The sequence below is a fragment of the Myotis daubentonii genome, chromosome 12 (genome assembly GCF_963259705.1).
Source record: "Myotis daubentonii chromosome 12, mMyoDau2.1, whole genome shotgun sequence".
Taxonomy (NCBI): domain Eukaryota; kingdom Metazoa; phylum Chordata; class Mammalia; order Chiroptera; family Vespertilionidae; genus Myotis; species Myotis daubentonii.
The window spans coordinates 1,803,429-1,875,517 of NC_081851.1; positions in this window are offsets into that span (position 1 = coordinate 1,803,429).

Sequence of the window (72,089 nt, forward strand, 5' to 3'; positions counted from 1 at the left end):
ACATTTACTGTCGAATTCAATCACGGAGGTTTCCAGTGGAAAGGTGTGAAATGACGAAAATACTGGTAATGTTTACAAGTCCGGGTACTTCTGGTGGCGTTTTCACGGGACTGTGCTTTCAAATATTAAGAGTTCATGTTTACAGAGCTCAGAATTGGTGTCTAAAGTCTTTGAATCACGAGAATAGTTTTTGTGTTTACAATTTAGGAGGATTGGCTTTGGCGTTTTTTTTGTGTGAATCAGTCAAAATGGTGGCGGTTCCAGTAAATACTTCTAAGCAAACTGTCTAATTGTGGTAAAACTGTTAAAATACACAATGAGAGTTCCCAGAAATGATTAAGAACGTGTAATAAACCCCTCAAGTACACGTAAATAGATTCTTACTACATTTACTGTCGAATTCAACACGGAGGTTTCCAGTGGAAAGCTGTGAAATGACGAAAATACTGGTAATGTTTACAAGTACGGGTACTTCTGGTGGCGTTTTCACGGGACTGTGCTTTCAAATATTAAGAGTTCATGTTTACAGAGCTCAGAATTGGTGTCGAAAGCCTTTAAATCACGAGAATAGTTTTTGTGTTTACAATTTAGGAGGATTGGCTTTGGCGTTTTTTTTGTGTGAATCAGTCAAAATGGTGGCGGTTCCAGTAAATACTTCTAAGCAAACTGTCTAATTGTGGTAAAACTGTTAAAATCCACAATGAGAGTTCCCAGAAATGATTAAGAACGTGTAATAAACATCTCAAGTACACGTAAATAGATTCTTACTACATTTACTGTCGAATTCAACACGGAGGTTTCCAGTGGAAAGCTGTGAAATGACGAAAATACTGGTAATGTTTACAAGTATGGGTACTTCTGGTGGCGTTTTCACGGGACTGTGCTTTCAAATATTAAGAGTTCATGTTTACAGAGCTAAGAATTGGTGTCTAAAGCCTTTGAATCACGAGAATAGTTTTTGTGTTTACAATTTAGGAGGATTGGCTTTGGCGTTTTTTTTGTGTGAATCAGTTAAAATGGTGGCGGTTCCAGTAAACAGTTCTAAGCAAACTGTCTAATTGTGGTAAAACTGTTAAAATACACAATGAGAGTTCCCAGAAATGATTAAGAACGTGTAATAAACATCTCAAGTACACGTAAATAGATTCTTACTACATTTACTGTCGAATTAAACACGGAGGTTTCCAGTGGAAAGCTGTGAAATGACGAAAATACTGGTAATGTTTACAAGTACGGGTACTTCTGGTGGCGTTTTCACGGGACTGTGCTTTCAAATATTAAGAGTTCATGTTTACAGAGCTCAGAATTGGTGTCTAAAGCCTTTGAATGACGAGAATAGTGTTTTTGTTTACAATTTAGGAGGATTGGCTTTGGCGTTTTTTTTGTGTGAATCAGTTAAAATGGTGGCGGTTCCAGTAAATACTTCTAAGCAAACTGTCTAATTGTGGTAAAACTGTTAAAATACACAATGAGAGTTCCCAGAAATGATTAAGAACGTGTAATAAACATCTCAAGTACACATAAATAGATTCTTACTACATTTACTGTCGAATTCAATCACGGAGGTTTCCAGTGGAAAGGTGTGAAATGACGAAAATACTGGTAATGTTTACAAGTCCGGGTACTTCTGGTGGCGTTTTCAAGGGACTGTGCTTTCAAATATTAAGAGTTCATGTTTACAGAGCTCAGAATTGGTGTCTAAAGCCTTTGAATCACGAGAATAGTTTTTGTGTTTACAATTTAGGAGGATTGGCTTTGGCGTTTTTTTTGTGTGAATCAGTCAAAATGGTGGCGGTTCCAGTAAATACTTCTAAGCAAACTGTCTAATTGTGGTAAAACTGTTAAAATACACAATGAGAGTTCCCAGAAATGATTAAGGACGTGTAATAAACCCCTCAAGTACACGTAAATAGATTCTTACTACATTTACTGTCGAATTCAACACGGAGGTTTCCAGTGGAAAGCTGTGAAATGACGAAAATACTGGTAATGTTTACAAGTACGGGTACTTCTGGTGGCGTTTTCACGGGACTGTGCTTTCAAATATTAAGAGTTCATGTTTACAGAGCTCAGAATTGGTGTCGAAAGCCTTTAAATCACGAGAATAGTTTTTGTGTTTACAATTTAGGAGGATTGGCTTTGGCGTTTTTTTTTGTGTGAATCAGTCAAAATGGTGGCGGTTCCAGTAAATACTTCTAAGCAAACTGTCTAATTGTGGTAAAACTGTTAAAATACACAATGAGAGTTCCCAGAAATGATTAAGAACGTGTAATAAACATCTCAAGTACACGTAAATAGATTCTTACTACATTTACTGTCGAATTCAACACGGAGGTTTCCAGTGGAAAGCTGTGAAATGACGGAAATACTGGTAATGTTTACAAGTACGGGTACTTCTGGTGGCGTTTTCACGGGACTGTGCTTTCAAATATTAAGAGTTCATGTTTACAGAGCTAAGAATTGGTGTCTAAAGCCTTTGAATCACGAGAATAGTTTTTGTGTTTACAATTTAGGAGGATTGGCTTTGGCGTTTTTTTTGTGTGAATCAGTCAAAATGGTGGCGGTTCCAGTAAATACTTCTAAGCAAACTGTCTAATTGTGGTAAAACTGTTAAAATACACAATGAGAGTTCCCAGAAATGATTAAGAACGTGTAATTAACATCTCAAGTACACGTAAATAGATTCTTACTACATTTACTGTCGAATTCAACACGGAGGTTTCCAGTGGAAAGCTGTGAAATGATGAAAATACTGGTAATGTTTACAAGTACGGGTACTTCTGGTGGCGTTTTCACGGGACTGTGCTTTCAAATATTAAGAGTTCATGTTTACAGAGCTCAGAATTGGTGTCTAAAGCCTTTGAATCACGAGAAAATTTTTTGTGTTTACAATTTAGGAGGATTGGCTTTGGCGTTTTTTTTTGTGTGAATCAGTTAAAATGGTGGCGGTTCCAGGAAATACTTCTAAGCAAACTGTCTAATTGTGGTAAAGCTGTTAAAATACACAATGAGAGTTCCCAGAAATGATTAAGAACGTGTAATAAACATCTCAAGTACACGTAAATAGATTCTTACTACATTTACTGTCGAATTCAATCACGGAGGTTTCCAGTGGAAAGCTGTGAAATGACGAAAATACTGGTAATGTTTACAAGTCCGGGTACTTCTGGTGGCGTTTTCACGGGACTGTGCTTTCAAATATTAAGAGTTCATGTTTACAGAGCTCAGAATTGGTGTCTAAAGCCTTTAAATCACGAGAATAGTTTTTGTGTTTACAATTTAGGAGGATTGGCTTTGGCGTTTTTTTTGTGTGAATCAGTCAAAATGGTGGCGGTTCCAGTAAATAATTCTAAGCAAACTGTCTAATTGTGGTAAAACTGTTAAAATACACAATGAGAGTTCCCAGAAATGATTAAGAACGTGTAATAAACATCTCAAGTACACGTAAATAGATTCTTACTACATTTACTGTTGAATTCAACACGGAGGTTTCCAGTGGAAAGCTGTGAAATGACGAAAATACTGGTAATGTTTACAAGTACGGGTACTTCTGGTGGCGTTTTCACGGGACTGTGCTTTCAAATATTAAGAGTTCATGTTTACAGAGCTAAGAATTGGTGTCTAAAGCCTTTGAATCACGAGAATAGTTTTTGTGTTTACAATTTAGGAGGATTGGCTTTGGCGTTTTTTTTGTGTGAATCAGTCAAAATGGTGGCGGTTCCAGTAAATACTTCTAAGCAAACTGTCTAATTGTGGTAAAACTGTTAAAATACACAATGAGAGTTCCCAGAAATGATTAAGAACGTGTAATAAACATCTCAAGTACACGTAAATAGATTCTTACTACATTTACTGTCGAATTCAACACGGAGGTTTCCAGTGGAAAGCTGTGAAATGACGAAAATACTGGTAATGTTTACAAGTACGGGTACTTCTGGTGGCGTTTTCACGGGACTGTGCTTTCAAATATTAAGAGTTCATGTTTACAGAGCTAAGAATTGGTGTCTAAAGCCTTTGAATCACGAGAATAGTTTTTGTGTTTACAATTTTGGAGGATTGGCTTTGGCGTTTTTTTTGTGTGAATCAGTCAAAATGGTGGCGGTTCCAGTAAATACTTCTAAGCAAACTGTCTAATTGTGGTAAAACTGTTAAAATACACAATGAGAGTTCCCAGAAATGATTAAGAACGTGTAATAAACATCTCAAGTACACGTAAATAGATTCTTACTACATTTACTGTCGAATTCAACACGGAGGTTTCCAGTGGAAAGCTGTGAAATGATGAAAATACTGGTAATGTTTACAAGTACGGGTACTTCTGGTGGCGTTTTCACGGGACTGTGCTTTCAAATATTAAGAGTTCATGTGTACAGAGCTAAGAATTGGTGTCTAAAGCCTTTGAATGACGAGAATAGTTTTTGTGTTTACAATTTAGGAGGATTGGCTTTGGCGTTTTTTTTGTGTGAATCAGTTAAAATGGTGGCGGTTCCAGTAAATACTTCTAAGCAAACTGTCTAATTGTGGTAAAACTGTTAAAATACACAATGAGAGTTCCCAGAAATGATTAAGAACGTGTAATAAACCCCTCAAGTACACGTAAATAGATTCTTACTACATTTACTGTCGAATTCAATCACGGAGGTTTCCAGTGGAAAGCTGTGAAATGACGAAAATACTGGTAATGTTTACAAGTCCGGGTACTTCGGGTGGCGTTTTCACGGGACTGTGCTTTCAATTATTACGAGTTCATGTTTACAGAGCTCAGAATTGGTGTCTAAAGCCTTTGAATGACGAGAATAGTGTTTTTGTTTACAATTTAGGAGGATTGGCTTTGGCGTTTTTTTTGTGTGAATCAGTTAAAATGGTGGCGGTTCCAGTAAATACTTCTAAGCAAACTGTCTAATTGTGGTAAAACTGTTAAAATACACAATGAGAGTTCCCAGAAATGATTAAGAACGTGTAATAAACATCTCAAGTACACGTAAATAGATTCTTACTACATTTACTGTCGAATTCAACACGGAGGTTTCCAGTGGAAAGCTGTGAAATGACGAAAATACTGGTAATGTTTACAACTACGGGTACTTCTGGTGGCGTTTTCACGGGACTGTGCTTTCAAATATTAAGAGTTCATGTTTACAGAGCTAAGAATTGGTGTCTAAAGCCTTTGAATCACGAGAATAGTTTTTGTGTTTACAATTGAGGAGGATTGGCTTTGGCGTTTTTTTTGGTGAATCAGTCAAAATGGTGGCGGTTCCAGTAAATACTTCTAAGCAAACTGTCTAATTGTGGTAAAACTGTTAAAATACACAATGAGAGTTCCCAGAAATGATTAAGAACGTGTAATAAACCCTCAAGAACACGTAAATAGATTCTTGCTACATTTACTGTCGAATTCAATCACGGAGGTTTCCAGTGGAAAGCTTTGAAATGACGAAAATACTGGTAATGTTTACAAGTCCAGGTACTTCGGGTGGCGTTTTCACGGGACTGTGCTTTCAATTATTACGAGTTCATGTTTACAGAGCTCAGAATTGGTGTCTAAAGCCTTTGAATCACGAGAATAGTTTTTGTGTTTACAATTTAGGAGGATTGGCTTTGGCGGTTTTTTTTGTGTGAATCAGTTAAAATGGTGGCGGTTCCAGTAAATACTTCTAAGCAAACTGTCTAATTGTGGTAAAACTGTTAAAATACACAATGAGAGTTCCCAGAAATGATTAAGAACGTGTAATAAACATCTCAAGTACACGTAAATAGATTCTTACTACATTTACTGTCGAATTCAATCACGGAGGTTTCCAGTGGAAAGCTGTGAAATGACGAAAATACTGGTAATGTTTACAAGTCCGGGTACTTCTGGTGGCGTTTTCACGGGACTGTGCTTTCAAATATTAAGAGTTCATGTTTACAGAGCTCAGAATTGGTGTCTAAAGCCTTTGAATCACGAGAATAGTTTTTGTGTTTACAATTGAGGAGGATTGGCTTTGGCGTTTTTTTTGGTGAATCAGTCAAAATGGTGGCGGTTCCAGTAAATACTTCTAAGCAAACTGTCTAATTGTGGTAAAACTGTTAAAATACACAATGAGAGTTCCCAGAAATGATTAAGAACGTGTAATAAACCCCTCAAGAACTCGTAAATAGATTCTTGCTACATTTACTGTCGAATTCAATCACGGAGGTTTCCAGTGGAAAGCTTTGAAATGACGAAAATACTGGTAATGTTTACAAGTCTGGGTACTTCGGGTGGCGTTTTCACGGGGCTGTGCTTTCAATTATTACGAGTTCATGTTTACAGAGCTCAGAATTGGTGTCTAAAGCCTTTGAATCACGAGAATAGTTTTTGTGTTTACAATTTAGGAGGATTGGCTTTGGCGGTTTTTTTTGTGCGAATCAGTTAAAATGGTGGCGGTTCCAGTAAATACTTCTAAGCAAACTGTCTAATTGTGGTAAAACTGTTAAAATACACAATGAGAGTTCCCAGAAATGATTAAGAACGTGTAATAAACATCTCAAGTACACGTAAATAGATTCTTACTACATTTACTGTCGAATTCAACACGGAGGTTTCCAGTGGAAAGCTGTGAAATGACGAAAATACTGGTAATGTTTACAAGTCCGGGTACTTCTGGTGGCGTTTTCACGGGACTGTGCTTTCAATTATTACGAGTTCATGTTTACAGAGCTCAGAATTGGTGTCTAAAGCCTTTGAATGATGAGAATAGTGTTTTTGTTTACAATTTAGGAGGCTAGGCTTTGGCGTTTTTTTTGTGTGAATCAGTTAAAATGGTGGCGGTTCCAGTAAATACTTCTAAGCAAACTGTCTAATTGTGGTAAAACTGTTAAAATACACAATGAGAGTTCCCAGAAATGATTAAGAACGTGTAATAAACATCTCAAGTACACATAAATAGATTCTTACTACATTTACTATCGAATTCAATCACGGAGGTTTCCAGTGGAAAGGTGTGAAATGACGAAAATACTGGTAATGTTTACAAGTCCGGGTACTTCTGGTGGCGTTTTCACGGGACTGTGCTTTCAAATATTAAGAGTTCATGTTTACAGAGCTCAGAATTGGTGTCTAAAGCCTTTAAATCACGAGAATAGTTTTTGTGTTTACAATTTAGGAGGATTGGCTTTGGCGTTTTTTTTGTGTGAATCAGTCAAAATGGTGGCGGTTCCAGTAAATACTTCTAAGCAAACTGTCTAATTGTGGTAAAACTGTTAAAATACACAATGAGAGTTCCCAGAAATGATTAAGAACGTGTAATAAACCCCTCAAGTACACGTAAATAGATTCTTACTACATTTACTGTCGAATTCAACACGGAGGTTTCCAGTGGAAAGCTGTGAAATGACGAAAATACTGGTAATGTTTACAAGTCCGGGTACTTCTGGTGGCGTTTTCACAGGACTGTGCTTTCAATTATTACGAGTTCATGTTTACAGAGCTCAGAATTGGTGTCTAAAGCCTTTGAATCACGAGAATAGTTTTTGTGTTTACAATTTAGGAGGATTGGCTTTGGCGGTTTTTTTTGTGTGAATCAGTTAAAATGGTGGCGGTTCCAGTAAATACTTCTAAGCAAACTGTCTAATTGTGGTAAAACTGTTAAAATACACAATGAGAGTTCCCAGAAATGATTAAGAACGTGTAATAAACCCCTCAAGTACACGTAAATAGATTCTTACTACATTTACTGTCGAATTCAATCACGGAGGTTTCCAGTGGAAAGCTGTGAAATGACGAAAATACTGGTAATGTTTACAAGTCCGGGTACTTCTGGTGGCGTTTTCACGGGACTGTGCTTTCAAATATTAAGAGTTCATGTTTACAGAGCTCAGAATTGGTGTCTAAAGCCTTTGAATCACGAGAATAGTTTTTGTGTTTACAATTTAGGAGGATTGGCTTTGGCGGTTTTTTTTGTGCGAATCAGTTAAAATGGTGGCGGTTCCAGTAAATACTTCTAAGCAAACTGTCTAATTGTGGTAAAACTGTTAAAATACACAATGAGAGTTCCCAGAAATGATTAAGAACGTGTAATAAACATCTCAAGTACACGTAAATAGATTCTTACTACATTTACTGTCGAATTCAACACGGAGGTTTCCAGTGGAAAGCTGTGAAATGACGAAAATACTGGTAATGTTTACAAGTCCGGGTACTTCTGGTGGCGTTTTCACGGGACTGTGCTTTCAATTATTACGAGTTCATGTTTACAGAGCTCAGAATTGGTGTCTAAAGCCTTTGAATCACGAGAATAGTTTTTGTGTTTACAATTTAGGAGGATTGGCTTTGGCGGGTTTTTTTGTGTGAATCAGTTAAAATGGTGGCGGTTCCAGTAAATACTTCTCAGCAAACTGTCTAATTGTGGTAAAACTGTTAAAATACACAATGAGAGTTCCCAGAAATGATTAAGAACGTGTAATAAACATCTCAAGTACACGTAAATAGATTCTTACTACATTTACTGTCGAATTAAACACGGAGGTTTCCAGTGGAAAGCTGTGAAATGACGAAAATACTGGTAATGTTTACAAGTACGGGTACTTCTGGTGGCGTTTTCACGGGACTGTGCTTTCAAATATTAAGAGTTCATGTTTACAGAGCTCAGAATTGGTGTCTAAAGCCTTTGAATGATGAGAATAGTGTTTTTGTTTACAATTTAGGAGGCTTGGCTTTGGCGTTTTTTTTGTGTGAATCAGTTAAAATGGTGGCGGTTCCAGTAAATACTTCTAAGCAAACTGTCTAATTGTGGTAAAACTGTTAAAATACACAATGAGAGTTCCCAGAAATGATTAAGAACGTGTAATAAACATCTCAAGTACACATAAATAGATTCTTACTACATTTACTGTCGAATTCAATCACGGAGGTTTCCAGTGGAAAGGTGTGAAATGACGAAAATACTGGTAATGTTTACAAGTCCGGGTACTTCTGGTGGCGTTTTCACGGGACTGTGCTTTCAAATATTAAGAGTTCATGTTTACAGAGCTCAGAATTGGTGTCTAAAGCCTTTAAATCACGAGAATAGTTTTTGTGTTTACAATTTAGGAGGATTGGCTTTGGCGTTTTTTTTGTGTGAATCAGTCAAAATGGTGGCGGTTCCAGTAAATACTTCTAAGCAAACTGTCTAATTGTGGTAAAACTGTTAAAATACACAATGAGAGTTCCCAGAAATGATTAAGAACGTGTAATAAACCCCTCAAGTACACGTAAATAGATTCTTACTACATTTACTGTCGAATTCAACACGGAGGTTTCCAGTGGAAAGCTGTGAAATGACGAAAATACTGGTAATGTTTACAAGTCCGGGTACTTCTGGTGGCGTTTTCACGGGACTGTGCTTTCAATTATTACGAGTTCATGTTTACAGAGCTCAGAATTGGTGTCTAAAGCCTTTGAATAACGAGAATAGTTTTTGTGTTTACAATTTAGGAGGATTGGCTTTGGCGTTTTTTTTGTGTGAATCAGTTAAAATGGTGGCGGTTCCAGTAAATACTTCTAAGCAAACTGTCTAATTGTGGTAAAACTGTTAAAATACACAATGAGAGTTCCCAGAAATGATTAAGAACGTGTAATAAACATCTCAAGTACACGTAAATAGATTCTTACTACATTTACTGTCGAATTCAATCACGGAGGTTTCCAGTGGAAAGCTGTGAAATGACGAAAATACTGGTAATGTTTACAAGTCCGGGTACTTCTGGTGGCGTTTTCACGGGACTGTGCTTTCAAATATTACGAGTTCATGTTTACAGAGCTCAGAATTGGTGTCTAAAGCCTTTGAATCACGAGAATATTTTTTGTGTTTACAATTTAGGAGGATTGGCTTTGGCGTTTTTTTTTGTGTGAATCAGTTAAAATGGTGGCGGTTCCAGTAAACAGTTCTAAGCAAACTGTCTAATTGTGGTAAAACTGTTAAAATACACAATGAGAGTTCCCAGAAATGATTAAGAACGTGTAATAAACATCTCAAGTACACGTAAATAGATTCTTACTACATTTACTGTCGAATTCAACACGGAGGTTTCCAGTGGAAAGCTGTGAAATGACGAAAATACTGGTAATGTTTACAAGTCCGGGTACTTCTGGTGGCGTTTTCACGGGACTGTGCTTTCAATTATTACGAGTTCATGTTTACAGAGCTCAGAATTGGTGTCTAAATCCTTTGAATCACGAGAATAGTTTTTGTGTTTACAATTAAGGAGGATTGGCTTTGGCGTTTTTTTTGTGTGAATCAGTTAAAATGGTGGCGGTTCCAGTAAATACTTCTCAGCAAACTGTCTAATTGTGGTAAAACTGTTAAAATACACAATGAGAGTTCCCAGAAATGATTAAGAACGTGTAATAAACATCTCAAGTACACGTAAATAGATTCTTACTACATTTACTGTCGAATTAAACACGGAGGTTTCCAGTGGAAAGCTGTGAAATGCCGAAAATACTGGTAATGTTTACAAGTACGGGTACTTCTGGTGGCGTTTTCACGGAACTGTGCTTTCAAATATTAAGAGTTCATGTTTACAGAGCTAAGAATTGGTGTCTAAAGCCTTTGAATCACGAGAATAGTTTTTGTGTTTACAATTTAGGAGGATTGGCTTTGGCGTTTTTTTTGTGTGAATCAGTCAAAATGGTGGCGGTTCCAGTAAATACTTCTAAGCAACCTGTCTAATTGTGGTAAAACTGTTAAAATACACAATGAGAGTTCCCAGAAATGATTAAGAACGTGTAATAAACATCTCAAGTACACGTAAATAGATTCTTACTACATTTACTGTCGAATTCAATCACGGAGGTTTCCAGTGGAAAGCTGTGAAATGACGAAAATACTGGTAATGTTTACAAGTCCGGGTACTTCTGGTGGTGTTTTCACGGGACTGTGCTTTCAAATATTACGAGTTCATGTTTACAGAGCTCAGAATTGGTGTCTAAAGCCTTTGAATCACGAGAATAGTTTTTGTGTTTACAATTTAGGAGGATTGGCTTTGGCGTTTTTTTGTGTGTGAATCAGTTAAAATGGTGGCGGTTCCAGTAAACAGTTCTAAGCAAATTGTCTAATTGTGGTAAAACTGTTAAAATACACAATGAGAGTTCCCAGAAATGATTAAGAACGTGTAATAAACATCTCAAGTACACGTAAATAGATTCTTACTACATTTACTGTCGAATTCAACACGGAGGTTTCCAGTGGAAAGCTGTGAAATGACGAAAATACTGGTAATGTTTACAAGTCCGGGTACTTCGGGTGGCGTTTTCCCGGGACTGTGCTTTCAATTATTACGAGTTCATGTTTACAGAGCTCAGAATTGGTGTCTAAAGCCTTTGAATCACGAGAATAGTTTTTGTGTTTACAATTTAGGAGGATTGGCTTTGGCGTTTTTTTTGTGTGAATCAGTTAAAATGGTGGCGGTTCCAGTAAACAGTTCTAAGCAAACTGTCTAATTGTGGTAAAACTGTTAAAATACACAATGCGAGTTCCCAGAAATGATTAAGAACGTGTAATAAACATCTCAAGTACACGTAAATAGATTCTTACTACATTTACTGTCGAATTCAACACGGAGGTTTCCAGTGGAAAGCTGTGAAATGAAGAAAATACTGGTAATGTTTACAAGTACGGATACTTCTGGTGGCGTTTTCACGGGACTGTGCTTTCAAATATTAAGAGTTCATGTTTACAGAGCTAAGAATTGGTGTCTAAAGCCTTTGAATCATGAGAATAGTTTTTGTGTTTACAATTGAGGAGGCTTGGCTTTGGCGTTTTTTTTGGTGAATCAGTCAAAATGGTGGCGGTTCCAGTAAATACTTCTAAGCAAACTGTCTAATTGTGGTAAAACTGTTAAAATACACAATGAGAGTTCCCAGAAATGATTAAGAACGTGTAATAAGCCCCTCAAGAACACGTAAATAGATTCTTGCTACATTTACTGTCGAATTCAATCACGGAGGTTTCCAGTGCAAAGCTTTGAAATGACGAAAATACTGGTAATGTTTACAAGTCCGGGTATTTCGGGTGGCGTTTTCACGGGACTGTGCTTTCAATTATTACGAGTTCATGTTTACAGAGCTCAGAATTGGTGTCTAAAGCCTTTGAATCACGAGAATAGTTTTTGTGTTTACAATTTAGGAGGATTGGCTTTGGCGGTTTTTTTTGTGTGAATCAGTTAAAATGGTGGCGGTTCCAGTAAATACTTCTAAGCAAACTGTCTAATTGTGGTAAAGCTGTTAAAATACACAATGAGAGTTCCCAGAAATGATTAAGAACGTGTAATAAACATCTCAAGTACACGTAAATAGATTCTTACTACATTTACTGTCGAATTCAACACGGAGGTTTCCAGTGGAAAGCTGTGAAATGACGAAAATACTGGTAATGTTTACAAGTCCGGGTACTTCGGGTGGCGTTTTCACGGGACTGTGCTTTCAATTATTACGAGTTCATGTTTACAGAGCTCAGAATTGGTGTCTAAAGCCTTTGAATCACGAGAATAGTTTTTGTGTTTACAATTTAGGAGGATTGGCTTTGGCGTTTTTTTTGTGTGAATCAGTTAAAATGGTGGCGGTTCCAGTAAACAGTTCTAAGCAAACTGTCTAATTGTGGTAAAACTGTTAAAATACACAATGAGAGTTCCCAGAAATGATTAAGAACGTGTAATAAACATCTCAAGTACACGTAAATAGATTCTTACTACATTTACTGTCGAATTAAACACGGAGGTTTCCAGTGGAAAGCTGTGAAATGACGAAAATACTGGTAATGTTTACAAGTCCGGGTACTTCGGGTGGCGTTTTCACGGGACTGTGCTTTCAATTATTACGAGTTCATGTTTACAGAGCTCAGAATTGGTGTCTAAAGCCTTTGAATCATGAGAATAGTTTTTGTGTTTACAATTTAGGAGGATTGGCTTTGGCGGTTTTTTTTGTGTGAATCAGTTAAAATGGTGGCGGTTCCAGTAAATACTTCTAAGCAAACTGTCTAATTGTGGTAAAACTGTTAAAATACACAATGAGAGTTCCCAGAAATGATTAAGAACGTGTAATAAACATCTCAAGTACACGTAAATAGATTCTTACTACATTTACTGTCGAATTGAACACGGAGGTTTCCAGTGGAAAGCTGTGAATTGACGAAAATACTGGTAATGTTTACAAGTACGGGTACTTCTGGTGGCGTTTTCACGGGACTGTGCTTTCAAATATTAAGAGTTCATGTTTACAGAGCTCAGAATTGGTGTCTAAAGCCTTTGAATCACGAGAATAGTTTTTGTGTTTACAATTTAGGAGGATTCGCTTTGGCGTTTTTTTTGTGTGAATCAGTCAAAATGGTGGCGGTTCCAGTAAATACTTCTAAGCAAACTGTCTAATTGTGGTAAAACTGTTAAAATACACAATGAGAGTTCCCAGAAATGATTAAGAACGTGTAATAAACCCCTCAAGTACACGTAAATAGATTCTTACTACATTTACTGTCGAATTCAACACGGAGGTTTCCAGTGGAAAGCTGTGAAATGACGAAAATACTGGTAATGTTTACAAGTACGGGTACTTCTGGTGGCGTTTTCACGGGACTGTGCTTTCAAATATTAAGAGTTCATGTTTACAGAGCTCAGAATTGGTGTCGAAAGCCTTTAAATCACGAGAATAGTTTTTGTGTTTACAATTTAGGAGGATTGGCTTTGGCGTTTTTTTTGTGTGAATCAGTCAAAATGGTGGCGGTTCCAGTAAATACTTCTAAGCAAACTGTCTAATTGTGGTAAAACTGTTAAAATACACAATGAGAGTTCCCAGAAATGATTAAGAACGTGTAATAAACATCTCAAGTACACGTAAATAGATTCTTACTACATTTACTGTCGAATTCAACACGGAGGTTTCCAGTGGAAAGCTGTGAAATGACGAAAATACTGGTAATGTTTACAAGTCCGGGTACTTCTGGTGGCGTTTTCACGGGACTGTGCTTTCAATTATTACGAGTTCATGTTTACAGAGCTCAGAATTGGTGTCTAAAGCCTTTGAATGACGAGAATAGTTTTTGTGTTTACAATTTAGGAGGATTGGCTTTGGCGTTTTTTTTGTGTGAATCAGTTAAAATGGTGGCGGTTCCAGTAAACAGTTCTAAGCAAACTGTCTAATTGTGGTAAAACTGTTAAAATACACAATGAGAGTTCCCAGAAATGATTAAGAACGTGTAATAAACATCTCAAGTACACGTAAATAGATTCTTACTACATTTACTGTCGAATTAAACACCGAGGTTTCCATTGGAAAGCTGTGAAATGACGAAAATACTGGTAATGTTTACAAGTACGGGTACTTCTGGTGGCGTTTTCACGGGACTGTGCTTTCAAATATTAAGAGTTCATGTTTACAGAGCTCAGAATTGGTGTCTAAAGCCTTTGAATGACGAGATTAGTGTTTTTGTTTACAATTTAGGAGGATTGGCTTTGGCGTTTTTTTTGTGTGAATCAGTTAAAATGGTGGCGGTTCCAGTAAATACTTCTAAGCAAAGTGTCTAATTGTGGTAAAACTGTTAAAATACACAATGAGAGTTCCCAGAAATGATTAAGAACGTGTAATAAACATCTCAAGTACACATAAATAAATTCTTACTACATTTACTGTCGAATTCAATCACGGAGGTTTCCAGTGGAAAGGTGTGAAATGACGAAAATACTGGTAATGTTTACAAGTCCGGGTACTTCTGTTGGCGTTTTCACGGGACTGTGCTTTCAAATATTAAGAGTTCATGTTTACAGAGCTCAGAATTGGTGTCTAAAGCCTTTGAATCACGAGAATAGTTTTTGTGTTTACAATTTAGGAGGATTGGCTTTGGCGTTTTTTTTGTGTGAATCAGTCAAAATGGTGGCGGTTCCAGTAAATACTTCTAAGCAAACTGTCTAATTGTGGTAAAACTGTTAAAATACACAATGAGAGTTCCCAGAAATGATTAAGAACGTGTAATAAACCCCTCAAGTACACGTAAATAGATTCTTACTACATTTACTGTCGAATTCAACACGGAGGTTTCCAGTGGAAAGCTGTGAAATGACGAAAATACTGGTAATGTTTACAAGTACGGGTACTTCTGGTGGCGTTTTCACGGGACTGTGCTTTCAAATATTAAGAGTTCATGTTTACAGAGCTCAGAATTGGTGTCGAAAGCCTTTAAATCACGAGAATAGTTTTTGTGTTTACAATTTAGGAGGATTGGCTTTGGCGTTTTTTTTGTGTGAATCAGTCAAAATGGTGGCGGTTCCAGTAAATACTTCTAAGCAAACTGTCTAATTGTGGTAAAACTGTTAAAATACACAATGAGAGTTCCCAGAAATGATTAAGAACGTGTAATAAACATCTCAAGTACACGTAAATAGATTCTTACTACATTTACTGTCGAATTAAACACGGAGGTTTCCAGTGGAAAGCTGTGAAATGACGAAAATACTGGTAATGTTTACAAGTACGGGTACTTCTGGTGGCGTTTTCACGGGACTGTGCTTTCAAATATTAAGAGTTCATGTTTACAGAGCTAAGAATTGGTGTCTAAAGCCTTTGAATCACGAGAATAGTTTTTGTGTTTACAATTTAGGAGGATTGGCTTTGGCGTTTTTTTTGTGTGAATCAGTTAAAATGGTGGCGGTTCCAGTAAATACTTCTAAGCAAACTGTCTAATTGTGGTAAAACTGTTAAAATACACAATGAGAGTTCCCAGAAATGATTAAGAACGTGTAATAAACATCTCAAGTACACATAAATAGATTCTTACTACATTTACTGTCGAATTCAATCACGGAGGTTTCCAGTGGAAAGGTGTGAAATGACGAAAATACTGGTAATGTTTACAAGTCCGGGTACTTCTGGTGGCGTTTTCACGGGACTGTGCTTTCAAATATTAAGAGTTCATGTTTACAGAGCTCAGAATTGGTGTCTAAAGCCTTTGAATCACGAGAATAGTTTTTGTGTTTATAATTTAGGAGGATTGGCTTTGGCGTTTTTTTTGTGTGAATCAGTCAAAATGGTGGCGGTTCCAGTAAATACTTCTAAGCAAACTGTCTAATTGTGGTAAAACTGTTAAAATACACAATGAGAGTTCCCAGAAATGATTAAGAACGTGTAATAAACCCCTCAAGTACACGTAAATAGATTCTTACTACATTTACTGTCGAATTCAACACGGAGGTTTCCAGTGGAAAGCTGTGAAATGTCGAAAATACTGGTAATGTTTACAAGTACGGGTACTTCTGGTGGCGTTTTCACGGGACTGTGCTTTCAAATATTAAGAGTTCATGTTTACAGAGCTAAGAATTGGTGTCTAAAGCCTTTGAATCACGAGAATAGTTTTTGTGTTTACAATTTAGGAGGATTGGCTTTGGCGTTTTTTTTGTGTGAATCAGTCAAAATGGTGGCGGTTCCAGTAAATACTTCTAAGCAAACTGTCTAATTGTGGTAAAACTGTTAAAATACACAATGAGAGTTCCCAGAAATGATTAAGAACGTGTAATAAACATCTCAAGTACACGTAAATAGATTCTTACTACATTTACTGTCGAATTCAACACGGAGGTTTCCAGTGGAAAGCTGTGAAATGACGAAAATACTGGTAATGTTTACAAGTACGGGTACTTCTGGTGGCGTTTTCACGGGACTGTGCTTTCAAATATTAAGAGTTCATGTTTACAGAGCTAAGAATTGGTGTCTAAAGCCTTTGAATCACGAGAATAGTTTTTGTGTTTACAATTTAGGAGGATTGGCTTTGGCGTTTTTTTTGTGTGAATCAGTCAAAATGGTGGCGGTTCCAGTAAATACTTCTAAGCAAACTGTCTAATTGTGGTAAAGCTGTTAAAATACACAATGAGAGTTCCCAGAAATGATTAAGAACGTGTAATAAACATCTCAAGTACACGTAAATAGATTCTTACTACATTTACTGTCGAATTCAACACGGAGGTTTCCAGTGGAAAGCTGTGAAATGACGAAAATACTGGTAATGTTTACAAGTCCGGGTACTTCTGGTGGCGTTTTCACGGGACTGTGCTTTCAAATATTAAGAGTTCATGTTTACAGAGCTCAGAATTGGTGTCTAAAGCCTTTGAATCACGAGAATAGTTTTTGTGTTTACAATTTAGGAGGATTGGCTTTGGCGTTTTTTTTGTGTGAATCAGTCAAAATGGTGGCGGTTCCAGTAAATAATTCTAAGCAAACTGTCTAATTGTGGTAAAACTGTTAAAATACACAATGAGAGTTCCCAGAAATGATTAAGAACGTGTAATAAACATCTCAAGTACACGTAAATAGATTCTTACTACATTTACTGTCGAATTCAACACGGAGGTTTCCAGTGGAAAGCTGTGAAATGACGAAAATACTGGTAATGTTTACAAGTACGGGTACTTCTGGTGGCGTTTTCACGGGACTGTGCTTTCAAATATTAAGAGTTCATGTTTACAGAGCTAAGAATTGGTGTCTAAAGCCTTTGAATCACGAGAATAGTTTTTGTGTTTACAATTTAGGAGGATTGGCTTTGGCGTTTTTTTTGTGTGAATCAGTCAAAATGGTGGCGGTTCCAGTAAATACTTCTAAGCAAACTGTCTAATTGTGGTAAAACTGTTAAAATACACAATGAGAGTTCCCAGAAATGATTAAGAACGTGTAATAAACATCTCAAGTACACGTAAATAGATTCTTACTACATTTACTGTCGAATTCAACACGGAGGTTTCCAGTGGAAAGCTGTGAAATGACGAAAATACTGGTAATGTTTACAAGTACGGGTACTTCTGGTGGCGTTTTCACGGGACTGTGCTTTCAAATATTAAGAGTTCATGTTTACAGAGCTCAGAATTGGTGTCTAAAGCCTTTGAATGACGAGAATAGTGTTTTTGTTTACAAGTTAGGAGGATTGGCTTTGGCGTTTTTTTTGTGTGAATCAGTTAAAATGGTGGCGGTCCAGTAAATACTTCTAAGCAAACTGTCTAATTGTGGTAAAACTGTTAAAATACACAATGAGAGTTCCCAGAAATGATTAAGAACGTGTAATAAACATCTCAAGTACACGTAAATAGATTCTTACTACATTTACTGTCGAATTCAATCACGGAGGTTTCCAGTGGAAAGGTGAGAAATGACGAAAATACTGGTAATGTTTACAAGTCCGGGTACTTCTGGTGGCGTTTTCACGGGACTGTGCTTTCAAATATTAAGAGTTCATGTTTACAGAGCTCAGAATTGGTGTCTAAAGCCTTTGATTCACGAGAATAGTTTTTGTGTTTACAATTTAGGAGGATTGGCTTTGGCGTTTTTTTTGTGTGAATCAGTCAAAATGGTGGCGGTTCCAGTAAATACTTCTAAGCAAACTGTCTAATTGTGGTAAAACTGTTAAAATACACAATGAGAGTTCCCAGAAATGATTAAGAACGTGTAATAAACCCCTCAAGAACACGTAAATAGATTCTTGCTACATTTACTGTCGAATTCAATCACGGAGGTTTCCAGTGGAAAGCTTTGAAATGACGAAAATACTGGTAATGTTTACAAGTCAGGGTACTTCGGGTGGCGTTTTCACGGGACTGTGCTTTCAATTATTACGAGTTCATGTTTACAGAGCTCAGAATTGGTGTCTAAAGCCTTTGAATCACGAGAATAGTTTTTGTGTTTACAATTTAGGAGGATTGGCTTTGGCGTTTTTTTTGTGTGAATCAGTTAAAATAGTGGCGGTTCCAGTAAATACTAATAAGCAAACTGTCTAATTGTGGTAAAACTGTTAAAATACACAATGAGAGTTCCCAGAAATGATTAAGAACGTGTAATAGACATCTCAAGTACACGTAAATGGATTCTTGCTACATTTACTGTCGAATTCAATCACGGAGGTTTCCAGTGGAAAGCTGTGAAATGACGAAAATACTGGTAATGTTTACAAGTACGGGTAATTCTGGTGGCGTTTTCACGGGACTGTGCTTTCAAATATTAAGAGTTCATGTTTACAGAGCTAAGAATTGGTGTCTAAAGCCTTTGAATCACGAGAATAGTTTTTGTGTTTACAATTTTGGAGGATTGGCTTTGGCGTTTTTTTTGTGTGAATCAGTCAAAATGGTGGCGGTTCCAGTAAATACTTCTAAGCAAACTGTCTAATTGTGGTAAAACTGTTAAAATACACAATGAGAGTTCCCAGAAATGATTAAGACCGTGTAATAAACATCTCAAGTACACGTAAATAGATTCTTACTACATTTACTGTCGAATTCAACACGGAGGTTTCCAGTGGAAAGCTGTGAAATGATGAAAATACTGGTAATGTTTACAAGTACGGGTACTTCTGGTGGCGTTTTCACGGGACTGTGCTTTCAAATATTAAGAGTTCATGTTTACAGAGCTAAGAATTGGTGTCTAAAGCCTTTGAATCACGAGAATAGTTTTTGTGTTTACAATTTAGGAGGATTGGCTTTGGCGTTTTTTTTGTGTGAATCAGTTAAAATGGTGGCGGTTCCAGTAAATACTTCTAAGCAAACTGTCTAATTGTGGTAAAACTGTTAAAATACACAATGAGAGTTCCCAGAAATGATTAAGAACGTGTAATAAACCCCTCAAGTACACGTAAATAGATTCTTACTACATTTACTGTCGAATTCAATCACGGAGGTTTCCAGTGGAAAGCTGTGAAATGACGAAAATACTGGTAATGTTTACAAGTCCGGGTACTTCGGGTGGCGTTTTCACGGGACTGTGCTTTCAATTATTACGAGTTCATGTTTACAGAGCTCAGAATTGGTGTCTAAAGCCTTTGAATCACGAGAATAGTTTTTGTGTTTACAATTTAGGAGGATTGGCTTTTGCGTTTTTTTTGTGTGAATCAGTTAAAATGGTGGCGGTTCCAGTAAATACTTCTAAGCAAACTGTCTAATTGTGGTAAAACTGTTAAAATACACAATGAGAGTTCCCAGAAATGATTAAGAACGTGTAATAAACATCTCAAGTACACGTAAATAGATTCTTACTACATTTACTGTCGAATTCAACACGGAGGTTTCCAGTGGAAAGCTGTGAAATGACGAAAATACTGGTAATGTTTACAAGTACGGGTACTTCTGGTGGCGTTTTCACGGGACTGTGCTTTCAAATATTAAGAGTTCATGTTTACAGAGCTCAGAATTGGTGTCTAAAGCCTTTGAATGATGAGAATAGTGTTTTTGTTTACAATTTAGGAGGCTTGGCTTTGGCGTTTTTTTTGTGTGAATCAGTTAAAATGGTGGCGGTTCCAGTAAATACTTCTAAGCAAACTGTCTAATTGTGGTAAAACTGTTAAAATACACAATGAGAGTTCCCAGAAATGATTAAGAACGTGTAATAAACATCTCAAGTACACGTAAATAGATTCTTACTACATTTACTGTCGAATTAAACACCGAGGTTTCCATTGGAAAGCTGTGAAATGACGAAAATACTGGTAATGTTTACAAGTACGGGTACTTCTGGTGGCGTTTTCACGGGACTGTGCTTTCAAATATTAAGAGTTCATGTTTACAGAGCTCAGAATTGGTGTCTAAAGCCTTTGAATGACGAGATTAGTGTTTTTGTTTACAATTTAGGAGGATTGGCTTTGGCGTTTTTTTTGTGTGAATCAGTTAAAATGGTGGCGGTTCCAGTAAATACTTCTAAGCAAAGTGTCTAATTGTGGTAAAACTGTTAAAATACACAATGAGAGTTCCCAGAAATGATTAAGAACGTGTAATAAACATCTCAAGTACACATAAATAAATTCTTACTACATTTACTGTCGAATTCAATCACGGAGGTTTCCAGTGGAAAGGTGTGAAATGACGAAAATACTGGTAATGTTTACAAGTCCGGGTACTTCTGTTGGCGTTTTCACGGGACTGTGCTTTCAAATATTAAGAGTTCATGTTTACAGAGCTCAGAATTGGTGTCTAAAGCCTTTGAATCACGAGAATAGTTTTTGTGTTTACAATTTAGGAGGATTGGCTTTGGCGTTTTTTTTGTGTGAATCAGTCAAAATGGTGGCGGTTCCAGTAAATACTTCTAAGCAAACTGTCTAATTGTGGTAAAACTGTTAAAATACACAATGAGAGTTCCCAGAAATGATTAAGAACGTGTAATAAACCCCTCAAGTACACGTAAATAGATTCTTACTACATTTACTGTCGAATTCAACACGGAGGTTTCCAGTGGAAAGCTGTGAAATGACGAAAATACTGGTAATGTTTACAAGTACGGGTACTTCTGGTGGCGTTTTCACGGGACTGTGCTTTCAAATATTAAGAGTTCATGTTTACAGAGCTCAGAATTGGTGTCGAAAGCCTTTAAATCACGAGAATAGTTTTTGTGTTTACAATTTAGGAGGATTGGCTTTGGCGTTTTTTTTGTGTGAATCAGTCAAAATGGTGGCGGTTCCAGTAAATACTTCTAAGCAAACTGTCTAATTGTGGTAAAACTGTTAAAATACACAATGAGAGTTCCCAGAAATGATTAAGAACGTGTAATAAACATCTCAAGTACACGTAAATAGATTCTTACTACATTTACTGTCGAATTAAACACGGAGGTTTCCAGTGGAAAGCTGTGAAATGACGAAAATACTGGTAATGTTTACAAGTACGGGTACTTCTGGTGGCGTTTTCACGGGACTGTGCTTTCAAATATTAAGAGTTCATGTTTACAGAGCTAAGAATTGGTGTCTAAAGCCTTTGAATCACGAGAATAGTTTTTGTGTTTACAATTTAGGAGGATTGGCTTTGGCGTTTTTTTTGTGTGAATCAGTTAAAATGGTGGCGGTTCCAGTAAATACTTCTAAGCAAACTGTCTAATTGTGGTAAAACTGTTAAAATACACAATGAGAGTTCCCAGAAATGATTAAGAACGTGTAATAAACATCTCAAGTACACATAAATAGATTCTTACTACATTTACTGTCGAATTCAATCACGGAGGTTTCCAGTGGAAAGGTGTGAAATGACGAAAATACTGGTAATGTTTACAAGTCCGGGTACTTCTGGTGGCGTTTTCACGGGACTGTGCTTTCAAATATTAAGAGTTCATGTTTACAGAGCTCAGAATTGGTGTCTAAAGCCTTTGAATCACGAGAATAGTTTTTGTGTTTATAATTTAGGAGGATTGGCTTTGGCGTTTTTTTTGTGTGAATCAGTCAAAATGGTGGCGGTTCCAGTAAATACTTCTAAGCAAACTGTCTAATTGTGGTAAAACTGTTAAAATACACAATGAGAGTTCCCAGAAATGATTAAGAACGTGTAATAAACCCCTCAAGTACACGTAAATAGATTCTTACTACATTTACTGTCGAATTCAACACGGAGGTTTCCAGTGGAAAGCTGTGAAATGTCGAAAATACTGGTAATGTTTACAAGTACGGGTACTTCTGGTGGCGTTTTCACGGGACTGTGCTTTCAAATATTAAGAGTTCATGTTTACAGAGCTAAGAATTGGTGTCTAAAGCCTTTGAATCACGAGAATAGTTTTTGTGTTTACAATTTAGGAGGATTGGCTTTGGCGTTTTTTTTGTGTGAATCAGTCAAAATGGTGGCGGTTCCAGTAAATACTTCTAAGCAAACTGTCTAATTGTGGTAAAACTGTTAAAATACACAATGAGAGTTCCCAGAAATGATTAAGAACGTGTAATAAACATCTCAAGTACACGTAAATAGATTCTTACTACATTTACTGTCGAATTCAACACGGAGGTTTCCAGTGGAAAGCTGTGAAATGACGAAAATACTGGTAATGTTTACAAGTACGGGTACTTCTGGTGGCGTTTTCACGGGACTGTGCTTTCAAATATTAAGAGTTCATGTTTACAGAGCTAAGAATTGGTGTCTAAAGCCTTTGAATCACGAGAATAGTTTTTGTGTTTACAATTTAGGAGGATTGGCTTTGGCGTTTTTTTTGTGTGAATCAGTCAAAATGGTGGCGGTTCCAGTAAATACTTCTAAGCAAACTGTCTAATTGTGGTAAAGCTGTTAAAATACACAATGAGAGTTCCCAGAAATGATTAAGAACGTGTAATAAACATCTCAAGTACACGTAAATAGATTCTTACTACATTTACTGTCGAATTCAACACGGAGGTTTCCAGTGGAAAGCTGTGAAATGACGAAAATACTGGTAATGTTTACAAGTCCGGGTACTTCTGGTGGCGTTTTCACGGGACTGTGCTTTCAAATATTAAGAGTTCATGTTTACAGAGCTCAGAATTGGTGTCTAAAGCCTTTGAATCACGAGAATAGTTTTTGTGTTTACAATTTAGGAGGATTGGCTTTGGCGTTTTTTTTGTGTGAATCAGTCAAAATGGTGGCGGTTCCAGTAAATAATTCTAAGCAAACTGTCTAATTGTGGTAAAACTGTTAAAATACACAATGAGAGTTCCCAGAAATGATTAAGAACGTGTAATAAACATCTCAAGTACACGTAAATAGATTCTTACTACATTTACTGTCGAATTCAACACGGAGGTTTCCAGTGGAAAGCTGTGAAATGACGAAAATACTGGTAATGTTTACAAGTACGGGTACTTCTGGTGGCGTTTTCACGGGACTGTGCTTTCAAATATTAAGAGTTCATGTTTACAGAGCTAAGAATTGGTGTCTAAAGCCTTTGAATCACGAGAATAGTTTTTGTGTTTACAATTTAGGAGGATTGGCTTTGGCGTTTTTTTTGTGTGAATCAGTCAAAATGGTGGCGGTTCCAGTAAATACTTCTAAGCAAACTGTCTAATTGTGGTAAAACTGTTAAAATACACAATGAGAGTTCCCAGAAATGATTAAGAACGTGTAATAAACATCTCAAGTACACGTAAATAGATTCTTACTACATTTACTGTCGAATTCAACACGGAGGTTTCCAGTGGAAAGCTGTGAAATGACGAAAATACTGGTAATGTTTACAAGTACGGGTACTTCTGGTGGCGTTTTCACGGGACTGTGCTTTCAAATATTAAGAGTTCATGTTTACAGAGCTCAGAATTGGTGTCTAAAGCCTTTGAATGACGAGAATAGTGTTTTTGTTTACAAGTTAGGAGGATTGGCTTTGGCGTTTTTTTTGTGTGAATCAGTTAAAATGGTGGCGGTCCAGTAAATACTTCTAAGCAAACTGTCTAATTGTGGTAAAACTGTTAAAATACACAATGAGAGTTCCCAGAAATGATTAAGAACGTGTAATAAACATCTCAAGTACACGTAAATAGATTCTTACTACATTTACTGTCGAATTCAATCACGGAGGTTTCCAGTGGAAAGGTGAGAAATGACGAAAATACTGGTAATGTTTACAAGTCCGGGTACTTCTGGTGGCGTTTTCACGGGACTGTGCTTTCAAATATTAAGAGTTCATGTTTACAGAGCTCAGAATTGGTGTCTAAAGCCTTTGATTCACGAGAATAGTTTTTGTGTTTACAATTTAGGAGGATTGGCTTTGGCGTTTTTTTTGTGTGAATCAGTCAAAATGGTGGCGGTTCCAGTAAATACTTCTAAGCAAACTGTCTAATTGTGGTAAAACTGTTAAAATACACAATGAGAGTTCCCAGAAATGATTAAGAACGTGTAATAAACCCCTCAAGAACACGTAAATAGATTCTTGCTACATTTACTGTCGAATTCAATCACGGAGGTTTCCAGTGGAAAGCTTTGAAATGACGAAAATACTGGTAATGTTTACAAGTCAGGGTACTTCGGGTGGCGTTTTCACGGGACTGTGCTTTCAATTATTACGAGTTCATGTTTACAGAGCTCAGAATTGGTGTCTAAAGCCTTTGAATCACGAGAATAGTTTTTGTGTTTACAATTTAGGAGGATTGGCTTTGGCGTTTTTTTTGTGTGAATCAGTTAAAATAGTGGCGGTTCCAGTAAATACTAATAAGCAAACTGTCTAATTGTGGTAAAACTGTTAAAATACACAATGAGAGTTCCCAGAAATGATTAAGAACGTGTAATAGACATCTCAAGTACACGTAAATGGATTCTTGCTACATTTACTGTCGAATTCAATCACGGAGGTTTCCAGTGGAAAGCTGTGAAATGACGAAAATACTGGTAATGTTTACAAGTACGGGTAATTCTGGTGGCGTTTTCACGGGACTGTGCTTTCAAATATTAAGAGTTCATGTTTACAGAGCTAAGAATTGGTGTCTAAAGCCTTTGAATCACGAGAATAGTTTTTGTGTTTACAATTTAGGAGGATTGGCTTTGGCGTTTTTTTTGTGTGAATCAGTCAAAATGGTGGCGGTTCCAGTAAATACTTCTAAGCAAACTGTCTAATTGTGGTAAAACTGTTAAAATACACAATGAGAGTTCCCAGAAATGATTAAGACCGTGTAATAAACATCTCAAGTACACGTAAATAGATTCTTACTACATTTACTGTCGAATTCAACACGGAGGTTTCCAGTGGAAAGCTGTGAAATGATGAAAATACTGGTAATGTTTACAAGTACGGGTACTTCTGGTGGCGTTTTCACGGGACTGTGCTTTCAAATATTAAGAGTTCATGTTTACAGAGCTAAGAATTGGTGTCTAAAGCCTTTGAATCACGAGAATAGTTTTTGTGTTTACAATTTAGGAGGATTGGCTTTGGCGTTTTTTTTGTGTGAATCAGTTAAAATGGTGGCGGTTCCAGTAAATACTTCTAAGCAAACTGTCTAATTGTGGTAAAACTGTTAAAATACACAATGAGAGTTCCCAGAAATGATTAAGAACGTGTAATAAACCCCTCAAGTACACGTAAATAGATTCTTACTACATTTACTGTCGAATTCAATCACGGAGGTTTCCAGTGGAAAGCTGTGAAATGACGAAAATACTGGTAATGTTTACAAGTCCGGGTACTTCGGGTGGCGTTTTCACGGGACTGTGCTTTCAATTATTACGAGTTCATGTTTACAGAGCTCAGAATTGGTGTCTAAAGCCTTTGAATCACGAGAATAGTTTTTGTGTTTACAATTTAGGAGGATTGGCTTTTGCGTTTTTTTTGTGTGAATCAGTTAAAATGGTGGCGGTTCCAGTAAATACTTCTAAGCAAACTGTCTAATTGTGGTAAAACTGTTAAAATACACAATGAGAGTTCCCAGAAATGATTAAGAACGTGTAATAAACATCTCAAGTACACGTAAATAGATTCTTACTACATTTACTGTCGAATTCAACACGGAGGTTTCCAGTGGAAAGCTGTGAAATGACGAAAATACTGGTAATGTTTACAAGTACGGGTACTTCTGGTGGCGTTTTCACGGGACTGTGCTTTCAAATATTAAGAGTTCATGTTTACAGAGCTCAGAATTGGTGTCTAAAGCCTTTGAATGATGAGAATAGTGTTTTTGTTTACAATTTAGGAGGCTTGGCTTTGGCGTTTTTTTTGTGTGAATCAGTTAAAATGGTGGCGGTTCCAGTAAATACTTCTAAGCAAACTGTCTAATTGTGGTAAAACTGTTAAAATACACAATGAGAGTTCCCAGAAATGATTAAGAACGTGTAATAAACATCTCAAGTACACGTAAATAGATTCTTACTACATTTACTGTCGAATTCAACACGGAGGTTTCCAGTGGAAAGGTGTGAAATGACGAAAATACTGGTAATGTTTACAAGTCCGGGTACTTCTGGTGGCGTTTTCATGGGACTGTGCTTTCAATTATTACGAGTTCATGTTTACAGAGCTCAGAATTGGTGTCTAAAGCCTTTGATTCACGAGAATAGTTTTTGTGTTTACAATTTAGGAGGAATGGCTTTGGCGTTTTTTTTGTGTGAATCAGTCAAAATGGTGGCGGTTCCAGTAAATACTTCTAAGCAAACTGTCTAATTGTGGTAAAACTGTTAAAATACACAATGAGAGTTCCCAGAAATGATTAAGAACGTGTAATAAACATCTCAAGTACACGTAAATAGATTCTTACTACATTTACTGTCGAATTCAACACGGAGGTTTCCAGTGGAAAGCTGTGAAATGACGAAAATACTGGTAATGTTTACAAGTCCGGGTACTTCTGGTGGCGTTTTCACGGGACTGTGCTTTCAATTATTACGAGTTCATGTTTACAGAGCTCAGAATTGGTGTCTAAAGCCTTTGAATCACGAGAATAGTTTTTGTGTTTACAATTTAGGAGGATTGGCTTTGGCGTTTTTTTTGTGTGAATCAGTTAAAATGGTGGCGGTTCCAGTAAATACTTCTAAGCAAACTGTCTAATTGTGGTAAAACTGTTAAAATACACAATGAGAGTTCCCAGAAATGATTAAGAACGTGTAATAAACATCTCAAGTACACGTAAATAGATTCTTACTACATTTACTGTCGAATTCAACACGGAGGTTTCCAGTGGAAAGCTGTGAAATGACGAAAATACTGGTAATGTTTACAAGTCCGGGTACTTCTGGTGGCGTTTTCACGGGACTGTGCTTTCAAATATTAAGAGTTCATGTTTACAGAGCTCAGAATTGGTGTCTAAAGCCTTTGAATCATGAGAATATTTTTTGTGTTTACAATTTAGGAGGATTGGCTTTGGCGTTTTTTTTTGTGTGAATCAGTTAAAATGGTGGCGGTTCCAGTAAACAGTTCTAAGCAAACTGTCTAATTGTGGTAAAACTGTTAAAATACACAATGAGAGTTCCCAGAAATGATTAAGAACGTGTAATAAACATCTCAAGTACACGTAAATAGATTCTTACTACATTTACTGTCGAATTCAACACGGAGGTTTCCAGTGGAAAGCTGTGAAATGACGAAAATACTGGTAATGTTTACAAGTCCGGGTACTTCTGGTGGCGTTTTCACGGGACTGTGCTTTCAATTATTACGAGTTCATGTTTACAGAGCTCAGAATTGGTGTCTAAAGCCTTTGAATCACGAGAATAGTTTTTGTGTTTACAATTTAGGAGGATTGGCTTTGGCGTTTTTTTTGTGTGAATCAGTTAAAATGGTGGCGGTTCCAGTAAACAGTTCTAAGCAAACTGTCTAATTGTGGTAAAACTGTTAAAATACACAATGAGAGTTCCCAGAAATGATTAAGAACGTGTAATAAACATCTCAAGTACACGTAAATAGATTCTTACTACATTTACTGTCGAATTCAACACGGAGGTTTCCAGTGGAAAGCTGTGAAATGACGAAAATACTGGTAATGTTTACAAGTCCGGGTACTTCGGGTGGCGTTTTCACGGGACTGTGCTTTCAATTATTACGAGTTCATGTTTACAGAGCTCAGAATTGGTGTCTAAAGCCTTTGAATCACGAGAATAGTTTTTGTGTTTACAATTTAGGAGGATTGGCTTTGGCGGGTTTTTTTGTGTGAATCAGTTAAAATGGTGGCGGTTCCAGTAAATACTTCTCAGCAAACTGTCTAATTGTGGTAAAACTGTTAAAATACACAATGAGAGTGCCCAGAAATGATTAAGAACGTGTAATAAACATCTCAAGTACACGTAAATAGATTCTTACTACATTTACTGTCGAATTAAACACGGAGGTTTCTAGTGGAAAGCTGTGAAATGACGAAAATACTGGTAATGTTTACAAGTACGGGTACTTCTGGTGGCGTTTTCACGGAACTGTGCTTTCAAATATTAAGAGTTCATGTTTACAGAGCTCAGAATTGGTGTCTAAAGCCTTTGAATGATGAGAATAGTGTTTTTGTTTACAATTTAGGAGGCTTGGCTTTGGCGTTTTTTTTGTGTGAATCAGTTAAAATGGTGGCGGTTCCAGTAAATACTTCTAAGCAAACTGTCTAATTGTGGTAAAACTGTTAAAATACACAATGAGAGTTCCCAGAAATGATTAAGAACGTGTAATAAACATCTCAAGTACACATAAATAGATTCTTACTACATTTACTGTCGAATTCAATCACGGAGGTTTCCAGTGGAAAGGTGTGAAATGACGAAAATACTGGTAATGTTTACAAGTCCGGGTACTTCTGGTGGCGTTTTCACGGGACTGTGCATTCAAATATTAAGAGTTCATGTTTACAGAGCTCAGAATTGGTGTCTAAAGCCCTTGAATCACGAGAATAGTTTTTGTGTTTACAATTTAGGAGGATTGGCTTTGGCGTTTTTTTTGTGTGAATCAGTCAAAATGGTGGCGGTTCCAGTAAATACTTCTAAGCAAACTGTCTAATTGTGGTAAAACTGTTAAAATACACAATGAGAGTTCCCAGAAATGATTAAGAACGTGTAATAAACCCCTCAAGTACACGTAAATAGATTCTTACTACATTTACTGTCGAATTCAACACGGAGGTTTCCAGTGGAAAGCTGTGAAATGACGAAAATACTGGTAATGTTTACAAGTCCGGGTACTTCTGGTGGCGTTTTCACGGGACTGTGCTTTCAATTATTACGAGTTCATGTTTACAGAGCTCAGAATTGGTGTCTAAAGCCTTTGAATAACGAGAATAGTTTTTGTGTTTACAATTTAGGAGGATTGGCTTTGGCGTTTTTTTTGTGTGAATCAGTTAAAATGGTGGCGGTTCCAGTAAATACTTCTAAGCAAACTGTCTAATTGTGGTAAAACTGTTAAAATACACAATGAGAGTTCCCAGAAATGATTAAGAACGTGTAATAAACATCTCAAGTACACGTAAATAGATTCTTACTACATTTACTGTCGAATTCAATCACGGAGGTTTCCAGTGGAAAGCTGTGAAATGACGAAAATACTGGTAATGTTTACAAGTCCGGGTACTTCTGGTGGCGTTTTCACGGGACTGTGCTTTCAAATATTACGAGTTCATGTTTACAGAGCTCAGAATTGGTGTCTAAAGCCTTTGAATCACGAGAATATTTTTTGTGTTTACAATTTAGGAGGATTGGCTTTGGCGTTTTTTTTGTGTGTGAATCAGTTAAAATGGTGGCGGTTCCAGTAAACAGTTCTAAGCAAACTGTCTAATTGTGGTAAAACTGTTAAAATACACAATGAGAGTTCCCAGAAATGATTAAGAACGTGTAATAAACATCTCAAGTACACGTAAATAGATTCTTACTACATTTACTGTCGAATTCAACACGGAGGTTTCCAGTGGAAAGCTGTGAAATGACGAAAATACTGGTAATGTTTACAAGTCCGGGTACTTCGGGTGGCGTTTTCACGGGACTGTGCTTTCAATTATTACGAGTTCATGTTTACAGAGCTCAGAATTGGTGTCTAAAGCCTTTGAATCACGAGAATAGTTTTTGTGTTTACAATTTAGGAGGATTGGCTTTGGCGTTTTTTTTGTGTGAATCAGTTAAAATGGTGGCGGTTCCAGTAAATACTTCTCAGCAAACTGTCTAATTGTGGTAAAACTGTTAAAATACACAATGAGAGTTCCCAGAAATGATTAAGAACGTGTAATAAACATCTCAAGTACACATAAATAGATTCTTACTACATTTACTGTCGAATTCAATCACGGAGGTTTCCAGTGGAAAGGTGTGAAATGACGAAAATACTGGTAATGTTTACAAGTCCGGGTACTTCTGGTGGCGTTTTCACGGGACTGTGCATTCAAATATTAAGAGTTCATGTTTACAGAGCTCAGAATTGGTGTCTAAAGCCCTTGAATCACGAGAATAGTTTTTGTGTTTACAATTTAGGAGGATTGGCTTTGGCGTTTTTTTTGTGTGAATCAGTCAAAATGGTGGCGGTTCCAGTAAATACTTCTAAGCAAACTGTCTAATTGTGGTAAAACTGTTAAAATACACAATGAGAGTTCCCAGAAATGATTAAGAACGTGTAATAAACCCCTCAAGTACACGTAAATAGATTCTTACTACATTTACTGTCGAATTCAACACGGAGGTTTCCAGTGGAAAGCTGTGAAATGACGAAAATACTGGTAATGTTTACAAGTCCGGGTACTTCTGGTGGCGTTTTCACGGGACTGTGCTTTCAATTATTACGAGTTCATGTTTACAGAGCTCAGAATTGGTGTCTAAAGCCTTTGAATAACGAGAATAGTTTTTGTGTTTACAATTTAGGAGGATTGGCTTTGGCGTTTTTTTTGTGTGAATCAGTTAAAATGGTGGCGGTTCCAGTAAATACTTCTAAGCAAACTGTCTAATTGTGGTAAAACTGTTAAAATACACAATGAGAGTTCCCAGAAATGATTAAGAACGTGTAGTAAACATCTCAAGTACACGTAAATAGATTCTTACTACATTTACTGTCGAATTCAATCACGGAGGTTTCCAGTGGAAAGCTGTGAAATGACGAAAATACTGGTAATGTTTACAAGTCCAGGTACTTCGGGTGGCGTTTTCACGGGACTGTGCTTTCAATTATTACGAGTTCATGTTTACAGAGCTCAGAATTGGTGTCTAAAGCCTTTGAATCACGAGAATAGTTTTTGTGTTTACAATTTAGGAGGATTGGCTTTGGCGGTTTTTTTTGTGTGAATCAGTTAAAATGGTGGCGGTTCCAGTAAATACTTCTAAGCAAACTGTCTAATTGTGGTAAAACTGTTAAAATACACAATGAGAGTTCCCAGAAATGATTAAGAACGTGTAATAAACATCTCAAGTACACGTAAATAGATTCTTACTACATTTACTGTCGAATTCAATCACGGAGGTTTCCAGTGGAAAGCTGTGAAATGACGAAAATACTGGTAATGTTTACAAGTCCGGGTACTTCTGGTGGCGTTTTCACGGGACTGTGCTTTCAAATATTAAGAGTTCATGTTTACAGAGCTCAGAATTGGTGTCTAAAGCCTTTGAATCACGAGAATAGTTTTTGTGTTTACAATTGAGGAGGATTGGCTTTGGCGTTTTTTTTGTGTGAATCAGTCAAAATGGTGGCGGTTCCAGTAAATACTTCTAAGCAAACTGTCTAATTGTGGTAAAACTGTTAAAATACACAATGAGAGTTCCCAGAAATGATTAAGAACGTGTAATAAACCCCTCAAGAACTCGTAAATAGATTCTTGCTACATTTACTGTCGAATTCAATCACGGAGGTTTCCAGTGGAAAGCTGTGAAATGACGAAAATACTGGTAATGTTTACAAGTCCGGGTACTTCTGGTGGCGTTTTCACGGGACTGTGCTTTCAATTATTACGAGTTCATGTTTACAGAGCTCAGAATTGGTGTCTAAAGCCTTTGAATAACGAGAATAGTTTTTGTGTTTACAATTTAGGAGGATTGGCTTTGGCGTTTTTTTTGTGTGAATCAGTTAAAATGGTGGCGGTTCCAGTAAATACTTCTAAGCAAACTGTCTAATTGTGGTAAAACTGTTAAAATACACAATGAGAGTTCCCAGAAATGATTAAGAACGTGTAATAAACATCTCAAGTACACGTAAATAGATTCTTACTACATTTACTGTCGAATTCAATCACGGAGGTTTCCAGTGGAAAGCTGTGAAATGACGAAAATACTGGTAATGTTTACAAGTCCGGGTACTTCTGGTGGCGTTTTCACGGGACTGTGCTTTCAAATATTACGAGTTCATGTTTACAGAGCTCAGAATTGGTGTCTAAAGCCTTTGAATCACGAGAATATTTTTTGTGTTTACAATTTAGGAGGATTGGCTTTGGCGTTTTTTTTTGTGTGAATCAGTTAAAATGGTGGCGGTTCCAGTAAACAGTTCTAAGCAAACTGTCTAATTGTGGTAAAACTGTTAAAATACACAATGAGAGTTCCCAGAAATGATTAAGAACGTGTAATAAACATCTCAAGTACACGTAAATAGATTCTTACTACATTTACTGTCGAATTCAACACGGAGGTTTCCAGTGGAAAGCTGTGAAATGACGAAAATACTGGTAATGTTTACAAGTCCGGGTACTTCTGGTGGCGTTTTCACGGGACTGTGCTTTCAAATATTAAGAGTTCATGTTTACAGAGCTCAGAATTGGTGTCTAAAGCCTTTGAATCACGAGAATAGTTTTTGTGTTTACAATTTAAGAGGATTGGCTTTGGCGTTTTTTTTTGTGTGAATCAGTCAAAATGGTGGCGGTTCCAGTAAATACTTCTAAGCAAACTGTCTAATTGTGGTAAAACTGTTAAAATACACAATGAGAGTTCCCAGAAATGATTAAGAACGTGTAATAAACCCCTCAAGAACACGTAAATAGATTCTTGCTACATTTACTGTCGAATTCAATCACGGAGGTTTCCAGTGGAAAGCTTTGAAATGACGAAAATACTGGTAATGTTTACAAGTCCGGGTACTTCGGGTGGCGTTTTCACGGGACTGTGCTTTCAATTATTACGAGTTCATGTTTACAGAGCTCAGAATTGGTGTCTAAAGCCTTTGAATCACGATAATAGTTTTTGTGTTTACAATTTAGGAGGATTGTCTTTGGCGTTTTTTTTGTGTGAATCAGTTAAAATGGTGGCGGTTCCAGTAAATACTTCTCAGCAAACTGTCTAATTGTGGTAAAACTGTTAAAATACACAATGAGAGTTCCCAGAAATGATTAAGAACATGTAATAAACATCTCAAGTACACGTAAATAGATTCTTACTACATTTACTGTCGAATTAAACACGGAGGTTTCCAGTGGAAAGCTGTGAAATGACGAAAATACTGGTAATGTTTACAAGTACGGGTACTTCTGGTGGCGTTTTCACGGAACTGTGCTTTCAAATATTAAGAGTTCATGTTTACAGAGCTCAGAATTGGTGTCTAAAGCCTTTGAATCACGAGAATAGTTTTTGTGTTTACAATTTAGGAGGATTGGCTTTGGCGTTTTTTTTTTGTGTGAATCAGTCAAAATGGTGGCGGTTCCAGTAAATACTTCTAAGCAAACTGTCTAATTGTGGTAAAACTGTTAAAATACACAATGAGAGTTCCCAGAAATGATTAAGAACGTGTAATAAACATCTCAAGTACACGTAAATAGATTCTTGCTACATTTACTGTCGAATTCAACACGGAGGTTTCCAGTGGAAAGCTGTGAAATGACGAAAATACTGGTAATGTTTACAAGTCCGGGTACTTCTGGTGGCGTTTTCACGGGACTGTGCTTTCAAATATTAAGAGTTCATGTTTACAGAGCTCAGAATTGGTGTCTAAAGCCTTTGAATCACGAGAATAGTTTTTGTGTTTACAATTGAGGAGGATTGGCTTTGGCGTTTTTTTTGGTGAATCAGTCAAAATGGTGGCGGTTCCAGTAAATACTTCTAAGCAAACTGTCTAATTGTGGTAAAACTGTTAAAATACACAATGAGAGTTCCCAGAAATGATTAAGAACGTGTAATAAACATCTCAAGTACACGTAAATAGATTCTTACTACATTTACTGTCGAATTAAACACGGAGGTTTCCAGTGGAAAGCTGTGAAATGACGAAAATACTGGTAATGTTTACAAGTCCGGGTACTTCGGGTGGCGTTTTCACGGGACTGTGCTTTCAATTATTACGAGTTCATGTTTACAGAGCTCAGAATTGGTGTCTAAAGCCCTTGAATCACGAGAATAGTTTTTGTGTTTACAATTTAGGAGGATTGGCTTTGGCATTTTTTTTGTGTGAATCAGTCAAAATGGTGGCGGTTCCAGTAAATACTTCTAAGCAAACTGTCTAATTGTGGTAAAACTGTTAAAATACACAATGAGAGTTCCCAGAAATGATTAAGTACGTGTAATAAACCCCTCAAGTACACGTAAATAGATTCTTACTACATTTACTGTCGAATTCAACACGGAGGTTTCCAGTGGAAAGCTGTGAAATGACGAAAATACTGGTAATGTTTACAAGTCCGGGTACTTCTGGTGGCGTTTTCACGGGACTGTGCTTTCAATTATTACGAGTTCATGTTTACAGAGCTCAGAATTGGTGTCTAAAGCCTTTGAATCACGAGAATAGTTTTTGTGTTTACAATTTAGGAGGATTGGCTTTGGCGTTTTTTTTGTGTGAATCAGTTAAAATGGTGGCGGTTCCAGTAAATACTTCTAAGCAAACTGTCTAATTGTGGTAAAACTGTTAAAATACACAATGAGAGTTCCCAGAAATGATTAAGAACGTGTAATAAACATCTCAAGTACACATAAATAGATTCTTACTACATTTACTGTCGAATTCAATCACGGAGGTTTCCAGTGGAAAGCTGTGAAATGACGAAAATACTGGTAATGTTTACAAGTCCGGGTACTTCTGGTGGCGTTTTCACGGGACTGTGCTTTCAAATATTACGAGTTCATGTTTACAGAGCTCAGAATTGGTGTCTAAAGCCTTTGAATCACGAGAATATTTTTTGTGTTTACAATTTAGGAGGATTGGCTTTGGCGTTTTTTTTGTGTGTGAATCAGTTAAAATGGTGGCGGTTCCAGTAAACAGTTCTAAGCAAACTGTCTAATTGTGGTAAAACTGTTAAAATACACAATGAGAGTTCCCAGAAATGATTAAGAACGTGTAATAAACATCTCAAGTACACGTAAATAGATTCTTACTACATTTACTGTCGAATTCAACACGGAGGTTTCCAGTGGAAAGCTGTGAAATGACGAAAATACTGGTAATGTTTACAAGTCCGGGTACTTCGGGTGGCGTTTTCAAGGGACTGTGCTTTCAATTATTACGAGTTCATGTTTACAGAGCTCAGAATTGGTGTCTAAAGCCTTTGAATCACGAGAATAGTTTTTGTGTTTACAATTTAGGAGGATTGGCTTTGGCGGGTTTTTTTGTGTGAATCAGTTAAAATGGTGGCGGTTCCAGTAAATACTTCTCAGCAAACTGTCTAATTGTGGTAAAACTGTTAAAATACACAATGAGAGTTCCCAGAAATGATTAAGAACGTGTAATAAACATCTCAAGTACACGTAAATAGATTCTTACTACATTTACTGTCGAATTCAACACGGAGGTTTCCAGTGGAAAGCTGTGAAATGACGAAAATACTGGTAATGTTTACAAGTACGGGTACTTCTGGTGGCGTTTTCACGGAACTGTGCTTTCAAATATTAAGAGTTCATGTTTACAGAGCTCAGAATTGGTGTCTAAAGCCTTTGAATGACGAGAATAGTGTTTTTGTTTACAATTTAGGAGGCTTGGCTTTGGCGTTTTTTTTGTGTGAATCAGTTAAAATGGTGGCGGTTCCAGTAAATACTTCTAAGCAAACTGTCTAATTGTGGTAAAACTGTTAAAATACACAATGAGAGTTCCCAGAAATGATTAAGAACGTGTAATAAACATCTCAAGTACACATAAATAGATTCTTACTACATTTACTGTCGAATTCAATCACGGAGGTTTCCAGTGGAAAGGTGTGAAATGACGAAAATACTGGTAATGTTTACAAGTCCGGGTACTTCTGGTGGCGTTTTCACGGGACTGTGCTTTCAAATATTAAGAGTTCATGTTTACAGAGCTCAGAATTGGTGTCTAAAGCCCTTGAATCACGAGAATAGTTTTTGTGTTTACAATTTAGGAGGATTGGCTTTGGCGTTTTTTTTGTGTGAATCAGTCAAAATGGTGGCGGTTCCAGTAAATACTTCTAAGCAAACTGTCTAATTGTGGTAAAACTGTTAAAATACACAATGAGAGTTCCCAGAAATGATTAAGAACGTGTAATAAACCCCTCAAGTACACGTAAATAGATTCTTACTACATTTACTGTCGAATTCAACACGGAGGTTTCCAGTGGAAAGCTGTGAAATGACGAAAATACTGGTAATGTTTACAAGTCCGGGTACTTCTGGTGGCGTTTTCACGGGACTGTGCTTTCAATTATTACGAGTTCATGTTTACAGAGCTCAGAATTGGTGTCTAAAGCCTTTGAATCACGAGAATAGTTTTTGTGTTTACAATTTAGGAGGATTGGCTTTGGCGTTTTTTTTGTGTGAATCAGTCAAAATGGTGGCGGTTCCAGTAAATACTTCTAAGCAAACTGTCTAATTGTGGTAAAACTGTTAAAATACACAATGAGAGTTCCCAGAAATGATTAAGAACGTGTAATAAACATCTCAAGTACACGTAAATAGATTCTTACTACATTTACTGTCAAATTAAACACGGAGGTTTCCAGTGGAAAGCTGTGAAATGACGAAAATACTGGTAATGTTTACAAGTCCGGGTACTTCGGGTGGCGTTTTCACGGGACTGTGCTTTCAATTATTACGAGTTCATGTTTACAGAGCTCAGAATTGGTGTCTAAAGCCCTTGAATCACGAGAATAGTTTTTGTGTTTACAATTTAGGAGGATTGGCTTTGGCGTTTTTTTTGTGTGAATCAGTCAAAATGGTGGCGGTTCCAGTAAATACTTCTAAGCAAACTAATTGTGGTAAAACTGTTAAAATACACAATGAGAGTTCCCAGAAATGATTAAGAACGTGTAATAAACCCCTCAAGTACACGTAAATAGATTCTTACTACATTTACTGTCGAATTCAACACGGAGGTTTCCAGTGGAAAGCTGTGAAATGACGAAAATACTGGTAATGTTTACAAGTCCGGGTACTTCTGGTGGCGTTTTCACGGGACTGTGCTTTCAATTATTACGAGTTCATGTTTACAGAGCTCAGAATTGGTGTCTAAAGCCTTTGAATCACGAGAATAGTTTTTGTGTTTACAATTTAGGAGGATTGGCTTTGGCGTTTTTTTTGTGTGAATCAGTTAAAATGGTGGCGGTTCCAGTAAATACTTCTAAGCAAACTGTCTAATTGTGGTAAAACTGTTAAAATACACAATGAGAGTTCCCAGAAATGATTAAGAACGTGTAATAAACATCTCAAGTACACATAAATAGATTCTTACTACATTTACTGTCGAATTCAATCACGGAGGTTTCCAGTGGAAAAGTGTGAAATGACGAAAATACTGGTAATGTTTACAAGTCCGGGTACCTCTGGTGGCGTTTTCACGGGACTGTGCTTTCAAATATTAAGAGTTCATGTTTACAGAGCTCAGAATTGGTGTCTAAAGCCCTTGAATCACGAGAATAGTTTTTGTGTTTACAATTTAGGAGGATTGGCTTTGGCGTTTTTTTTTGTGTGAATCAGTCAAAATGGTGGCGGTTCCAGTAAATACTTCTAAGCAAACTGTCTAATTGTGGTAAAACTGTTAAAATACACAATGAGAGTTCCCAGAAATGATTAAGAACGTGTCATAAACCCCTCAAGTACACGTAAATAGATTCTTACTACATTTACTGTCGAATTCAACACGGAGGTTTCCAGTGGAAAGCTGTGAAATGACGAAAATACTGGTAATGTTTACAAGTCCGGGTACTTCTGGTGGCGTTTTCACGGGACTGTGCTTTCAATTATTACGAGTTCATGTTTACAGAGCTCAGAATTGGTGTCTAAAGCCTTTGAATCACGAGAATAGTTTTTGTGTTTACAATTTAGGAGGATTGGCTTTGGCGTTTTTTTTGTGTGAATCAGTCAAAATGGTGGCGGTTCCAGTAAATACTTCTAAGCAAACTGTCTAATTGTGGTAAAACTGTTAAAATACACAATGAGAGTTCCCAGAAATGATTAAGAACGTGTAATAAACATCTCAAGTACACGTAAATAGATTCTTACTACATTTACTGTCGAATTAAACACGGAGGTTTCCAGTGGAAAGCTGTGAAATGACGAAAATACTGGTAATGTTTACAAGTCCGGGTACTTCGGGTGGCGTTTTCACGGGACTGTGCTTTCAATTATTACGAGTTCATGTTTACAGAGCTCAGAATTGGTGTCTAAAGCCCTTGAATCACGAGAATAGTTTTTGTGTTTACAATTTAGGAGGATTGGCTTTGGCGTTTTTTTTGTGTGAATCAGTCAAAATGGTGGCGGTTCCAGTAAATACTTCTAAGCAAACTGTCTAATTGTGGTAAAACTGTTAAAATACACAATGAGAGTTCCCAGAAATGATTAAGAACGTGTAATAAACATCTCAAGTACACGTAAATAGATTCTTGCTACATTTACTGTCGAATTCAATCACGGAGGTTTCCAGTGGAAAGCTGTGAAATGACGAAAATACTGGTAATGTTTACAAGTCCGGGTACTTCTGGTGGCGTTTTCACGGGACTGTGCTTTCAAATATTAACAGTTCATGTTTACAGAGCTCAGAATTGGTGTCTAAAGCCTTTGAATCACGAGAATAGTTTTTGTGTTTACAATTGAGGAGGATTGGCTTTGGCGTTTTTTTTTGTGTGAATCAGTCAAAATGGTGGCGGTTCCAGTAAATACTTCTAAGCAAACTGTCTAATTGTGGTAAAACTGTTAAAATACACAATGAGAGTTCCCAGAAATGATTAAGAACGTGTCATAAACCCCTCAAGTACACGTAAATAGATTCTTACTACATTTACTGTCGAATTCAACACGGAGGTTTCCAGTGGAAAGCTGTGAAATGACGAAAATACTGGTAATGTTTACAAGTCCGGGTACTTCTGGTGGCGTTTTCACGGGACTGTGCTTTCAATTATTACGAGTTCATGTTTACAGAGCTCAGAATTGGTGTCTAAAGCCTTTGAATCACGAGAATAGTTTTTGTGTTTACAATTTAGGAGGATTGGCTTTGGCGTTTTTTTTGTGTGAATCAGTCAAAATGGTGGCGGTTCCAGTAAATACTTCTAAGCAAACTGTCTAATTGTGGTAAAACTGTTAAAATACACAATGAGAGTTCCCAGAAATGATTAAGAACGTGTAATAAACCCCTCAAGTACACGTAAATAGATTCTTACTACATTTACTGTCGAATTAAACACGGAGGTTTCCAGTGGAAAGCTGTGAAATGACGAAAATACTGGTAATGTTTACAAGTCCGGGTACTTCGGGTGGCGTTTTCACGGGACTGTGCTTTCAATTATTACGAGTTCATGTTTACAGAGCTCAGAATTGGTGTCTAAAGCCCTTGAATCACGAGAATAGTTTTTGTGTTTACAATTTAGGAGGATTGGCTTTGGCGTTTTTTTTGTGTGAATCAGTCAAAATGGTGGCGGTTCCAGTAAATACTTCTAAGCAAACTGTCTAATTGTGGTAAAACTGTTAAAATACACAATGAGAGTTCCCAGAAATGATTAAGAACGTGTAATAAACATCTCAAGTACACGTAAATAGATTCTTGCTACATTTACTGTCGAATTCAATCACGGAGGTTTCCAGTGGAAAGCTGTGAAATGACGAAAATACTGGTAATGTTTACAAGTCCGGGTACTTCTGGTGGCGTTTTCACGGGACTGTGCTTTCAAATATTAACAGTTCATGTTTACAGAGCTCAGAATTGGTGTCTAAAGCCTTTGAATCACGAGAATAGTTTTTGTGTTTACAATTGAGGAGGATTGGCTTTGGCGTTTTTTTTGGTGAATCAGTCAAAATGGTGGCGGTTCCAGTAAATACTTCTAAGCAAACTGTCTAATTGTGGTAAAACTGTTAAAATACACAATGAGAGTTCCCAGAAATGATTAAGAACGTGTAATAAACATCTCAAGTACACGTAAATAGATTCTTACTACATTTACTGTCGAATTAAACACGGAGGTTTCCAGTGGAAAGCTGTGAAATGACGAAAATACTGGTAATGTTTACAAGTCCGGGTACTTCGGGTGGCGTTTTCACGGGACTGTGCTTTCAATTATTACGAGTTCATGTTTACAGAGCTCAGAATTGGTGTCTAAAGCCCTTGAATCACGAGAATAGTTTTTGTGTTTACAATTTAGGAGGATTGGCTTTGGCGTTTTTTTTGTGTGAATCAGTCAAAATGGTGGCGGTTCCAGTAAATACTTCTAAGCAAACTGTCTAATTGTGGTAAAACTGTTAAAATACACAATGAGAGTTCCCAGAAATGATTAAGAACGTGTAATAAACCCCTCAAGTACACGTAAATAGATTCTTACTACATTTACTGTCGAATTCAACACGGAGGTTTCCAGTGGAAAGCTGTGAAATGACGAAAATACTGGTAATGTTTACAAGTCCGGGTACTTCTGGTGGCGTTTTCACGGGACTGTGCTTTCAATTATTACGAGTTCATGTTTACAGAGCTCAGAATTGGTGTCTAAAGCCTTTGAATCACGAGAATAGTTTTTGTGTTTACAATTTAGGAGGATTGGCTTTGGCGTTTTTTTTGTGTGAATCAGTTAAAATGGTGGCGGTTCCAGTAAATACTTCTAAGCAAACTGTCTAATTGTGGTAAAACTGTTAAAATACACAATGAGAGTTCCCAGAAATGATTAAGAACGTGTAATAAACATCTCAAGTACACATAAATAGATTCTTACTACATTTACTGTCGAATTCAATCACGGAGGTTTCCAGTGGAAAGCTGTGAAATGACGAAAATACTGGTAATGTTTACAAGTCCGGGTACTTCTGGTGGCGTTTTCACGGGACTGTGCTTTCAAATATTACGAGTTCATGTTTACAGAGCTCAGAATTGGTGTCTAAAGCCTTTGAATCACGAGAATATTTTTTGTGTTTACAATTTAGGAGGATTGGCTTTGGCGTTTTTTTTGTGTGTGAATCAGTTAAAATGGTGGCGGTTCCAGTAAACAGTTCTAAGCAAACTGTCTAATTGTGGTAAAACTGTTAAAATACACAATGAGAGTTCCCAGAAATGATTAAGAACGTGTAATAAACATCTCAAGTACACGTAAATAGATTCTTACTACATTTACTGTCGAATTCAACACGGAGGTTTCCAGTGGAAAGCTGTGAAATGACGAAAATACTGGTAATGTTTACAAGTCCGGGTACTTCGGGTGGCGTTTTCACGGGACTGTGCTTTCAATTATTACGAGTTCATGTTTACAGAGCTCAGAATTGGTGTCTAAAGCCTTTGAATCACGAGAATAGTTTTTGTGTTTACAATTTAGGAGGATTGGCTTTGGCGGGTTTTTTTGTGTGAATCAGTTAAAATGGTGGCGGTTCCAGTAAATACTTCTCAGCAAACTGTCTAATTGTGGTAAAACTGTTAAAATACACAATGAGAGTTCCCAGAAATGATTAAGAACGTGTAATAAACATCTCAAGTACACGTAAATAGATTCTTACTACATTTACTGTCGAATTAAACACGGAGGTTTCCAGTGGAAAGCTGTGAAATGACGAAAATACTGGTAATGTTTACAAGTACGGGTACTTCTGGTGGCGTTTTCACGGAACTGTGCTTTCAAATATTAAGAGTTCATGTTTACAGAGCTCAGAATTGGTGTCTAAAGCCTTTGAATGACGAGAATAGTGTTTTTGTTTACAATTTAGGAGGCTTGGCTTTGGCGTTTTTTTTGTGTGAATCAGTTAAAATGGTGGCGGTTCCAGTAAATACTTCTAAGCAAACTGTCTAATTGTGGTAAAACTGTTAAAATACACAATGAGAGTTCCCAGAAATGATTAAGAACGTGTAATAAACATCTCAAGTACACATAAATAGATTCTTACTACATTTACTGTCGAATTCAATCACGGAGGTTTCCAGTGGAAAGGTGTGAAATGACGAAAATACTGGTAATGTTTACAAGTCCGGGTACTTCTGGTGGCGTTTTCACGGGACTGTGCTTTCAAATATTAAGAGTTCATGTTTACAGAGCTCAGAATTGGTGTCTAAAGCCCTTGAATCACGAGAATAGTTTTTGTGTTTACAATTTAGGAGGATTGGCTTTGGCGTTTTTTTTGTGTGAATCAGTCAAAATGGTGGCGGTTCCAGTAAATACTTCTAAGCAAACTGTCTAATTGTGGTAAAACTGTTAAAATACACAATGAGAGTTCCCAGAAATGATTAAGAACGTGTAATAAACCCCTCAAGTACACGTAAATAGATTCTTACTACATTTACTGTCGAATTCAACACGGAGGTTTCCAGTGGAAAGCTGTGAAATGACGAAAATACTGGTAATGTTTACAAGTCCGGGTACTTCTGGTGGCGTTTTCACGGGACTGTGCTTTCAATTATTACGAGTTCATGTTTACAGAGCTCAGAATTGGTGTCTAAAGCCCTTGAATCACGAGAATAGTTTTTGTGTTTACAATTTAGGAGGATTGGCTTTGGCGTTTTTTTTGTGTGAATCAGTCAAAATGGTGGCGGTTCCAGTAAATACTTCTAAGCAAACTGTCTAATTGTGGTAAAACTGTTAAAATACACAATGAGAGTTCCCAGAAATGATTAAGAACGTGTAATAAACCCCTCAAGTACACGTAAATAGATTCTTACTACATTTACTGTCGAATTCAACACGGAGGTTTCCAGTGGAAAGCTGTGAAATGACGAAAATACTGGTAATGTTTACAAGTCCGGGTACTTCTGGTGGCGTTTTCACGGGACTGTGCTTTCAATTATTACGAGTTCATGTTTACAGAGCTCAGAATTGGTGTCTAAAGCCTTTGAATCACGAGAATAGTTTTTGTGTTTACAATTTAGGAGGATTGGCTTTGGCGTTTTTTTTGTGTGAATCAGTTAAAATGGTGGCGGTTCCAGTAAATACTTCTAAGCAAACTGTCTAATTGTGGTAAAACTGTTAAAATACACAATGAGAGTTCCCAGAAATGATTAAGAACGTGTAATAAACATCTCAAGTACACATAAATAGATTCTTACTACATTTACTGTCGAATTCAATCACGGAGGTTTCCAGTGGAAAGCTGTGAAATGACGAAAATACTGGTAATGTTTACAAGTCCGGGTACTTCTGGTGGCGTTTTCACGGGACTGTGCTTTCAAATATTACGAGTTCATGTTTACAGAGCTCAGAATTGGTGTCTAAAGCCTTTGAATCACGAGAATATTTTTTGTGTTTACAATTTAGGAGGATTGGCTTTGGCGTTTTTTTTGTGTGTGAATCAGTTAAAATGGTGGCGGTTCCAGTAAACAGTTCTAAGCAAACTGTCTAATTGTGGTAAAACTGTTAAAATACACAATGAGAGTTCCCAGAAATGATTAAGAACGTGTAATAAACATCTCAAGTACACGTAAATAGATTCTTACTACATTTACTGTCGAATTCAACACGGAGGTTTCCAGTGGAAAGCTGTGAAATGACGAAAATACTGGTAATGTTTACAAGTCCGGGTACTTCGGGTGGCGTTTTCACGGGACTGTGCTTTCAATTATTACGAGTTCATGTTTACAGAGCTCAGAATTGGTGTCTAAAGCCTTTGAATCACGAGAATAGTTTTTGTGTTTACAATTTAGGAGGATTGGCTTTGGCGGGTTTTTTTGTGTGAATCAGTTAAAATGGTGGCGGTTCCAGTAAATACTTCTCAGCAAACTGTCTAATTGTGGTAAAACTGTTAAAATACACAATGAGAGTTCCCAGAAATGATTAAGAACGTGTAATAAACATCTCAAGTACACGTAAATAGATTCTTACTACATTTACTGTCGAATTAAACACGGAGGTTTCCAGTGGAAAGCTGTGAAATGACGAAAATACTGGTAATGTTTACAAGTACGGGTACTTCTGGTGGCGTTTTCACGGAACTGTGCTTTCAAATATTAAGAGTTCATGTTTACAGAGCTCAGAATTGGTGTCTAAAGCCTTTGAATGACGAGAATAGTGTTTTTGTTTACAATTTAGGAGGCTTGGCTTTGGCGTTTTTTTTGTGTGAATCAGTTAAAATGGTGGCGGTTCCAGTAAATACTTCTAAGCAAACTGTCTAATTGTGGTAAAACTGTTAAAATACACAATGAGAGTTCCCAGAAATGATTAAGAACGTGTAATAAACATCTCAAGTACACATAAATAGATTCTTACTACATTTACTGTCGAATTCAATCACGGAGGTTTCCAGTGGAAAGGTGTGAAATGACGAAAATACTGGTAATGTTTACAAGTCCGGGTACTTCTGGTGGCGTTTTCACGGGACTGTGCTTTCAAATATTAAGAGTTCATGTTTACAGAGCTCAGAATTGGTGTCTAAAGCCCTTGAATCACGAGAATAGTTTTTGTGTTTACAATTTAGGAGGATTGGCTTTGGCGTTTTTTTTGTGTGAATCAGTCAAAATGGTGGCGGTTCCAGTAAATACTTCTAAGCAAACTGTCTAATTGTGGTAAAACTGTTAAAATACACAATGAGAGTTCCCAGAAATGATTAAGAACGTGTAATAAACCCCTCAAGTACACGTAAATAGATTCTTACTACATTTACTGTCGAATTCAACACGGAGGTTTCCAGTGGAAAGCTGTGAAATGACGAAAATACTGGTAATGTTTACAAGTCCGGGTACTTCTGGTGGCGTTTTCACGGGACTGTGCTTTCAATTATTACGAGTTCATGTTTACAGAGCTCAGAATTGGTGTCTAAAGCCTTTGAATCACGAGAATAGTTTTTGTGTTTACAATTTAGGAGGATTGGCTTTGGCGTTTTTTTTGTGTGAATCAGTCAAAATGGTGGCGGTTCCAGTAAATACTTCTAAGCAAAATGTCTAATTGTGGTAAAACTGTTAAAATACACAGTGAGAGTTCCCAGAAATGATTAAGAACGTGTAATAAACATCTCAAGTACACGTAAATAGATTCTTACTACATTTACTGTCGAATTAAACACGGAGGTTTCCAGTGGAAAGCTGTGAAATGACGAAAATACTGGTAATGTTTACAAGTCCGGGTACTTCGGGTGGCGTTTTCACGGGACTGTGCTTTCAATTATTACGAGTTCATGTTTACAGAGCTCAGAATTGGTGTCTAAAGCCCTTGAATCACGAGAATAGTTTTTGTGTTTACAATTTAGGAGGATTGGCTTTGGCGTTTTTTTTGTGTGAATCAGTCAAAATGGTGGCGGTTCCAGTAAATACTTCTAAGCAAACTGTCTAATTGTGGTAAAACTGTTAAAATACACAATGAGAGTTCCCAGAAATGATTGAGAACGTGTAATAAACCCCTCAAGTACACGTAAATAGATTCTTACTACATTTACTGTCGAATTCAACACGGAGGTTTCCAGTGGAAAGCTGTGAAATGACGAAAATACTGGTAATGTTTACAAGTCCGGGTACTTCTGGTGGCGTTTTCACGGGACTGTGCTTTCAATTATTACGAGTTCATGTTTACAGAGCTCAGAATTGGTGTCTAAAGCCTTTGAATCACGAGAATAGTTTTTGTGTTTACAATTTAGGAGGATTGGCTTTGGCGTTTTTTTTGTGTGAATCAGTTAAAATGGTGGCGGTTCCAGTAAATACTTCTAAGCAAACTGTCTAATTGTGGTAAAACTGTTAAAATACACAATGAGAGTTCCCAGAAATGATTAAGAACGTGTAATAAACATCTCAAGTACACATAAATAGATTCTTACTACATTTACTGTCGAATTCAATCACGGAGGTTTCCAGTGGAAAGGTGTGAAATGACGAAAATACTGGTAATGTTTACAAGTCCGGGTACTTCTGGTGGCGTTTTCACGGGACTGTGCTTTCAAATATTAAGAGTTCATGTTTACAGAGCTCAGAATTGGTGTCTAAAGCCCTTGAATCACGAGAATAGTTTTTGTGTTTACAATTTAGGAGGATTGGCTTTGGCGTTTTTTTTTGTGTGAATCAGTCAAAATGGTGGCGGTTCCAGTAAATACTTCTAAGCAAACTGTCTAATTGTGGTAAAACTGTTAAAATACACAATGAGAGTTCCCAGAAATGATTAAGAACGTGTCATAAACCCCTCAAGTACACGTAAATAGATTCTTACTACATTTACTGTCGAATTCAACACGGAGGTTTCCAGTGGAAAGCTGTGAAATGACGAAAATACTGGTAATGTTTACAAGTCCGGGTACTTCTGGTGGCGTTTTCACGGGACTGTGCTTTCAATTATTACGAGTTCATGTTTACAGAGCTCAGAATTGGTGTCTAAAGCCTTTGAATCACGAGAATAGTTTTTGTGTTTACAATTTAGGAGGATTGGCTTTGGCGTTTTTTTTGTGTGAATCAGTCAAAATGGTGGCGGTTCCAGTAAATACTTCTAAGCAAACTGTCTAATTGTGGTAAAACTGTTAAAATACACAATGAGAGTTCCCAGAAATGATTAAGAACGTGTAATAAACATCTCAAGTACACGTAAATAGATTCTTACTACATTTACTGTCGAATTAAACACGGAGGTTTCCAGTGGAAAGCTGTGAAATGACGAAAATACTGGTAATGTTTACAAGTCCGGGTACTTCGGGTGGCGTTTTCACGGGACTGTGCTTTCAATTATTACGAGTTCATGTTTACAGAGCTCAGAATTGGTGTCTAAAGCCCTTGAATCACGAGAATAGTTTTTGTGTTTACAATTTAGGAGGATTGGCTTTGGCGTTTTTTTTGTGTGAATCAGTCAAAATGGTGGCGGTTCCAGTAAATACTTCTAAGCAAACTGTCTAATTGTGGTAAAACTGTTAAAATACACAATGAGAGTTCCCAGAAATGATTAAGAACGTGTAATAAACATCTCAAGTACACGTAAATAGATTCTTACTACATTTACTGTCGAATTCAATCACGGAGGTTTCCAGTGGAAAGCTGTGAAATGACGAAAATACTGGTAATGTTTACAAGTCCGGGTACTTCTGGTGGCGTTTTCACGGGACTGTGCTTTCAAATATTAAGAGTTCATGTTTACAGAGCTCAGAATTGGTGTCTAAAGCCTTTGAATCACGAGAATAGTTTTTGTGTTTACAATTGAGGAGGATTGGCTTTGGCGTTTTTTTTGGTGAATCAGTCAAAATGGTGGCGGTTCCAGTAAATACTTCTAAGCAAACTGTCTAATTGTGGTAAAACTGTTAAAATACACAACGAGAGTTCCCAGAAATGATTAAGAACGTGTAATAAACATCTCAAGTACACGTAAATAGATTCTTACTACATTTACTGTCGAATTAAACACGGAGGTTTCCAGTGGAAAGCTGTGAAATGACGAAAATACTGGTAATGTTTACAAGTCCGGGTACTTCGGGTGGCGTTTTCACGGGACTGTGCTTTCAATTATTACGAGTTCATGTTTACAGAGCTCAGAATTGGTGTCTAAAGCCCTTGAATCACGAGAATAGTTTTTGTGTTTACAATTTAGGAGGATTGGCTTTGGCGTTTTTTTTGTGTGAATCAGTCAAAATGGTGGCGGTTCCAGTAAATACTTCTAAGCAAACTGTCTAATTGTGGTAAAACTGTTAAAATACACAATGAGAGTTCCCAGAAATGATTAAGAACGTGTAATAAACCCCTCAAGTACACGTAAATAGATTCTTACTACATTTACTGTCGAATTCAATCACGGAGGTTTCCAGTGGAAAGCTGTGAAATGACGAAAATACTGGTAATGTTTACCAGTCCGGGTACTTCTGGTGGCGTTTTCACGGGACTGTGCTTTCAATTATTACGAGTTCATGTTTACAGAGCTCAGAATTGGTGTCTAAAGCCTTTGAATCACGAGAATAGTTTTTGTGTTTACAATTTAGGAGGATTGGCTTTGGCGTTTTTTTTGTGTGAATCAGTCAAAATGGTGGCGGTTCCAGTAAATACTTCTAAGCAAACTGTCTAATTGTGGTAAAACTGTTAAAATACACAATGAGAGTTCCCAGAAATGATTAAGAACGTGTAATAAACATCTCAAGTACACGTAAATAGATTCTTACTACATTTACTGTCGAATTAAACACGGAGGTTTCCAGTGGAAAGCTGTGAAATGACGAAAATACTGGTAATGTTTACAAGTCCGGGTACTTCGGGTGGCGTTTTCACGGGACTGTGCTTTCAATTATTACGAGTTCATGTTTACAGAGCTCAGAATTGGTGTCTAAAGCCCTTGAATCACGAGAATAGTTTTTGTGTTTACAATTTAGGAGGATTGGCTTTGGCGTTTTTTTTGTGTGAATCAGTCAAAATGGTGGCGGTTCCAGTAAATACTTCTAAGCAAACTGTCTAATTGTGGTAAAACTGTTAAAATACACAATGAGAGTTCCCAGAAATGATTAAGAACGTGTAATAAACATCTCAAGTACACGTAAATAGATTCTTACTACATTTACTGTCGAATTCAATCACGGAGGTTTCCAGTGGAAAGCTGTGAAATGACGAAAATACTGGTAATGTTTACAAGTCCGGGTACTTCTGGTGGCGTTTTCACGGGACTGTGCTTTCAAATATTAAGAGTTCATGTTTACAGAGCTCAGAATTGGTGTCTAAAGCCTTTGAATCACGAGAATAGTTTTTGTGTTTACAATTGAGGAGGATTGGCTTTGGCGTTTTTTTTGGTGAATCAGTCAAAATGGTGGCGGTTCCAGTAAATACTTCTAAGCAAACTGTCTAATTGTGGTAAAACTGTTAAAATACACAATGAGAGTTCCCAGAAATGATTAAGAACGTGTAATAAACATCTCAAGTACACGTAAATAGATTCTTACTACATTTACTGTCGAATTAAACACGGAGGTTTCCAGTGGAAAGCTGTGAAATGACGAAAATACTGGTAATGTTTACAAGTCCGGGTACTTCGGGTGGCGTTTTCACGGGACTGTGCTTTCAATTATTACGAGTTCATGTTTACAGAGCTCAGAATTGGTGTCTAAAGCCCTTGAATCACGAGAATAGTTTTTGTGTTTACAATTTAGGAGGATTGGCTTTGGCGTTTTTTTTGTGTGAATCAGTCAAAATGGTGGCGGTTCCAGTAAATACTTCTAAGCAAACTGTCTAATTGTGGTAAAACTGTTAAAATACACAATGAGAGTTCCCAGAAATGATTAAGAACGTGTAATAAACCTCTCAAGTACACGTAAATAGATTCTTACTACATTTACTGTCGAATTCAACACGGAGGTTTCCAGTGGAAAGCTGTGAAATGACGAAAATACTGGTAATGTTTACAAGTCCGGGTACTTCTGGTGGCGTTTTCACGGGACTGTGCTTTCAATTATTACGAGTTCATGTTTACAGAGCTCAGAATTGGTGTCTAAAGCCTTTGAATCACGAGAATAGTTTTTGTGTTTACAATTTAGGAGGATTGGCTTTGGCGTTTTTTTTGTGTGAATCAGTCAAAATGGTGGCGGTTCCAGTAAATACTTCTAAGCAAACTGTCTAATTGTGGTAAAACTGTTAAAATACACAATGAGAGTTCCCAGAAATGATTAAGAACGTGTAATAAACATCTCAAGTACACGTAAATAGATTCTTACTACATTTACTGTCGAATTAAACACGGAGGTTTCCAGTGGAAAGCTGTGAAATGACGAAAATACTGGTAATGTTTACAAGTCCGGGTACTTCGGGTGGCGTTTTCACGGGACTGTGCTTTCAATTATTACGAGTTCATGTTTACAGAGCTCAGAATTGGTGTCTAAAGCCCTTGAATCACGAGAATAGTTTTTGTGTTTACAATTTAGGAGGATTGGCTTTGGCGTTTTTTTTGTGTGAATCAGTCAAAATGGTGGCGGTTCCAGTAAATACTTCTAAGCAAACTGTCTAATTGTGGTAAAACTGTTAAAATACACAATGAGAGTTCCCAGAAATGATTAAGAACGTGTAATAAACATCTCAAGTACACGTAAATAGATTCTTACTACATTTACTGTCGAATTCAATCACGGAGGTTTCCAGTGGAAAGCTGTGAAATGACGAAAATACTGGTAATGTTTACAAGTCCGGGTACTTCTGGTGGCGTTTTCACGGGACTGTGCTTTCAAATATTAAGAGTTCATGTTTACAGAGCTCAGAATTGGTGTCTAAAGCCTTTGAATCACGAGAATAGTTTTTGTGTTTACAATTGAGGAGGATTGGCTTTGGCGTTTTTTTTGGTGAATCAGTCAAAATGGTGGCGGTTCCAGTAAATACTTCTAAGCAAACTGTCTAATTGTGGTAAAACTGTTAAAATACACAACGAGAGTTCCCAGAAATGATTAAGAACGTGTAATAAACATCTCAAGTACACGTAAATAGATTCTTACTACATTTACTGTCGAATTAAACACGGAGGTTTCCAGTGGAAAGCTGTGAAATGACGAAAATACTGGTAATGTTTACAAGTCCGGGTACTTCGGGTGGCGTTTTCACGGGACTGTGCTTTCAATTATTACGAGTTCATGTTTACAGAGCTCAGAATTGGTGTCTAAAGCCCTTGAATCACGAGAATAGTTTTTGTGTTTACAATTTAGGAGGATTGGCTTTGGCGTTTTTTTTGTGTGAATCAGTCAAAATGGTGGCGGTTCCAGTAAATACTTCTAAGCAAACTGTCTAATTGTGGTAAAACTGTTAAAATACACAATGAGAGTTCCCAGAAATGATTAAGAACGTGTAATAAACCCCTCAAGTACACGTAAATAGATTCTTACTACATTTACTGTCGAATTCAATCACGGAGGTTTCCAGTGGAAAGCTGTGAAATGACGAAAATACTGGTAATGTTTACCAGTCCGGGTACTTCTGGTGGCGTTTTCACGGGACTGTGCTTTCAATTATTACGAGTTCATGTTTACAGAGCTCAGAATTGGTGTCTAAAGCCTTTGAATCACGAGAATAGTTTTTGTGTTTACAATTTAGGAGGATTGGCTTTGGCGTTTTTTTTGTGTGAATCAGTCAAAATGGTGGCGGTTCCAGTAAATACTTCTAAGCAAACTGTCTAATTGTGGTAAAACTGTTAAAATACACAATGAGAGTTCCCAGAAATGATTAAGAACGTGTAATAAACATCTCAAGTACACGTAAATAGATTCTTACTACATTTACTGTCGAATTAAACACGGAGGTTTCCAGTGGAAAGCTGTGAAATGACGAAAATACTGGTAATGTTTACAAGTCCGGGTACTTCGGGTGGCGTTTTCACGGGACTGTGCTTTCAATTATTACGAGTTCATGTTTACAGAGCTCAGAATTGGTGTCTAAAGCCCTTGAATCACGAGAATAGTTTTTGTGTTTACAATTTAGGAGGATTGGCTTTGGCGTTTTTTTTGTGTGAATCAGTCAAAATGGTGGCGGTTCCAGTAAATACTTCTAAGCAAACTGTCTAATTGTGGTAAAACTGTTAAAATACACAATGAGAGTTCCCAGAAATGATTAAGAACGTGTAATAAACATCTCAAGTACACGTAAATAGATTCTTACTACATTTACTGTCGAATTCAATCACGGAGGTTTCCAGTGGAAAGCTGTGAAATGACGAAAATACTGGTAATGTTTACAAGTCCGGGTACTTCTGGTGGCGTTTTCACGGGACTGTGCTTTCAAATATTAAGAGTTCATGTTTACAGAGCTCAGAATTGGTGTCTAAAGCCTTTGAATCACGAGAATAGTTTTTGTGTTTACAATTGAGGAGGATTGGCTTTGGCGTTTTTTTTGGTGAATCAGTCAAAATGGTGGTGGTTCCAGTAAATACTTCTAAGCAAACTGTCTAATTGTGGTAAAACTGTTAAAATACACAATGAGAGTTCCCAGAAATGATTAAGAACGTGTAATAAACATCTCAAGTACACGTAAATAGATTCTTACTACATTTACTGTCGAATTAAACACGGAGGTTTCCAGTGGAAAGCTGTGAAATGACGAAAATACTGGTAATGTTTACAAGTCCGGGTACTTCGGGTGGCGTTTTCACGGGACTGTGCTTTCAATTATTACGAGTTCATGTTTACAGAGCTCAGAATTGGTGTCTAAAGCCCTTGAATCACGAGAATAGTTTTTGTGTTTACAATTTAGGAGGATTGGCTTTGGCGTTTTTTTTGTGTGAATCAGTCAAAATGGTGGCGGTTCCAGTAAATACTTCTAAGCAAACTGTCTAATTGTGGTAAAACTGTTAAAATACACAATGAGAGTTCCCAGAAATGATTAAGAACGTGTAATAAACCTCTCAAGTACACGTAAATAGATTCTTACTACATTTACTGTCGAATTCAACACGGAGGTTTCCAGTGGAAAGCTGTGAAATGACGAAAATACTGGTAATGTTTACAAGTCCGGGTACTTCTGGTGGCGTTTTCACGGGACTGTGCTTTCAATTATTACGAGTTCATGTTTACAGAGCTCAGAATTGGTGTCTAAAGCCTTTGAATCACGAGAATAGTTTTTGTGTTTACAATTTAGGAGGATTGGCTTTGGCGTTTTTTTTGTGTGAATCAGTTAAAATGGTGGCGGTTCCAGTAAATACTTCTAAGCAAACTGTCTAATTGTGGTAAAACTGTTAAAATACACAATGAGAGTTCCCAGAAATGATTAAGAACGTGTAATAAACATCTCAAGTACACATAAATAGATTCTTACTACATTTACTGTCGAATTCAATCACGGAGGTTTCCAGTGGAAAGCTGTGAAATGACGAAAATACTGGTAATGTTTACAAGTCCGGGTACTTCTGGTGGCGTTTTCACGGGACTGTGCTTTCAAATATTACGAGTTCATGTTTACAGAGCTCAGAATTGGTGTCTAAAGCCTTTGAATCACGAGAATATTTTTGTGTTTACAATTTAGGAGGATTGGCTTTGGCGTTTTTTTTGTGTGTGAATCAGTTAAAATGGTGGCGGTTCCAGTAAACAGTTCTAAGCAAACTGTCTAACTGTGGTAAAACTGTTAAAATACACAATGAGAGTTCCCAGAAATGATTAAGAACGTGTAATAAACATCTCAAGTACACGTAAATAGATTCTTACTACATTTACTGTCGAATTCAACACGGAGGTTTCCAGTGGAAAGCTGTGAAATGACGAAAATACTGGTAATGTTTACAAGTCCGGGTACTTCGGGTGGCGTTTTCACGGGACTGTGCTTTCAATTATTACGAGTTCATGTTTACAGAGCTCAGAATTGGTGTCTAAAGCCCTTGAATCACGAGAATAGTTTTTGTGTTTACAATTTAGGAGGATTGGCTTTGGCGTTTTTTTTGTGTGAATCAGTCAAAATGGTGGCGGTTCCAGTAAATACTTCTAAGCAAACTGTCTAATTGTGGTAAAACTGTTAAAATACACAATGAGAGTTCCCAGAAATGATTAAGAACGTGTAATAAACCCCTCAAGTACACGTAAATAGATTCTTACTACATTTACTGTCGAATTCAACACGGAGGTTTCCAGTGGAAAGCTGTGAAATGACGAAAATACTGGTAATGTTTACAAGTACGGGTACTTCTGGTGGCGTTTTCACGGGACTGTGCTTTCAATTATTACGAGTTCATGTTTACAGAGCTCAGAATTGGTGTCTAAAGCCTTTGAATCACGAGAATAGTTTTTGTGTTTACAATTTAGGAGGATTGGCTTTGGCGTTTTTTTTGTGTGAATCAGTCAAAATGGTGGCGGTTCCAGTAAATACTTCTAAGCAAACTGTCTAATTGTGGTAAAACTGTTAAAATACACAATGAGAGTTCCCAGAAATGATTAAGAACGTGTAATAAACATCTCAAGTACACGTAAATAGATTCTTACTACATTTACTGTCGAATTAAACACGGAGGTTTCCAGTGGAAAGCTGTGAAATGACGAAAATACTGGTAATGTTTACAAGTCCGGGTACTTCGGGTGGCGTTTTCACGGGACTGTGCTTTCAATTATTACGAGTTCATGTTTACAGAGCTCAGAATTGGTGTCTAAAGCCCTTGAATCACGAGAATAGTTTTTGTGTTTACAATTTAGGAGGATTGGCTTTGGCGTTTTTTTTGTGTGAATCAGTCAAAATGGTGGCGGTTCCAGTAAATACTTCTAAGCAAACTGTCTAATTGTGGTAAAACTGTTAAAATACACAATGAGAGTTCCCAGAAATGATTAAGAACGTGTAATAAACATCTCAAGTACACGTAAATAGATTCTTACTACATTTACTGTCGAATTCAATCACGGAGGTTTCCAGTGGAAAGCTGTGAAATGACGAAAATACTGGTAATGTTTACAAGTCCGGGTACTTCTGGTGGCGTTTTCACGGGACTGTGCTTTCAAATATTAAGAGTTCATGTTTACAGAGCTCAGAATTGGTGTCTAAAGCCTTTGAATCACGAGAATAGTTTTTGTGTTTACAATTGAGGAGGATTGGCTTTGGCGTTTTTTTTGGTGAATCAGTCAAAATGGTGGCGGTTCCAGTAAATACTTCTAAGCAAACTGTCTAATTGTGGTAAAACTGTTAAAATACACAATGAGAGTTCCCAGAAATGATTAAGAACGTGTAATAAACATCTCAAGTACACGTAAATAGATTCTTACTACATTTACTGTCGAATTAAACACGGAGGTTTCCAGTGGAAAGCTGTGAAATGACGAAAATACTGGTAATGTTTACAAGTCCGGGTACTTCGGGTGGCGTTTTCACGGGACTGTGCTTTCAATTATTACGAGTTCATGTTTACAGAGCTCAGAATTGGTGTCTAAAGCCCTTGAATCACGAGAATAGTTTTTGTGTTTACAATTTAGGAGGATTGGCTTTGGCGTTTTTTTTGTGTGAATCAGTCAAAATGGTGGCGGTTCCAGTAAATACTTCTAAGCAAACTGTCTAATTGTGGTAAAACTGTTAAAATACACAATGAGAGTTCCCAGAAATGATTAAGAACGTGTAATAAACCCCTCAAGTACACGTAAATAGATTCTTACTACATTTACTGTCGAATTCAACACGGAGGTTTCCAGTGGAAAGCTGTGAAATGACGAAAATACTGGTAATGTTTACAAGTCCGGGTACTTCTGGTGGCGTTTTCACGGGACTGTGCTTTCAATTATTACGAGTTCATGTTTACAGAGCTCAGAATTGGTGTCTAAAGCCTTTGAATCACGAGAATAGTTTTTGTGTTTACAATTTAGGAGGATTGGCTTTGGCGTTTTTTTTGTGTGAATCAGTTAAAATGGTGGCGGTTCCAGTAAATACTTCTAAGCAAACTGTCTAATTGTGGTAAAACTGTTAAAATACACAATGAGAGTTCCCAGAAATGATTAAGAACGTGTAATAAGCATCTCAAGTACACATAAATAGATTCTTACTACATTTACTGTCGAATTCAATCACGGAGGTTTCCAGTGGAAAGCTGTGAAATGACGAAAATACTGGTAATGTTTACAAGTCCGGGTACTTCTGGTGGTGTTTTCACGGGACTGTGCTTTCAAATATTACGAGTTCATGTTTACAGAGCTCAGAATTGGTGTCTAAAGCCTTTGAATCACGAGAATATTTTTTGTGTTTACAATTTAGGAGGATTGGCTTTGGCGTTTTTTTTGTGTGTGAATCAGTTAAAATGGTGGCGGTTCCAGTAAACAGTTCTAAGCAAACTGTCTAATTGTGGTAAAACTGTTAAAATACACAATGAGAGTTCCCAGAAATGATTAAGAACGTGTAATAAACATCTCAAGTACACGTAAATAGATTCTTACTACATTTACTGTCGAATTCAACACGGAGGTTTCCAGTGGAAAGCTGAGAAATGACGAAAATACTGGTAATGTTTACAAGTCCGGGTACTTCTGGTGGCGTTTTCACGGGACTGTGCTTTCAATTATTACGAGTTCATGTTTACAGAGCTCAGAATTGGTGTCTAAAGCCTTTGAATCACGAGAATAGTTTTTGTGTTTACAATTTAGGAGGATTGGCTTTGGCGGGTTTTTTTGTGTGAATCAGTTAAAATGGTGGCGGTTCCAGTAAATACTTCTCAGCAAACTGTCTAATTGTGGTAAAACTGTTAAAATACACAATGAGAGTTCCCAGAAATGATTAAGAACGTGTAATAAACATCTCAAGTACACGTAAATAGATTCTTACTACATTTACTGTCGAATTAAACACGGAGGTTTCCAGTGGAAAGCTGTGAAATGACGAAAATACTGGTAATGTTTACAAGTACGGGTACTTCTGGTGGCGTTTTCACGGAACTGTGCTTTCAAATATTAAGAGTTCATGTTTACAGAGCTCAGAATTGGTGTCTAAAGCCTTTGAATGACGAGAATAGTGTTTTTGTTTACAATTTAGGAGGCTTGGCTTTGGCGTTTTTTTGTGTGAATCAGTTAAAATGGTGGCGGTTCCAGTAAATACTTCTAAGCAAACTGTCTAATTGTGGTAAAACTGTTAAAATACACAATGAGAGTTCCCAGAAATGATTAAGAACGTGTAATAAACATCTCAAGTACACATAAATAGATTCTTACTACATTTACTGTCGAATTCAATCACGGAGGTTTCCAGTGGAAAGGTGTGAAATGACGAAAATACTGGTAATGTTTACAAGTCCGGGTACTTCTGGTGGCGTTTTCACGGGACTGTGCTTTCAAATATTAACAGTTCATGTTTACAGAGCTCAGAATTGGTGTCTAAAGCCCTTGAATCACGAGAATAGTTTTTGTGTTTACAATTTAGGAGGATTGGCTTTGGCGTTTTTTTTGTGTGAATCAGTCAAAATGGTGGCGGTTCCAGTAAATACTTCTCAGCAAACTGTCTAATTGTGGTAAAACTGTTAAAATACACAATGAGAGTTCCCAGAAATGATTAAGAACGTGTAATAAACCCCTCAAGTACACGTAAATAGATTCTTACTACATTTACTGTCGAATTCAACACGGAGGTTTCCAGTGGAAAGCTGTGAAATGACGAAAATACTGGTAATGTTTACAAGTCCGGGTACTTCTGGTGGCGTTTTCACGGGACTGTGCTTTCAATTATTACGAGTTCATGTTTACAGAGCTCAGAATTGGTGTCTAAAGCCTTTGAATCACGAGAATAGTTTTTGTGTTTACAATTTAGGAGGATTGGCTTTGGCGTTTTTTTTGTGTGAATCAGTCAAAATGGTGGCGGTTCCAGTAAATACTTCTAAGCAAACTGTCTAATTGTGGTAAAACTGTTAAAATACACAATGAGAGTTCCCAGAAATGATTAAGAACGTGTAATAAACATCTCAAGTACACGTAAATAGATTCTTACTACATTTACTGTCGAATTCAACACGGAGGTTTCCAGTGGAAAGCTGTGAAATGACGAAAATACTGGTAATGTTTACAAGTCCGGGTACTTCGGGTGGCGTTTTCACGGGACTGTGCTTTCAATTATTACGAGTTCATGTTTACAGAGCTCAGAATTGGTGTCTAAAGCCCTTGAATCACGAGAATAGTTTTTGTGTTTACAATTTAGGAGGATTGGCTTTGGCGTTTTTTTTGTGTGAATCAGTCAAAATGGTGGCGGTTCCAGTAAATACTTCTAAGCAAACTGTCTAATTGTGGTAAAACTGTTAAAATACACAATGAGAGTTCCCAGAAATGATTAAGAACGTGTAATAAACCCCTCAAGTACACGTAAATAGATTCTTACTACATTTACTGTCGAATTCAACACGGAGGTTTCCAGTGGAAAGCTGTGAAATGACGAAAATACTGGTAATGTTTACAAGTCCGGGTACTTCTGGTGGCGTTTTCACGGGACTGTGCTTTCAATTATTACGAGTTCATGTTTACAGAGCTCAGAATTGGTGTCTAAAGCCTTTGAATCACGAGAATAGTTTTTGTGTTTACAATTTAGGAGGATTGGCTTTGGCGTTTTTTTTGTGTGAATCAGTTAAAATGGTGGCGGTTCCAGTAAATACTTCTAAGCAAACTGTCTAATTGTGGTAAAACTGTTAAAATACACAATGAGAGTTCCCAGAAATGATTAAGAACGTGTAATAAACATCTCAAGTACACATAAATAGATTCTTACTACATTTACTGTCGAATTCAATCACGGAGGTTTCAGGTGGAAAGGTGTGAAATGACGAAAATACTGGTAATGTTTACAAGTCCGGGTACTTCTGGTGGCGTTTTCACGGGACTGTGCTTTCAAATATTAAGAGTTCATGTTTACAGAGCTCAGAATTGGTGTCTAAAGCCCTTGAATCTCGAGAATAGTTTTTGTGTTTACAATTTAGGAGGATTGGCTTTGGCGTTTTTTTTTGTGTGAATCAGTCAAAATGGTGGCGGTTCCAGTAAATACTTCTAAGCAAACTGTCTAATTGTGGTAAAACTGTTAAAATACACAATGAGAGTTCCCAGAAATGATTAAGAACGTGTCATAAACCCCTCAAGTACACGTAAATAGATTCTTACTACATTTACTGTCGAATTCAACACGGAGGTTTCCAGTGGAAAGCTGTGAAATGACGAAAATACTGGTAATGTTTACAAGTCCGGGTACTTCTGGTGGCGTTTTCACGGGACTGTGCTTTCAATTATTACGAGTTCATGTTTACAGAGCTCAGAATTGGTGTCTAAAGCCTTTGAATCACGAGAATAGTTTTTGTGTTTACAATTTAGGAGGATTGGCTTTGGCGTTTTTTTTGTGTGAATCAGTCAAAATGGTGGCGGTTCCAGTAAATACTTCTAAGCAAACTGTCTAATTGTGGTAAAACTGTTAAAATACACAATGAGAGTTCCCAGAAATGATTAAGAACGTGTAATAAACCCCTCAAGTACACGTAAATAGATTCTTACTACATTTACTGTCGAATTCAACACGGAGGTTTCCAGTGGAAAGCTGTGAAATGACGAAAATACTGGTAATGTTTACAAGTCCGGGTACTTCTGGTGGCGTTTTCACGGGACTGTGCTTTCAATTATTACGAGTTCATGTTTACAGAGCTCAGAATTGGTGTCTAAAGCCTTTGAATCACGAGAATAGTTTTTGTGTTTACAATTTAGGAGGATTGGCTTTGGCGTTTTTTTTGTGTGAATCAGTTAAAATGGTGGCGGTTCCAGTAAACAGTTCTAAGCAAACTGTCTAATTGTGGTAAAACTGTTAAAATACACAATGAGAGTTCCCAGAAATGATTAAGAACGTGTAATAAACATCTCAAGTACACGTAAATAGATTCTTACTACATTTACTGTCGAATTCAACACGGAGGTTTCCAGTGGAAAGCTGTGAAATGACGAAAATACTGGTAATGTTTACAAGTCCGGGTACTTCTGGTGGCGTTTTCACGGGACTGTGCTTTCAATTATTACGAGTTCATGTTTACAGAGCTCAGAATTGGTGTCTAAAGCCTTTGAATCACGAGAATAGTTTTTGTGTTTACAATTTAGGAGGATTGGCTTTGGCGTTTTTTTTGTGTGAATCAGTTAAAATGGTGGCGGTTCCAGTAAATACTTCTCAGCAAACTGTCTAATTGTGGTAAAACTGTTAAAATACACAATGAGAGTTCCCAGAAATGATTAAGAACGTGTAATAAACATCTCAAGTACACGTAAATAGATTCTTACTACATTTACTGTCGAATTAAACACGGAGGTTTCCAGTGGAAAGCTGTGAAATGACGAAAATACTGGTAATGTTTACAAGTACGGGTACTTCTGGTGGCGTTTTCACGGGACTGTGCTTTCAATTATTACGAGTTCATGTTTACAGAGCTCAGAATTGGTGTCTAAAGCCTTTGAATCACGAGAATAGTTTTTGTGTTTACAATTTAGGAGGATTGGCTTTGGCGTTTTTTTTGTGTGAATCAGTTAAAATGGTGGCGGTTCCAGTAAATACTTCTCAGCAAACTGTCTAATTGTGGTAAAACTGTTAAAATACACAATGAGAGTTCCCAGAAATGATTAAGAACGTGTAATAAACATCTCAAGTACACGTAAATAGATTCTTACTACATTTACTGTCGAATTAAACACGGAGGTTTCCAGTGGAAAGCTGTGAAATGACGAAAATACTGGTAATGTTTACAAGTCCGGGTACTTCTGGTGGCGTTTTCACGGGACTGTGCTTTCAATTATTACGAGTTCATGTTTACAGAGCTCAGAATTGGTGTCTAAAGCCTTTGAATCACGAGAATAGTTTTTGTGTTTACAATTTAGGAGGATTGGCTTTGGCGTTTTTTTTGTGTGAATCAGTTAAAATGGTGGCGGTTCCAGTAAATACTTCTAAGCAAACTGTCTAATTGTGGTAAAACTGTTAAAATACACAATGAGAGTTCCCAGAAATGATTAAGAACGTGTAATAAACATCTCAAGTACACATAAATAGATTCTTACTACATTTACTGTCGAATTCAATCACGGAGGTTTCAGGTGGAAAGGTGTGAAATGACGAAAATACTGGTAATGTTTACAAGTCCGGGTACTTCTGGTGGCGTTTTCACGGGACTGTGCTTTCAAATATTAAGAGTTCATGTTTACAGAGCTCAGAATTGGTGTCTAAAGCCCTTGAATCTCGAGAATAGTTTTTGTGTTTACAATTTAGGAGGATTGGCTTTGGCGTTTTTTTTTGTGTGAATCAGTCAAAATGGTGGCGGTTCCAGTAAATACTTCTAAGCAAACTGTCTAATTGTGGTAAAACTGTTAAAATACACAATGAGAGTTCCCAGAAATGATTAAGAACGTGTCATAAACCCCTCAAGTACACGTAAATAGATTCTTACTACATTTACTGTCGAATTCAACACGGAGGTTTCCAGTGGAAAGCTGTGAAATGACGAAAATACTGGTAATGTTTACAAGTCCGGGTACTTCTGGTGGCGTTTTCACGGGACTGTGCTTTCAATTATTACGAGTTCATGTTTACAGAGCTCAGAATTGGTGTCTAAAGCCTTTGAATCACGAGAATATTTTTTGTGTTTACAATTTAGGAGGATTGGCTTTGGCGTTTTTTTTGTGTGAATCAGTCAAAATGGTGGCGGTTCCAGTAAATACTTCTAAGCAAACTGTCTAATTGTGGTAAAACTGTTAAAATACACAATGAGAGTTCCCAGAAATGATTAAGAACGTGTAATAAACCCCTCAAGTACACGTAAATAGATTCTTACTACATTTACTGTCGAATTCAACACGGAGGTTTCCAGTGGAAAGCTGTGAAATGACGAAAATACTGGTAATGTTTACAAGTCCAGGTACTTCTGGTGGCGTTTTCACGGGACTGTGCTTTCAATTATTACGAGTTCATGTTTACAGAGCTCAGAATTGGTGTCTAAAGCCTTTGAATCACGAGAATAGTTTTTGTGTTTACAATTTAGGAGGATTGGCTTTGGCGTTTTTTTTGTGTGAATCAGTTAAAATGGTGGCGGTTCCAGTAAACAGTTCTAAGCAAACTGTCTAATTGTGGTAAAACTGTTAAAATACACAATGAGAGTTCCCAGAAATGATTAAGAACGTGTAATAAACATCTCAAGTACACGTAAATAGATTCTTACTACATTTACTGTCGAATTCAACACGGAGGTTTCCAGTGGAAAGCTGTGAAATGACGAAAATACTGGTAATGTTTACAAGTCCGGGTACTTCTGGTGGCGTTTTCACGGGACTGTGCTTTCAATTATTACGAGTTCATGTTTACAGAGCTCAGAATTGGTGTCTAAAGCCTTTGAATCACGAGAATAGTTTTTGTGTTTACAATTTAGGAGGATTGGCTTTGGCGTTTTTTTTGTGTGAATCAGTTAAAATGGTGGCGGTTCCAGTAAATACTTCTCAGCAAACTGTCTAATTGTGGTAAAACTGTTAAAATACACAATGAGAGTTCCCAGAAATGATTAAGAACGTGTAATAAACATCTCAAGTACACGTAAATAGATTCTTACTACATTTACTGTCGAATTAAACACGGAGGTTTCCAGTGGAAAGCTGTGAAATGACGAAAATACTGGTAATGTTTACAAGTACGGGTACTTCTGGTGGCGTTTTCACGGAACTGTGCTTTCAAATATTAAGAGTTCATGTTTACAGAGCTCAGAATTGGTGTCTAAAGCCTTTGAATGATGAGAATAGTGTTTTTGTTTACAATTTAGGAGGCTTGGCTTTGGCGTTTTTTTTGTGTGAATCAGTTAAAATGGTGGCGGTTCCAGTAAATACTTCTAAGCAAACTGTCTAATTGTGGTAAAACTGTTAAAATACACAATGAGAGTTCCCAGAAATGATTAAGAACGTGTAATAAACATCTCAAGTACACATAAATAGATTCTTACTACATTTACTGTCGAATTCAATCACGGAGGTTGCCAGTGGAAAGCTGTGAAATGACGAAAATACTGGTAATGTTTAAAAGTCCGGGTACTTCTGGTGGCGTTTTCACGGGACTGTGCTTTCAAATATTAAGAGTTCATGTTTACAGAGCTCAGAATTGGTGTCTAAAGCCCTTGAATCACGAGAATAGTTTTTGTGTTTACAATTTAGGAGGATTGGCTTTTGCGTTTTTTTTGTGTGAATCAGTTAAAATGGTGGCGGTTCCAGTAAATACTTGTAAGCAAACTGTCTAATTGTGGTAAAACTGTTAAAATACACAATGAGAGTTCCCAGAAATGATTAAGAACGTGTAATAAACATCTCAAGTACACGTAAATAGATTCTTACTACATTTACTGTCGAATTCAACACGGAGGTTTCCAGTGGAAAGCTGTGAAATGACGAAAATACTGGTAATGTTTACAAGTACGGGTACTTCTGGTGGCGTTTTCACGGGACTGTGCTTTAAAATATTAAGAGTTCATGTTTACAGAGCTAAGAATTGGTGTCTAAAGCCTTTGAATCACGAGAATAGTTTTTGTGTTTACAATTGAGGAGGATTGGCTTTGGCGTTTTTTTTTGTGTGAATCAGTTAAAATGGTGGCGGTTCCAGTAAACAGTTCTAAGCAAACTGTCTAATTGTGGTAAAACTGTTAAAATACACAATGAGAGTTCCCAGAAATGATTAAGAACGTGTAATAAACATCTCAAGTACACGTAAATAGATTCTTACTACATTTACTGTCGAATTCACCACGGAGGTTTCCAGTGGAAAGCTGTGAAATGACGAAAATACTGGTAATGTTTACAAGTCCGGGTACTTCTGGTGGCGTTTTCACGGGACTGTGCTTTCAATTATTACGAGTTCATGTTTACAGAGCTCAGAATTGGTGTCTAAAGCCTTTGAATCACGAGAATAGTTTTTGTGTTTACAATTTAGGAGGATTGGCTTTGGCGTTTTTTTTGTGTGAATCAGTTAAAATGGTGGCGGTTCCAGTAAACAGTTCTAAGCAAACTGTCTAATTGTGTTAAAACTGTTAAAATACACAATGAGAGTTCCCAGAAATGATTAAGAACGTGTAATAAACCCCTCAAGTACACGTAAATAGATTCTTACTACATTTACTGTCGAATTAAACACGGAGGTTTCCAGTGGAAAGCTGTGAAATGACGAAAATACTGGTAATGTTTACAAGTCCGGGTACTTCTGGTGGCGTTTTCACGGGACTGTGCTTTCAATTATTACGAGTTCATGTTTACAGAGCTCAGAATTGGTGTCTAAAGCCTTTGAATCACGAGAATAGTTTTTGTGTTTACAATTTAGGAGGATTGGCTTTGGCGGTTTTTTTTGTGTGAATCAGTTAAAATGGTGGCGGTTCCAGTAAATACTTCTAAGCAAACTGTCTAATTGTGGTAAAACTGTTAAAATACACAATGAGAGTTCCCAGAAATGATTAAGAACGTGTAATAAACATCTCAAGTACACGTAAATAGATTCTTACTACTTTTACTGTCGAATTAAACACGGAGGTTTCCAGTGGAAAGCTGTGAAATGACGAAAATACTGGTAATGTTTACAAGTACGGGTATTTCTGGTGGCGTTTTCACGGGACTGTGCTTTCAAATATTAAGAGTTCATGTTTACAGAGCTCAGAATTGGTGTCTAAAGCCTTTGAATGACGAGAATAGTGTTTTTGTTTACAATTTAGGAGGATTGGCTTTGGCGTTTTTTTTGTGTGAATCAGTTAAAATGGTGGCGGTTCCAGTAAATACTTCTAAGCAAACTGTCTAATTGTGGTAAAACTGTTAAAATACACAATGAGAGTTCCCAGAAATGATTAAGAACGTGTAATAAACATCTCAAGTACACATAAATAGATTCTTACTACATTTACTGTCGAATTCAATCACGGAGGTTTCCAGTGGAAAGGTGTGAAATGACGAAAATACTGGTAATGTTTACAAGTCCGGGTACTTCTGGTGGCGTTTTCACGGGACTGTGCTTTCAAATATTAAGAGTTCATGTTTACAGAGCTCAGAATTGGTGTCTAAAGCCTTTGAATCACGAGAATAGTTTTTGTGTTTACAATTTAGGAGGATTGGCTTTGGCGTTTTTTTTGTGTGAATCAGTCAAAATGGTGGCGGTTCAAGTAAATACTTCTAAGCAAACTGTCTAATTGTGGTAAAACTGTTAAAATACACAATGAGAGTTCCCAGAAATGATTAAGAACGTGTAATAAACCCCTCAAGTACACGTAAATAGATTCTTACTACATTTACTGTCGAATTCAACACGGAGGTTTCCAGTGGAAAGCTGTGAAATGACGAAAATACTGGTAATGTTTACAAGTACAGGTACTTCTGGTGGCGTTTTCACGGGACTGTGCTTTCAAATATTAAGAGTTCATGTTTACAGAGCTCAGAATTGGTGTCTAAAGCCTTTGAATCACGAGAATAGTTTTTGTGTTTACAATTTAGGAGGATTGGCTTTGGCGTTTTTTTTGTGTGAATCAGTCAAAATGGTGGCGGTTCCAGTAAATACTTCTAAGCAAACTGTCTAATTGTGGTAAAACTGTTAAAATACACAATGAGAGTTCCCAGAAATGATTAAGAACGTGTAATAAACATCTCAAGTACACGTAAATAGATTCTTACTACATTTACTGTCGAATTCAACACGGAGGTTTCCAGTGGAAAGCTGTGAAATGACGAAAATACTGGTAATGTTTACAAGTACGGGTACTTCTGGTGGCGTTTTCACGGGACTGTGCTTTCAAATATTAAGAGTTCATGTTTACAGAGCTCAGAATTGGTGTCTAAAGCCCTTGAATCACGAGAATAGTTTTTGTGTTTACAATTTAGGAGGATTGGCTTTGGCGTTTTTTTTGTGTGAATCAGTCAAAATGGTGGCGGTTCCAGTAAATACTTCTAAGCAAACTGTCTAATTGTGGTAAAACTGTTAAAATACACAATGAGAGTTCCCAGAAATGATTAAGAACGTGTAATAAACCCCTCAAGTACACGTAAATAGATTCTTACTACATTTACTGTCGAATTCAACACGGAGGTTTCCAGTGGAAAGCTGTGAAATGACGAAAATACTGGTAATGTTTACAAGTCCGGGTACTTCTGGTGGCGTTTTCACGGGACTGTGCTTTCAATTATTACGAGTTCATGTTTACAGAGCTCAGAATTGGTGTCTAAAGCCTTTGAATCACGAGAATAGTTTTTGTGTTTACAATTTAGGAGGATTGGCTTTGGCGTTTTTTTTGTGTGAATCAGTCAAAATGGTGGCGGTTCCAGTAAATACTTCTAAGCAAACTGTCTAATTGTGTTAAAACTGTTAAAATACACAATGAGAGTTCCCAGAAATGATTAAGAACGTGTAATAAACATCTCAAGTACACGTAAATAGATTCTTACTACATTTACTGTCGAATTAAACACGGAGGTTTCCAGTGGAAAGCTGTGAAATGACGAAAATACTGGTAATGTTTACAAGTCCGGGTACTTCGGGTGGCGTTTTCACGGGACTGTGCTTTCAATTATTACGAGTTCATGTTTACAGAGCTCAGAATTGGTGTCTAAAGCCCTTGAATCACGAGAATAGTTTTTGTGTTTACAATTTAGGAGGATTGGCTTTGGCGTTTTTTTTGTGTGAATCAGTCAAAATGGTGGCGGTTCCAGTAAATACTTCTAAGCAAACTGTCTAATTGTGGTAAAACTGTTAAAATACACAATGAGAGTTCCCAGAAATGATTAAGAACGTGTAATAAACCCCTCAAGTACACGTAAATAGATTCTTACTACATTTACTGTCGAATTCAACACGGAGGTTTCCAGTGGAAAGCTGTGAAATGACGAAAATACTGGTAATGTTTACAAGTCCGGGTACTTCTGGTGGCGTTTTCACGGGACTGTGCTTTCAAATATTAAGAGTTCATGTTTACAGAGCTCAGAATTGGTGTCTAAAGCCTTTGAATCACGAGAATAGTTTTTGTGTTTACAATTTAGGAGGATTGGCTTTGGCGTTTTTTTTGTGTGAATCAGTTAAAATGGTGGCGGTTCCAGTAAATACTTCTAAGCAAACTGTCTAATTGTGGTAAAACTGTTAAAATACACAATGAGAGTTCCCAGAAATGATTAAGAACGTGTAATAAACATCTCAAGTACACGTAAATAGATTCTTGCTACATTTACTGTCGAATTCAATCACGGAGGTTTCCAGTGGAAAGCTGTGAAATGACGAAAATACTGGTAATGTTTACAAGTCCGGGTACTTCGGGTGGCGTTTTCACGGGACTGTGCTTTCAATTATTACGAGTTCATGTTTACAGAGCTCAGAATTGGTGTCTAAAGCCTTTGAATCACGAGAATAGTTTTTGTGTTTACAATTTAGGAGGATTGGCTTTGGCGTTTTTTTTGTGTGAATCAGTTAAAATGGTGGCGGTTCCAGTAAATACTTCTAAGCAAACTGTCTAATTGTGGTAAAACTGTTAAAATACACAATGAGAGTTCCCAGAAATGATTAAGAACGTGTAATAAACATCTCAAGTACACGTAAATAGATTCTTACTACATTTACTGTCGAATTCAATCACGGAGGTTTCCAGTGGAAAGCTGTGAAATGACGAAAATACTGGTAATGTTTAAAGTCCGGGTACTTCGGGTGGCGTTTTCACGGGACTGTGCTTTCAATTATTACGAGTTCATGTTTACAGAGCTCAGAATTGGTGTCTAAAGCCTTTGAATCACGAGAATAGTTTTTGTGTTTACAATTTAGGAGGATTGGCTTTGGCGTTTTTTTTGTGTGAATCAGTCAAAATGGTGGCGGTTCCAGTAAATACTTCTAAGCAAACTGTCTAATTGTGGTAAAACTGTTAAAATACACAATGAGAGTTCCCAGAAATGATTAAGAACGTGTAATAAACCCCTCAAGTACACGTAAATAGATTCTTACTACATTTACTGTCGAATTCAATCACGGAGGTTTCCAGTGGAAAGCTGTGAAATGACGAAAATACTGGTAATGTTTAAAGTCCGGGTACTTCGGGTGGCGTTTTCACGGGACTGTGCTTTCAATTATTACGAGTTCATGTTTACAGAGCTCAGAATTGGTGTCTAAAGCCTTTGAATCACGAGAATAGTTTTTGTGTTTACAATTTAGGAGGATTGGCTTTGGCGTTTTTTTTTGTGTGAATCAGTTAAAATGGTGGCGGTTCCAGTAAATACTTCTAAGCAAACTGCCTAATTGTGGTAAAACTGTTAAAATACACAATGAGAGTTCCCAGAAATGATTAAGAACGTGTAATAAACATCTCAAGTACACGTAAATAGATTCTTACTACATTTACTGTCAAATTCAATCACGGAGGTTTCCAGTGGAAAGCTGTGAAATGACGAAAATACTGGTAATGTTTACAAGTACGGGTACTTCTGGTGGCGTTTTCACGGGACTGTGCTTTCAAATATTAAGAGTTCATGTTTACAGAGCTCAGAATTGGTGTCTAAAGCCTTGGAATGACGAGAAATTTTTTATGTTTACAATTTAGGAGGATTGGCTTTGGCGTTTTTTTTGTGTGAATCAGTTAAAATGGCGGCGGTTCCAGTAAATACTTCTAAGCAAACTGTCTAATTGTGGTAAAACTGTTAAAATACACAATGAGAGTTCCCAGAAATGATTAAGAACGTGTAATAAACATCTCAAGTACACGTAAATAGATTCTTGCTACATTTACTGTCGAATTCAATCACGGAGGTTTCCAGTGGAAAGCTGTGAAATGACGAAAATACTGGTAATGTTTACAAGTCCGGGTACTTCTGGTGGCGTTTTCACGGGACTGTGCTTTCAAATATTAAGAGTTCATGTTTACAGAGCTCAGAATTGGTGTCTAAAGCCTTTGAATCACGAGAATAGTTTTTGTGTTTACAATTTAGGAGGATTGGCTTTGGCGTTTTTTTTGTGTGAATCAGTCAAAATGGTGGCGGTTCAAGTAAATACTTCTAAGCAAACTGTCTAATTGTGGTAAAACTGTTAAAATACACAATGAGAGTTCCCAGAAATGATTAAGAACGTGTAATAAACCCCTCAAGTACACGTAAATAGATTCTTACTACATTTACTGTCGAATTCAACACGGAGGTTTCCAGTGGAAAGCTGTGAAATGACGAAAATACTGGTAATGTTTACAAGTACAGGTACTTCTGGTGGCGTTTTCACGGGACTGTGCTTTCAAATATTAAGAGTTCATGTTTACAGAGCTCAGAATTGGTGTCTAAAGCCTTTGAATCACGAGAATAGTTTTTGTGTTTACAATTTAGGAGGATTGGCTTTGGCGTTTTTTTTGTGTGAATCAGTCAAAATGGTGGCGGTTCCAGTAAATACTTCTAAGCAAACTGTCTAATTGTGGTAAAACTGTTAAAATACACAATGAGAGTTCCCAGAAATGATTAAGAACGTGTAATAAACATCTCAAGTACACGTAAATAGATTCTTACTACATTTACTGTCGAATTCAACACGGAGGTTTCCAGTGGAAAGCTGTGAAATGACGAAAATACTGGTAATGTTTACAAGTACGGGTACTTCTGGTGGCGTTTTCACGGGACTGTGCTTTCAAATATTAAGAGTTCATGTTTACAGAGCTCAGAATTGGTGTCTAAAGCCCTTGAATCACGAGAATAGTTTTTGTGTTTACAATTTAGGAGGATTGGCTTTGGCGTTTTTTTTGTGTGAATCAGTCAAAATGGTGGCGGTTCCAGTAAATACTTCTAAGCAAACTGTCTAATTGTGGTAAAACTGTTAAAATACACAATGAGAGTTCCCAGAAATGATTAAGAACGTGTAATAAACCCCTCAAGTACACGTAAATAGATTCTTACTACATTTACTGTCGAATTCAACACGGAGGTTTCCAGTGGAAAGCTGTGAAATGACGAAAATACTGGTAATGTTTACAAGTCCGGGTACTTCTGGTGGCGTTTTCACGGGACTGTGCTTTCAATTATTACGAGTTCATGTTTACAGAGCTCAGAATTGGTGTCTAAAGCCTTTGAATCACGAGAATAGTTTTTGTGTTTACAATTTAGGAGGATTGGCTTTGGCGTTTTTTTTGTGTGAATCAGTCAAAATGGTGGCGGTTCCAGTAAATACTTCTAAGCAAACTGTCTAATTGTGTTAAAACTGTTAAAATACACAATGAGAGTTCCCAGAAATGATTAAGAACGTGTAATAAACATCTCAAGTACACGTAAATAGATTCTTACTACATTTACTGTCGAATTAAACACGGAGGTTTCCAGTGGAAAGCTGTGAAATGACGAAAATACTGGTAATGTTTACAAGTCCGGGTACTTCGGGTGGCGTTTTCACGGGACTGTGCTTTCAATTATTACGAGTTCATGTTTACAGAGCTCAGAATTGGTGTCTAAAGCCCTTGAATCACGAGAATAGTTTTTGTGTTTACAATTTAGGAGGATTGGCTTTGGCGTTTTTTTTGTGTGAATCAGTCAAAATGGTGGCGGTTCCAGTAAATACTTCTAAGCAAACTGTCTAATTGTGGTAAAACTGTTAAAATACACAATGAGAGTTCCCAGAAATGATTAAGAACGTGTAATAAACCCCTCAAGTACACGTAAATAGATTCTTACTACATTTACTGTCGAATTCAACACGGAGGTTTCCAGTGGAAAGCTGTGAAATGACGAAAATACTGGTAATGTTTACAAGTCCGGGTACTTCTGGTGGCGTTTTCACGGGACTGTGCTTTCAAATATTAAGAGTTCATGTTTACAGAGCTCAGAATTGGTGTCTAAAGCCTTTGAATCACGAGAATAGTTTTTGTGTTTACAATTTAGGAGGATTGGCTTTGGCGTTTTTTTTGTGTGAATCAGTTAAAATGGTGGCGGTTCCAGTAAATACTTCTAAGCAAACTGTCTAATTGTGGTAAAACTGTTAAAATACACAATGAGAGTTCCCAGAAATGATTAAGAACGTGTAATAAACATCTCAAGTACACGTAAATAGATTCTTGCTACATTTACTGTCGAATTCAATCACGGAGGTTTCCAGTGGAAAGCTGTGAAATGACGAAAATACTGGTAATGTTTACAAGTCCGGGTACTTCGGGTGGCGTTTTCACGGGACTGTGCTTTCAATTATTACGAGTTCATGTTTACAGAGCTCAGAATTGGTGTCTAAAGCCTTTGAATCACGAGAATAGTTTTTGTGTTTACAATTTAGGAGGATTGGCTTTGGCGTTTTTTTTGTGTGAATCAGTTAAAATGGTGGCGGTTCCAGTAAATACTTCTAAGCAAACTGTCTAATTGTGGTAAAACTGTTAAAATACACAATGAGAGTTCCCAGAAATGATTAAGAACGTGTAATAAACATCTCAAGTACACGTAAATAGATTCTTACTACATTTACTGTCGAATTCAATCACGGAGGTTTCCAGTGGAAAGCTGTGAAATGACGAAAATACTGGTAATGTTTAAAGTCCGGGTACTTCGGGTGGCGTTTTCACGGGACTGTGCTTTCAATTATTACGAGTTCATGTTTACAGAGCTCAGAATTGGTGTCTAAAGCCTTTGAATCACGAGAATAGTTTTTGTGTTTACAATTTAGGAGGATTGGCTTTGGCGTTTTTTTTGTGTGAATCAGTCAAAATGGTGGCGGTTCCAGTAAATACTTCTAAGCAAACTGTCTAATTGTGGTAAAACTGTTAAAATACACAATGAGAGTTCCCAGAAATGATTAAGAACGTGTAATAAACCCCTCAAGTACACGTAAATAGATTCTTACTACATTTACTGTCGAATTCAATCACGGAGGTTTCCAGTGGAAAGCTGTGAAATGACGAAAATACTGGTAATGTTTAAAGTCCGGGTACTTCGGGTGGCGTTTTCACGGGACTGTGCTTTCAATTATTACGAGTTCATGTTTACAGAGCTCAGAATTGGTGTCTAAAGCCTTTGAATCACGAGAATAGTTTTTGTGTTTACAATTTAGGAGGATTGGCTTTGGCGTTTTTTTTTGTGTGAATCAGTTAAAATGGTGGCGGTTCCAGTAAATACTTCTAAGCAAACTGCCTAATTGTGGTAAAACTGTTAAAATACACAATGAGAGTTCCCAGAAATGATTAAGAACGTGTAATAAACATCTCAAGTACACGTAAATAGATTCTTACTACATTTACTGTCAAATTCAATCACGGAGGTTTCCAGTGGAAAGCTGTGAAATGACGAAAATACTGGTAATGTTTACAAGTACGGGTACTTCTGGTGGCGTTTTCACGGGACTGTGCTTTCAAATATTAAGAGTTCATGTTTACAGAGCTCAGAATTGGTGTCTAAAGCCTTGGAATGACGAGAAATTTTTTATGTTT